Below are 70,193 nucleotides of genomic sequence, written 5' to 3' on the forward strand. Positions count from 1 at the left end.
GAAATTCTCTGCAGCAGAACAGATCACTGAGTTCTGAGATGTGGCAGTTATTGTATTTCTAAGGGTTATGAAATATAATATGGGAATATGGTACAAAAATGTAATTAAAATGGATCTGAATTAATAGAAGAAAGAGAGGGGAAAAGCAAAGCAAAGGTTGAAGAGCGAGCTCTGTGTAGCAGACTGTGAAGCAGCCGTGGTGCTAGATCTTATCAGATGTTTTGTCTCTCAAACGTACACGAAAAATGAATGAAAATAAAGAAACAATTCTTGAGGGAATTCCAGTTTTTTAAGAGATGAAAAAGTAAAAGGAAAATACAGTTTATATGATGCAGAGCAAACTTCTTCTAGTCTTTCGCTAGGAAAGATATGCGTTTACAGTTTTCGTATCTATCCCTGTGAAACCACAACACAGAGCTGGAAATACACCATAGATCCCAGAATCAGGGGAGAGCCGAAGAGAAAAGCAGCTGAGCTGAACTGTCACTAGCACTCCTGCATTACTTCATGCTCAGCGGAGCTGCTAAGGGAGCCAGTCTTGCACAGGTTGAATGCAGAGTGCTTCCAAGAACTGAGTTAATTAGTGAAGTATCCTAAAGTTAACTAACTCCCCTGCCAAGAAATGGGCTCTTCCATTTTCCTCACATGATTATCTGGGCACTTTCACTTTTCCATATATAGGAGCAGCTCAGGGACTGACAGATCAGGCTAGGTAGGGATACAGACTTCAGGCACATGCATACTCCTTGCATGCAGGCACGGATGCAGGCACTTGCTGCTTTCACACACTAAAATTCAAGTCAGCTGGAGAGGTAATAAGTGAAGACAGCAACAGTCCTGCTGATAAACAGCCTTCTTAAACAGAAGGCACTGAAGGTAGAGCTCTTCCACCACCGTTTATAACAACCCATCAGGAAAGCATCACAGCCATGAATGGGCCAGTGGATGGTTTATGTGATTACACGCTTGATGATGAAGGGGCTTTCATGTTCACATCGGAGTCCGTGGGAGAAGGGCATCCAGGTAAGAAGTCAGCTCTAGTAGAAATCTGAAAAGTATAATATTTTCATTTGAGGTGTTTAAAAGCCTAAAGAAGAATTCACCTGGTGTTAATCTTACTAGAGAAGTTACTTGTAACAGGTGTTTTTTCTACTTTATTTATACTGGACTGTGTCCGTACAGACTGTAGAATTGCTGTCACTAGAGTGCTTCCAACTGGAGTTTATGTGCTTTTGCAGGCTTTGTGGAGGAAGGCAGTGAGGTTTGTGGTTGCTGCTCCTTCCTTTTCATCTGAATTTCTTTCAGTATTCTTATGGAGACACTACTGTATCTCTGACAGGCTCAAGTTTCATATATGGATGAGAATGCATAGCTTGCTTCTCAAGTTCCATATCTTTATAGACTCTGTGAAACTGCCCTGCACATATGGAGTGCTCCAAGACTGTCAACCATGACAGGAATATCCCTAAGTAGCCTATCTTTGAGCCTTTTTATAGTGGTCCCAGCAGCTGTACATGGCAAAGTCACCAATTCGCCCCTTGCTTCCCACCCCTTTCCATCATCTGATGCAATATATGGAATTGCTTAAGCAAAGAGTGGACAGTTATTTGCTAAACTTTATGTATGGTCAGCAGAGATTAGTTCAATTTTATTGAAAACAAATATTCATCCACCATAAACATACACCTTATGTCAACAGCAACTGTTCCCTCGAGTGAGGCCAGGGCTCAATGGGCTATTTGATGTCCTGAAAAGTGTATTTGTTTTAGAAGTCAATTTGGTGGCCTGTACTTTTTGCTGTAATAAGGCTTTTCAGGTCTGTATTCATGTATAACAGAGGATAAAAAGGTAAGCAACGAGAACTTTATGTCTATAGTTTGATACTCTTCTCTATTAACTTATTACTGCAGATCAAATCCATGGCTGATGCAATTGAGTACATCTCCATCAATGTGATGGCAACCACATCAGGTTAAACCAGTTGGGGTTCTTTCTGATGTAACACAGTCAGAAAATGACAGCCACATTTTGCCCTTGGAACATAGGTCCCATGTCAAATTTATATGTAATTATACACTACATCCAGTGTCTGAAGTGCTATGTAGTTCAATGTGAAGAATATAATACAGAGTGGTAATTTTTGGAAATAACATGGATGATGTTATTTCCAAAGATAACTGGTCACGATTTATGCTACTCTAATCGTTATTTTTTAGTCAACTTGGGACAATAATAGGAAACTCTCAAGCAGAGAGAGTTCAACTGAGTCCCCAGATTTAGCTTTGTCCCTCGGTCTCTTTACCATCCTTTCTTTTTCTTGTTTCTTGCTTTAGAATTTGGCCAAATTTTTGTTCTTATTCACATTCCCTCCTTTATTTCCGAATCCTCAATTGGCCCTCAGTAGCTTTACTTTATGCCCCACGAACATTATTTTTCTCCTGTGCTGAAATGCTAGTTGGCCCTTGAGAAACAAGATACCTGTTGCCACTTGGATATCTCTGCAGCTGGTCTCGCCTGACAGAGCCTGCTGGGTCCCTGGGAACTATGAGACACAAAGTACCAACCTGGGAGGCTTATTTTAGAGACGGGAAAACTGAAATTTACCTAGGTGTTTTCAAGGCAGAGATGCTTATACCTTCTTAAACAGCCTAGATTTTCACATAGAGTACTGAAAACCCTAATGCCTATGGCAAAGGGAAGACAGACATTTTCCAGATCAAAGGAGGGCAGGCTGGCAGTAAGTAACTCTGGGTTGTCCTGCAAATTCTTTTTCCTGAGCATCAGCAATGGATCTTAATCGTCTCAGTGATAGCTCTGGCTCCTGACAGCAAATTGATCACCTCTACATCCCAGCCAAGCCCCCCTTCTCCCCTCTGTGGTTTTGCACAAGAGGTGCAGACATGCCATTAGGATTTTATCACCCGGGAAAATCTTGGCTATTTCTTAAAATGAGGCCCAGTGCCTAAGGCTGTAGTTGGTCTTCTGATGCTATCTGTAGCAATAGAATTTTATTGTGAGTTTTGATTTCCTCTGTTTATACAAAATGGATAATTTGCGTGTTCTTGATTTGTTCTCTTCCGTATGTGATAGTATAATTTTGCTAGAGGGCGTTATGTGAAGTAAAGATCCTGAACCAGATCTTTGTCTGGTGGAAATTTGAATTGTTCTGATTATATTAGCTGAGTATTGAATGCTTTAATGGAGACCTTCTTAATGCACAAAGCAGGAGAAATTACATGCTTATTTATTTGAGTGTACGGAGAACTGCCTTGTATCTGTGCAATGCCTAGAGCTGGGTTTCACTGAGAATTCAGGTTCCATAGGAGCAAGTAAGAGCTGTCAATAATTAACCTACAGGTATTACCTGTGCTCTCCAAAGACATTGTAGAAGACTGTTTATGCTGTCTTCTCACTCCAGATTATTCCAAATCCCTTGGGCATAACATTTGGGACTTCCTTTCAGATCTTTTAGTCATTTAGTGGTGTAAATTCCAAACTCTCTGGACTTACAAGACTTCTTCCTTTAAGTATAATAATAAAAGCACACAGACAGAAGCATGAAAAAGGGAACTTTTTTATTTTTTGTAGCTGTGTTTTGTCACTGCTCTGTTTTCCTTAGTCCAGTGGTGTCTGTCATGCTGCACAGGTTTCATGGAGCTTTGAAAAGCATCGTGTGTTTCTGTGCCCCACAATGTCTTGCAGATGTCAAACCACCAAGGATTAATTCCTTTCCCTATCTGGTGTGGCTTCAGGTAGAATTGGCTGCAAACTGACTGCCATTCAGTTTTCCAGAAAGTATCAATGAATCTCTTTAAAAATATAAGACCAAACATCTTCTAAAAGCACCCTCAGGTTTTCAACTGTGTTAAAAGCATTTGTTTATCTTGTAGATATTCACAGGAAAAAATAATATTGAATGAAAAAACCTCCAGAAAATGCAGATCTGTCCAGCATGTCTTGTACCTAAAATTATATATACTTAATGATATGCATGATACTTCAGTAAACTGTGCACTGAGCAAGGAGAACAGATGTACAGGACATTTGAACACTGCTGATGTTCCAGTACTGCTGCAGTTATCAACTAGCTTTCCTCAAGGGTTCTTTTAAATAGGAAAAATATACAGCACAATGCAGGTATTTGAATTCTTTCTAGTCAAAGTCTTGTGTAGGAAAGCTGATTTTTTTATTAAATGCTTATGATAAGTATCTGCATTTCTTCCCTGTGTAATTTTTTTTACAGAGAACTGAGAATCGCTCAATTTGCTATATTTTCAATATAAAAATTCACATTCTAGTTTAATTTTTTTCTGTTGATAAAAATAACATATCATTAAAAATACTGAATTTAATATTAATGATTACAGATTTTGAAGAAAACCAACCTTGCCATTTCAAATGTTGCATGTTTATTATATTTACTACACCATCAAAGCCAGAAGTTTGGCTGTACCTCTTTGTTGTGCTTTGTGGAGTTTTTTTGAATAAAATATTCACTGGTGTTTATAAATATTTACTGGTGTTCATAGTTTTTTTTCTCTGTGTGGTGAGTCTGTGAAACTGAATTCCTGTGAAGGTGCTGAGAATTTCTGTTAGGCTCTTACATACTCTAGATTCATGTAACATACTTATGTCTAACTATCTGGAAAACTGTGAACTTCCTTCTAATTATCAGAGATCACCTTTGTTGTTGAACACCTCCTTTCCTTCCTAGTATTACAACTGGGATTTAGAGTAGGGTTTATCATCAGCCTCCCTAGACTAATTTTATGGCTAGCAAGAGCTTTTTCATGGCTAGTTGGTATCTCTGCCATAAGGCTGGGCCTGTGGCATAGTTGGAGTTCATGAAAAGAATAATGACTGTCAAATACTTGCCTGCTCAGTCATTTTAGATACCCCTTTTGCAATATTCATTCTATTGGATAGTAATTCATGACATGAAGGTATGCATTAACTGAATTTGGACCTATTAAATGTTTTTTTTTAAGATTATGATGTCTCACCAGAAATGTTCCATTATGCTTTCCCTGTTACTAAAAAAGAAGGGAAAATAAAAAGGAAAAAAAAATAGTGGACAAGCTTAAGTTCTCACACTTAGATAATAGCAGAAATGGGCCAGTTGAGATGAGAAATCTAAATAACATAATGAAGAGTGCACAAAGCCTGCTAAGCATTGCTAAAAATAGAATGCCTGGTTTTATTTTACACCAGAGACCTTTACTAATAGACATGCCTTTAATTTAACACATTAATCAGCCAATCATCCAGCTGGATTTCTCTTTCCCATCTTCATAGACATATCTCTGTCTGGATTTGGATCTAGTTGCACTAGAACTGCTGGTGGTTTCACTAACAATCAGATATGACATGTATTATCAAACTGATCTGTCTTAGACTATTTTGATGTAAAGGTATGCTCCAAGTGTAGTAGATTAAATTATTCGAATCTATTATTTTATTTTATTAGGGTCTCACATAGATGTTATAGATCAGAAGGGATGTCCAAAATATAATCTGGTCTGACCTTCATACATAGATAATAATATTTCATGCAAGAGTTCTTCAAACAAGCTAGTAAATGGCAGTTGAATTCCATTCATACTTTTTAAAAAGATATCCAATTTTCATGTAGATATTTAAAGGATAAGGAATCCTGCAGGCCTCTAGATGAATGGTTTCCATGGCTCTCACACTTCAAATTTTCCTTTTTGAATCTTTATCTGTCTTTTTTCAGCTTTCATTTATCAACTGTAGTTATATTATTTCCCATCAGGAAAAGAAACCCTTTTCTCTCAGTACAGTATTTTTATATTCTTAAGAACCAGAATCTCAATACCTGTTGGAGTTTCCTCTGGTAGACTACCTTTCCTTCAGCCTTTCAGAACTAGATTGAGTTTGATTTCACCCTGTAAGATAGACTTCTTTGATTTAGGGCATTCTTCTCATTCTGTCCTAAGCAGTCCCACAGCTTCTTAACACCCTTCTTGAGTGTTTTGGCAAGAATGTATATAATATGTGTGCCATACAGGGAACTCAGACATGTGGGATGGTGGCAACTGATGCAGGTGAGACATGCTTCATGTGGAGCAAGGACAGCAATAAAGGTTGTTCATTGAAACTCTGGGAGGTGAAAAAAAGCCTACAAAGCAGTCCCAGTCACTAGAGTTTGCTGCTGGCTGTTGGACCTGCACTAAGAAACCCATTCCAACCCCAGTTGTTCTGTTGTCTCACCCAGGTAATAAAAAATTGCCTATTGCTGTCAATATTTCTTGCTTTTATACTTGAAAATGTGGATATATTTCCTTATAACAATGAAAATTTTGAAGAGAGAAAGCAAAGATATTTTAATCACTCCTGTCACCTTTATACCAAGGTTTGATAAACAAGGTTCAGTTGGACATCTAATTAAATTGCAAGAATGGTGTCTGATTTCTGTTTGGTAATAATTGTCCCAAATTTATTAATCCTAATCCATGTACAGTTTTTGCAAGGCTGAAAGTTCCAATGCAGCCTACATTTGCTAACTGTGTTTTGTTTTCATTCTTTTGGTGTTGAGGTGGTGAGATGGGAGTGAATTTGGGAGATCAGAGTATAAGAATCACGTTAGTTCTCCAGTCCTTGATTTGTCCCTCTTAGCTAAATGTACATTTTTGTCATGAAAATTAGTTAGAATTTATTTTGACTTCAGCTTAAGTGTATTAAAAGCCTCTAATGACAGACTCTTACAAAACATTTCCAACAGACTGTTGCAAATGGCAAGGCAGGAGATTAATTTATTTTGCCACACAGCTTGCTATGTCAAAATCTAAAAGCAATACTAGACCTTTTTTTAAAGAACAAAATTAAATTATATAAGAAAATTAGCCATTTTCATGCAGAAGACCTTGCTATGGGTGCTACCCTTTTGTGTCCATTAGATTAGCTAGATTATTTGATTAAGATTCAATATTTGTTTTAAAGATTAGAAAATAAAGAAAGAAAAAGATAAAATATTATTATGACAAACTTGAGCTGTGACCTTTGTATTTGGAATGCAGCTAAAGGTTTACCTCAGGCAAACTTCACCTGAAAGTAACCCTTTCTTTCCTTCTGTGTGTGTATTGCCTGCACTGCCTTAGGTGGCTTGCAGGGATTATTAGGAGGTGACATTGCCAATTAGTAGGAAGTGACAAAGAGCAACCCAAAACCCAGCCCTCCCCTGAGCTGTGCATTATTTCTATTAATCTAAGCACTTTCTCAGGCTTTAACACAAGTGTTGGTAAATTGTATATTGTAACTTTCTGTTGGGGTGAGGGAAGTTGGTGGTGGAACATCACTGTTCCATTAGAGCACCACTGGTTTGCAGAGCTGGTGGTGCTAGAGAAGGAGAAAACTGTGATTAAAACCTCTTAACCTCTCAGGTTATTATTTCACATCTAAGCACAGAAAACTACAGATAAACTTTTACTTAGTTTACACCTATAGGTAAATTCCCCACTCTGTCTACTGAGTTTGCTGGAATGATGTTGAACATGTCTTTCTATTTAGCTACCTTAAATATGCCAGTAGTAAGCAATGCAAGAATTCCTCTCTGAAATGCCTGCTGAAAGTGATGCAAACAGTCCATGTTTTGTATTGAGTGCTGTGGTTTTGAATCACAGCTTTGATGTCTTGCAGATAAGATCTGTGATCAAATCAGTGATGCTGTGCTAGACGCCCATCTCAAACAGGACCCGAATGCCAAGGTTGCTTGTGGTAAGTTGTTTGCTGCTCTGCTTTAATCATCACACAGTCACATTCTTTTTTTAGGATGTTTGCAAAGACCTAGCTCGTCTCACTCTCAAAAATGACATAAGAATTTCAGTTTTCAAGGGGAGAGATGAAAAGAAGGAGTTTTTGTAAAGACTGAAGCCCAAGCAGGCTGTAGAAGAGTAGAGCCATTGATTTTGTGTGTGGATTGAATTGTTCTGGAAGAAACAGGTTTGCATATCACTGAATCATGCTCAGTGTCTTGACTTTCCCATTTGTAAATTGGACAAATTAGTTTTTTCCTTGCTTTCAGACTGATGGGTGAATATGAAAAGAATTTTTAATAGATGGAATTATAATGGTAAAAAAAGGGATATAAAGGATTTGCACTGTACGCATCCAATAGATCTCTAAAAATCAGCATCATCACACGGTTCTTCATCTTAGTGGCTGGCTTATTCTGCTATTGTAATCCTGTTTTCACCTCTCTTTACAGAGACAGTATGTAAGACAGGAATGGTGTTGCTCTGTGGGGAGATCACTTCTCGTGCTATTGTGGATTATCAGCGAGTTGTCCGAGATGCAATTAGACATATTGGCTATGATGATTCAGCTAAAGGTTGGTGGAAAAACTCATGAAATCGTGGAAGAGCAAGCAATAGGCAACTGCAAAACAGGTCTGTCACCACTTCCATACAGGGGCTTTAGCAAGCCTGATACAAACTGAATGTGCTGTGTGAAAGCTGCTTACGTGGTGCTACATGATACACTTTATGGCTTTACCCAGTAAGTAAAAGCCTTGCACTAGTTAAAACTGACTTGAGAGTAGGCAGAATATACTTTGAACTGTGGTATTTGGCCACAAGAGTTAACTGCAATGTGAACCATAGAATCTACCACTCCTCCAAACTTGCAAGAACTTGACTCTTGGTTTTTCATTTAGCAAGCTGATTGTTGCATCTTGGTGCAAAAGAGAGAGAAGAAACCAAGTTCATTTCACAGTACCTCTGTATTTTTGTACTGCAGTAGCATTTAGAATTCCCAGGTGTAAATGTGGTTGTCACTGCAGGGTGCTTTGTTAGCTCTGAGTAACTCCTTTTACACGGAGCAGTGTGCAGTCCAGACCTAGGTTGTGAGATGTGCAAATGATAAAAAGGACAAAATGCTCTGTTCACCAGACACATTTCACTTCCTGATTTGCATGAATCTGTTTATACAGTAGAAATATTCCAAATATTCTGTTACAGTGAAGTGTATCTTTTAAGAGCTTTTGGTTTATTAGTTGTTTACTGCAGTCCTTCAATTGTAATCAAATTTGCAGGAGGTTGTGGTGGAAGAATATTACAGCAGCTCAGCTGCAGGTTGTCTCCACCATCACACAACAACAGTGCTTTCAGAAAACAAGCAAATCTAGGAGGTCATAAATCTCCTTTTTGTCCAAACTGCCAAAAGTGACGAGGGGAGATTCAGTGACCCACTAAAAATCAATTTCTAGAATTAAAAATCCCAAAACCCTAAACCAAACAATTATGTCCAGAAATATAATTTTCTTCTCTACATAGCCTACGGAAAAGAGGGTAAAGATCATTCAAGTGGATCATATGCATATGGACGTGTATATATGTTGTACTGGCTGAGCATGAGTTTGGTCAGCAGCTGTCAGTAGCTGCAGTTCTAGGAAAGGTTGGATTTGGAGAGAAGCATGTCACTATTAATATACCTAAGAACAGGTGGGAAATTTTGCCACAATCTTCTGTAGGTTTTTCAATTTCTTTTTAAAATCTTACTTTTGGTCTTGGAAAATCATATAAATTCCCGTTTCCTGATTTGTTGTGAATCTGACATCTGAATCTGGTGTTTTTCTGTTTGGGGTTCATGCAAAGTTCCATGAGAAATTTAAGTAGGGACACTGGTTTGCATGTATTACAAATAATGTGGCAGAGAGCAGAATCTTCAGTTGCTGAAAAACTCAGCTTCTGGAAATTCGTGTAGAGGACTTTACTAGTATTCATTTGGGAGAGGCTCTTTATTTACCTTTTTGACTACTTTTCTGCAGTTGAAAATTCATAATCTGAATTGCCTTGGCACAGGGAGTCAGTGCAAGAAAAAAATATCAGTAACATGCAAGAACGGAAACCCTATATATCCCATCCCATCCTAAAAAAGATTTCAAGTGTGGTATTGACAAAATTTTTACTGAAAAATAGCAGTTTGGTTTTGAGTTCTGAGTGTGGTATCCTCCAGAATAATGTTGTCCTCTGGTCCCATGTTACTTTCCTTAATTGTGACAGAAAAAGCTAATTCACTGCTGTTCCTTTTTCCAAATAGGCTTTGACTACAAGACTTGTAATGTTTTAGTGGCACTGGAACAGCAGTCACCTGATATTGCCCAAGGTGTTCATCTACACAGGAATGAAGAGGATGTTGGTGCTGGAGATCAGGTAGACACAGCATCACATTTAAAACAACGTAACTGTTTTAAAGGAAAAAGTTTATTCCATCCCCGTGCCCTATTTTTTATGTCAACACCCATGTCAAAATATTTCCACACTTCTCTTTACCCCAGAATAAAACCCATAATTGTACTGAAACAGTTGTAGGTTCCTTGAGAGCAGACTTTTCTCTGGTGTTGTTTTAGCACTCCAGGCAAATCAGGAGAGCTCTGGCAGTTTGTAGAAGCTGAGGAGGTTCCCTTTAGAACTCAGCAAAGGTTTTTTGCTTATGTTTTTCATGTTTTTGTTGTGCAGCTTTAGGTTCATCAACCATTCATCTTGCTGCCAGGCTTGCTGTGTAACATGGAATAAACAAATGATCTTTTCACATTCACAGAGCTGTTGAGATTTTGTGCAGAAAAAATTTAGGTGATGTTTCATCTGCCCTCAGCATTAGTACAATAAATACCAGAGTACTTTTAATTCTCACTTTTTTTTCCTGGAAGCTCTTGTAATAAGTGTCCCATGTAATTAAGGCTGTCCAAATTGCATTTCTTGAGCTCAAGAACACATGTAAGCATTTGTGGTGTGTTCCCAAGAGAGAGATACTAACATAAAAAGTGCATAATGTGACTGATGCCGTGTGAGTGAATTTAACATTTACTAGTTATCCTTCAAAGTAATATCTAGTTTATACCAGTGCTGTTGAGAACCATAAGTTGAGTTGCTGTTGAGAAACATAAGAGTCCAGGAGCCAAGCTAACATTGTTCAAAAAATCCCTTGAGAACTAAATTAAAATTCTTTTCTGCTGTCACGGGGACATGATGCTACATAAGATGAAAAGAGATTTTTTTGACACTTTGATGGCCTCACTTTCCATTTGATCAAAGTGCCTTCCTGGTTTTTTTTTTTCCTTTTTTTCCCCCCACAACATACACTGGAGGAGAAAGAGAATGCTGTTAACTCTATTTAGTAAATTATAATCTGATGCAGGGAACATGAAAGTAATGTATAACAGTATAAATATAATAGATAGCAGTAGAAGCTGTGACTCTAAGCATGTGGCATTGAAAAATCTGAGGCAGGTGCCTTAAACTGTTGAAGGGTATGTCCTTCATGGAGTGCTCACACCCCATACCACTGAAATTTCAGATGTGAGCTGCAGTAAGTGTAAGTGTGTCTGTGTTCATACATAAAAGCCTCTGGAACATTTCCAGGCTACTGGAAACATCTTTCCCATGACAGAATAGTCCTGAAATGTTTTCTCCAGCAGATTTTTTTCTCTATGAAAGAACCTGTTAGGCTTTTTCACAGAAATGTCTTCATTTTTGTCCAGGTTACTAGCTCAACATGTAAAGCTTCAGGCCAGTGAAAAGATTCTAGGAACATGTTCTGCTTCTCATTACACTGTAACATGTTGGAGCCTGATCTGAGTTTTGGCTTCTTGCACTGTGATGTAGAACAGTAGAAAGTAAACCTGAGGATACTACTGACTCTTCTCTTCAGATGAAATCTCATTGCCTTTGGTTGTGGTGCTATTAGCAGTGATTGAAGTATGTTCTCTCCTCCTGTAGGGTTTGATGTTTGGTTATGCAACAGATGAGACAGAAGAATGTATGCCCCTAACAATTATCCTTGCTCATAAACTGAATGCCAGGCTGGCAGAGCTGAGGCGAAGTGGAGAGCTCCCTTGGCTGAGGCCTGACTCTAAGACACAGGTAAATGCTGCCAGGGATTGTTCAGAAACCAGCACCTTCTCTTTCCAGAAACACTCAACTCTTTTGGAGACAGCAGTTGATGTGTTTCAGGATCACCTCCAAGGAGCAGATAAAGCTTTTGCACTGCTTGTGACCTTGTCTCCTTGGCTGTCTCAGAGCACTTCACACCTGCCACTGAAGGGACATTTAACCCTTCAGAGCTACAGTGGTTTGTGCTTGTTGTAAAAGTGTCATCCAAAGGATTTATTTGTATTTAGGGGTTCAGGCTGACATTTTCAAGATGCCCTAAGAACATCCATTTCTAAGGCTCGAGAATCCTGAAGGAATCCCACCTGAAAGACATGTTTTGGGTGATTTCATAAAGGATCAAGTTGTCCTTACTGAGTTGGGGCTTTTGCTATTTCTTTAATATTTTATTTAGCATGTCAGCAACGCAGTGAGGGAAGGAGTGCATTTCTCATCGCTGGCACGGCTGCAGCGCCAGCGCTGACACCTTGCCGTGGGGCAGCGCGGGTGGCACTGTGCACAGCCAGGGACGCTGACGGCAGCCGCGCTGTTTGTCCCGTGTCCCCAGGTGACGGTGCAGTACACGCAGAAGAACGGGGCGGTGGTGCCCGTGCGGGTGCACACCGTCGTGATCTCCGTGCAGCACGACGAGGGCATTTCCCTGGAGAGCATGCGGCGGACGCTGCGGGAGCGCGTCATCCAGGCCGTGGTCCCTGCCAAGTACCTGGACGACAAAACCGTCTATCACCTGCAGCCCAGCGGCCGCTTCGTCATCGGAGGCCCTCAGGTCTGTGCTCTGTTATTTTGGCTCCTTACAAGCTTGCCTTGCACTGCAGGTGTGTCTTCAGCGCTCAGGTTTTGCTGTCTCCGTGCCAGGGTGTGGAGCACCCAGTGGGAGATTTTTCCTGCAGCTGGGAGAAGGGCCCAGGGTGTGCATGTGTTGTGGCCAGGCAGGCAGGTCTGCATCCAATCTCCCATTGCATGCAGAGTGTGGAGCCCAGTTCTGGGTTCCTCAAACTGAGTGAGACTGCAGTCCTTCCTCATGGGAAGCACTTCTTGCAGAGAGATGGACAAGAGAAGCTTTGCTTCTCTCACAGAGATCTGGTTTTCAGATCTGCATAGCTCTCACTGCTCTGCCTGACACCAGCAAGAGCTGAAGGTGTTCATCTGTCCTGAAAATCAGCCCCAATAACGTTTCTTCTTGTGAGAAAATAAGTGTTCCTTTTACTTTTAGGCAATGCAGGAGATGGAATTTTTAATTTGATCACCAAAGTCAGGAAGAATTTCCACTCTCTGTAGGACCAGCAATTCCGAGATTTAGCTTTTGAAAACAAATTTACCAGCCATTATGAATGTTTTAGACTTCAGATACCTTCAGAACTACCACAACAAAGCTTCAAAGCTCCTTCCTGAAATTAGGTTCAGTTTTACAACAAATCTGAGTAGACAGTGTTTTTCCCTTGTTTTACAAATGCATTAATTTACTGGAATTTTCTAGAAATATTTCTAAGGCACTCTTGTCTTTTTTACATTAGTGCCATGTAGCAGGTAGGAAGATGTTGAGATTTATCATTATAATTATTGATTCTGGAAAAAATGTATTTTTTTGCAAGCAAATGGGTTGCATCACTGTCATTTTGTGTATCATTGACATCCTAGACTATGCACAAAAGAGTCAAACTTGAGCTGTAACTTAGAGTGAATGAACCAAGGCAGCAATCATAGCCACATAAAAAAAGAAGGCTACACATAGGAAAATTTTTATGTGTGCAGTGAAGTGCACCCATTAAAAATGTAAATCCTTCAGATGTGTACTGAACTTCATCCATTTAAAAATGTAGAAGTGATAAGCCAGCCAGGAATACCCTTGCTACTCTCTTGTGCTGGAGCTCTGTTGCATATGTTTGCACACACAAACCAAGGCAAGTCACAGTGTCTGTTTACAGCTTTTTAAACCTGGGCTAAGTTTACTCAGTGTGGGCCAATCTGCCTGTGTGTCCATGACCTTGCAACTGCTATCATCACTTGTGCAATTTACAATGGCATTACAGCAACCAGAAAATAACTATTTCTCCTCTTGGCTTTAACAGCTTTAGCTTTCTGCTTATTTTTCAGAAGAGTGTTACTCAGTTTTATTTTTAGCAAGGCTAGCTACAGGAGCTTTCTTACCTCCAGCTCAGTTCATCTAAGGAAAATACAAATATTTCACTTGGGATTTCCATCTTGTGTTTTTGAGTGTGCTGGAACCTTGAATTCTGGCTGTGGCAGAATGAGTAGGTTTGCTGCTGCCATCATTTTCCTACCAGCAATTCTGCTGGTGTGATGAGGACAGACATTACAGCTCATCACAGCTATGACTTCCACACACATTACAAGTGCATTTGTTCTTATTCTTTGAAACAAGGAGTATCTTTAATGTGTCCATTTATTCTTCCTCTCACTCACTTCTGCAGCCATGGTGACACACAAGGTGTTCTCATTGCAACTATCTGCACCATCAAAAATTAAGGTTTGAGACAAGCAGAAAAACCCCAAGGGCAGGATCTTTTAATACATGCTCAGCTGTCTAAAATCCAGATTTACATCTCAGTGCTTTCTTAGCAGAATGGAACAAACAGTGCCAAAGGTTTACTTCTGTGTATATGCACAGTCTTTCTACGAAAAAGTTTGACTCCTCAGTTGTGTTTGCCATGCAAACATTCCAGCAGTTGAATTTTAGTTGCATGACGTTCTGAGGCAAGAATTTCAAATCTGCCTGCACAGGATGCAGCGGAATTTAAAATTTCAACATGTTTTCTTTCACACCAGAAAGCTTAAGGATTTAGTAAATTGCAGAGATGAGACAATTAGTCTGATGCTGATCAGCTAACCCAGATCAAATGAAAATATGAAGTACTTGAGAGGAGCAGTCAGGATAGCTGGAGGCAACTAGAATATTATCTGTACTTCCTTATTTAGTATTTTAGAATATTCATCTCTAAGTATCTGTTCTTAGAAAGAAGTGATCCTTTCTCAATAACCTATAACTGCATGTTGTGTTATGTGTGTAGTACTCCATACCTGTTGTGTACAGTTTAAATTAGACTATATAAATATTTTGGGGTTGGAAATGCAGTTTTAGTACATATATTACAATCTCTGATACTGCACTGGAAGTTCTGGGTGCCAAAGTCCATGTAATAATCTATAAGGTACCACTGACATACCTTTGACTGTAAATAGAAAAAGAATCTACTATTTAATATTCACACAATTTGTGATTTTGACTAAAAGATATGAAAGCTTGGTCTTTTTTTCATATTTTAAACAGTGTGAAATCTCTCAATAGCTCCTTTATGGCATGTAGTGTTTTAGCAATGTTCTGTAATAGGTTTGAGCACTCAGTAGGTCATTTCTAAACGCTGCAGCAGAGCTCTGCAGGGTGCAGGGTGCGGGTGTGAGTGGCTGGGGGTGTGATGGAGCCTGTGCCCCGTGCAGGGCGACGCGGGGGTCACGGGCAGGAAGATCATCGTGGACACGTACGGCGGCTGGGGCGCGCACGGCGGCGGCGCCTTCTCGGGCAAGGACTACACCAAGGTGGACAGGTCGGCCGCCTACGCCGCCCGCTGGGTGGCCAAGTCCCTGGTCAAGGCTGGCCTCTGCCGCCGGGTGCTGGTTCAGGTAGGCTCCTTGCTCCTCTCCAGGCCATTTCCCTTTGTCCGTTTCCTTCGAATGCCGCTCTAGTGGTCTTGCCGATGGTTTTTTTTTATGGTGTGCTTGGTTCCAGCCCACCATAATGTGTAATAGCCAGCTGGCTTCTTGAAACTGGAACTTTTCATGTAGCTTTCCTTTTACTGGCTATTTTTCCAGATATTTGTTGGGCCCTCAACTCTCTGACACTCTGTCATTGAAATGAGCATGGGGTGACTGGATATCGGGGCAGAAAGTAATCCAGAGGCCTCAGCATATTCAAAGTTTTCTCTTCTTTTTTCTACAAATACAGATTGTGCAAATATGAGAAGTGAAGGAGAGGCTTTAATTTGCATAAGTTGATTCAAAAATTAATGCTTTCTTCTGCTGCCCACTGCTGCCCTGAGGTGCTGTGTTTATTGGCTGACTAAGGTGCCTTTTTCCCCACAGGTTTCTTATGCCATTGGGGTTGCTCATCCGCTGTCTATTTCACTGTTCACTTATGGAACTTCCCAAAAAACAGAGAAAGAGCTGCTGGACATTGTGCACAAAAACTTTGATCTTCGGCCTGGAGTCATTGTCAGGTAAAGAAACACACAGAAAGGAAAATATCCTGGTAGGCACATCCAAGGAATGATTTCTTGCAAAATCTTCAGCTGTTACTGAAGGTCTGGCCTTCTATAATATATGGAGTTCAAATAAAACAACTTTTGTATTGCAAGAACTTTAAGTTACTTTGCTCTCATAAAAAAAGAATATTTTGATTTACCAAAGAAATTTAAGATTGTTTCATCTTTTCCACTACAACTAATAATTCTTAATAATAAGACCTTTTCCTGTAGCCCTAAGTACATGAAAGACATTCAAGTAGTGTTGTCACTTTATTGTCTCCACTGAACATGTTCATTGGTATCCTTTTATCCCCAGAATACGCTTGCTTGTCTAAGGGGATGGGATGGATAACAACATCAGGATTTTAATAGTAGTTAACATGAATTATCTTAAAATGAAAAAATTTTCCTTCTTTTTATTATTCACACAGGGATCTGGATCTAAAAAAGCCCATTTACCAGAAGACTGCCTGTTATGGTCACTTTGGAAGACAGGAATTCTCATGGGAAGTGCCTAAAAAACTTGTGTTTTGACATTAGTGACATGTCACCTTTTAAAAACAGAAAGGAAGACTACTAATGATGAGGATACTTCTGAAAATAAAATTTGACAGCTTTATATTCAACATAAGGAATTTTAGATTTTAAATGGAAAGAAAGAAAAGGTTATTTTCTTGGAAATTGATTTTTTTTTAACCCTCAGTGTCTTTCATTATCTAAGATATAATGGACAGAGTCTGGTTTTTTTAATCGACTTAAGACATCAAAATACAGTTTACTGTTAACTGCTGCTCTGTTGGTTCTTTGGATAAAGACAAAGTGTGACTCAGGTACTCAAACCAAAAGCTGAACCTCAAACCTTTGATGGGCAAAGGTGAAGATGATTTCCCAACTCTGACTAAGGATCAGCAGATCTGTTGCTTCTAATTAGACAATGGGAAATTCTGGGGTCCAATTTCCTTACTGGAGTTAGCATTGCATACAGCTGGGAACTGCTTTGATGGGAGAAGGCTGAATATCACCTGTATAACTGTACCTTGGCCTCCTTTATAAAAAATGTTAACATATATGGAATATTTAAATCACCTTCCATGCATATGTGCTGTTACTGTGGTGTTTCAATTACCTGCGTTTTTGAAACATAAGTGCTCTCCTATGAAACAACAATCATAGAATAAAAAGCTTTTTCCTACCATGTATGTAAAGGTGTATCTTTTTCTATGTTTGTTTTTCTTTTTATGCTGCTGTAAAATGGTCCATTTCAACTCAGCTGCTTCTACTCTTGTAGGAATTTAGTTTGCCAGCATAATTGAATTTGATTAGATTTTAAAATTGTTATATGAATTTCCCTGTTAATATGTGTATGATCACTATCTAGTCCATGTGATTAATGGAAATTCAGTGAAAAAGTATTACATTTTTATTTGTTAGTTTTAGGTTTGTGCTACACAGTATTTTTTCATTATTTTTGCTCCCAAGCCTCAGGTTTATTGCATGGTGGCTCCAAGGGTGATCCCAGTGACTGCCAGGGGTGATCCCAGTGCCTGCCAGGAGTGATCCCAGTTTCTGCCAGGGCTGATCCCAGTGACTGCCAGGGGTGATCCCAGTGCCTGCCAGGAGTGATCCCAGTGCCTGCCAGGAGTGATCCCAGTGTCTGCCAGGGGTGATCCCAGTGTCTGCCAGGGGTGATCCCAGTGGTGCCAGGGGTGATCCCAGTGTCTGCCAGGGGTGATCCCAGTGTCTGCCAAGGGTGATCCCAGTGTCTGCCAGGGCTGATGATCCCAGTGACTGCCAGGGGTGATCCCAGTTTCTGCCAGGGGTGATCCCAGTGACTGCCAGGGGTGATCCCAGTTTCTGCCAGGGGTGATCCCAGTGTCTCCAGGGGTGATCCCAGTGTCTGCCAGGGGTGATCCCAGTGGTGCCAGGGGTGATCCCAGTGTCTGCCAGGGGTGATCCCAGTGTCTGCCAAGGGTGATCCCAGTGTCTGCAGGGGTGATCCCAGTGTCTGCCAGGGCTGATGATCCCAGTGACTGCCAGGGGTGATCCCAGTTTCTGCCAGGGGTGATCCCAGTGTCTGCCAGGGGTGATCCCAGTTTCTGCCAGGAGTGATCCCAGTGTCTGCAGGGGTGATCCCAGTGTCTGCCAGGGCTGATGATCCCAGTGACTGCCAGGGGTGATCCCAGTTTCTGCCAGGGTGATCCCAGTGCCTGCCAGGGGTGATCCCAGTGACTGCCAGGGGTGATCCCAGTGACTGCCAGGGGTGATCCCAGTGACTGCCAGGAGTGATCCTAGTCACTGCAGGGGTGAGCCCAGTGTCTGCCAGGGGTGATCCCAGTGACTGCCAGGGGTGATCCCAGTGTCTCCAGGGGTGATCCCTGTGTCCCGTTGTTCCTGCTGGATCCAGCATCCCCCTCTCTTCCTGGCAGGTCAGGGTCTCTGCTGCAGGTGGCAGGACATGGCCATGACTGAGGACAAGGACTTCTCTGTGCCCATGTGCTAAATTGTCCTCAGCAGTGGCAAACCCCTCTTTGCAAGTGCCTGAGTTAGGCTCAGGTTTGTTTAAACTGGGAGGGTGTCAGACCACGTTTCTTCTGTGATCAGTTTTGTTTGTCAGTAGGCAGCAGCTTGATCCTCCCACGTGTGCCTGTGTATGGCCCCCAAAAGGGACTTTGTGCTTTGTGGTTTAGCCAGCATTGTGATAAATCTGTGCTGGGGAAGTGCTGCCACCCCGTGTTTATCTCCCAAATACATGTCTTTGTACAGTGCCTCCCAAACAGAGCTGGTGGTGGAAGAGAGTGCCTGTGATGAACATTAAAGAAAAGCTGCCATCTATTCCTTTCAAGTGTGTCATAAACACAATTTCTATCCAGTCAAGCCAGAGGTCTCTCCACTTTTGTTGATTATGCTAATGTGCTCTATGTTCTGTGTAAGTTGAGATAACAGGTTTATGTGTAGCTTCTGATCTCCCAAGGACTTACCACATTAATCAGTGGGCCTCCTTGGGTACCCACCTGGGTACATTTTGGCAGGAAAATATCTTAAATACCACGTGCATCTTAAAGAATGAGTTGGCAAAGATTTCCCAGGGACTGTTTGCCTTGCTGCATATTGCTTATCTTCCAAGGAATACAGAATATGTTGTGCCAGCCTCAGAAATGTAAGCAGTTTGGAGCCAGGTCCTGTTGGTCTGCCTAGAAACATAAACCTTGACCTTGGTTATTAAAGACTTGTTTTGTTAATGATCTTTTAGCTGTCAGGGATGTATGCAGAGGCATTTTGTTAATAAAAAGGAGGTCACCATTCATGCTGACACAGAACTGTTTTGTGGCAGTGTTACAGTCCTACACATACCTGTTCATCAAGATGTCCCTGAGATAGCAAGAAAGGCATTTCTTTGTCAATGTCCTGGGTGCCTTCCTTCTGGGTTAACTTCTTCAGGAGCTCCAGGTCACAATGTAGTCAAACTACAGCCAGCAGAAGCAAGTGAATGAAAAATTAATAAAAATAAATTAATAAAAATAAAATAAAAATAAAATTTAAATTAATTAAGAAATAAATGAATGTGTTTTGTAGTATAACATGGAAGAGGAAAGTCTGTGTCTCAACAAAAAAAACTACCTGCAGACAATAGGAACAGTGTGCTCAGGTGGTGACAATAACAACCATTACAGGTTTGCTGGAGAGGAGGGTGTGTGTGTCTCCAGCAGGCTGACAGGCAAGGGAGTGTGTGACAGGCTCTCAGGTGAAAGGCTCTGAACACTGCAATTCACACATGGGTCAGGCACCCCAGGACAATTGGATCAAATGGAGCATGACATACAAGTTAAGGCATTATTATGTCTTCATGGAAGTGTATTTGTGTGTGTGTGTGTGAGAGAGGCAAACACAGACAGAAGGGAATGTGGCAAGAGAGCCAGGGCACGCAGGAATGTGCAGACACTAAACACGTTTACAGTAAACCAGTTAATCTGAAAATTTCCCGGTGGAGCTGGCAGCAGCAGTGCCTCAGTGCCCTAACGAGGACGTGCCCTTGCCCTCCCCAGAGGGTTCTGGCAAGCTCTCCTTGGGTTTCCCAGCAACTGGGGCAAAGAGTGCCTGCCCCAGTCCCTGAGCACAGCACTGCTGTGGGGTGGGGCACAGGGTGACAGCCAGCACACAGCTCACAGCTGTGCCTGCCTCCAGTGCTTGTGCTCTCAGCACCACCAGCAGCAGAGAAATGTGCAGCCCCTGCCTGCCCTGGAAAGCACTGCTTGTCCTGAGTTTAGCAGGTCTGCTTGCAGGTAAGATATTCTTGAATGTGACTAACAATTATGTAAATAGGGCTTTTTTTAGGGAAATGAAGGGCCTGCTTGGGAACCCAGCCCCTAACAGGTGCTCACATTGCTGTTCCAAACAAATCCATATTTGTACAGATTATTCACATTTGGGCCCTAATCACCTCAGGTATACAAGCTAGTACTAGGACAGTGGGATAGGATAGAAGCAGGATAGAAGGACAGTTCCTCTGAACAAGTGGTATTTGGGGCTTGTTCATGTGCCAGGAGGGACTGTGACCTAGCCAAGTACCTGCTTCTGCTTGTCTTTTAGATTTCACTGACATTGGAGCTTTGGCTGGTCTGAGTGAATGTGAGAGTGCAACCATAGATGATGTGAATGAGAGTCTCAAGGTAAGAGGTTGGCTGCCCCAGGGCTGATTGCCCCAGGGGCTGTTCTGCACCCTCCTCCTGTGCTGGGGCTCCTGCTGTGTCTGCCTGAGCTGGCAGGGCAAGCACAGCTCGTGTATTGCTTTGGCAATGCACAAAGTGTGTGCTGGGAGGGGAGCCACATCCAAGAGCAGAAAAACATCAGTGTCATCTGACTTACCACAGCTTTGGTCCTGCTACTACTAGCCCAAAAAGTGCCCCTTATTTTCCAGTTTTGTCCTGCTCCAGATATGTGAAGTGACTTGAACATAAGCAGTTTAGCAAGATAGGTAAAAACAGCTACCTAGAAATAGGAGCTTCTTTATTTACATGTGCTCACAGATAGGTTAATTCTATGGCTCCAAAGTCTTGCCTTTTCAGCTTAGCCTTTTTCTGCCCTAACTCCACAGAAATATTCAAAATGCTTGCCTGATATGATTGCCAAGGGTGAAAAAGCTTCAATCAATTTCCTGGCATGGACACTGCAAGAAGCACTGGACCTGCTGCGCCCTGCTCAAGAGCAGTGTGAGCCCCTCCTGAGCCAGCTGCCTGCACTGGGCATTGAATAGTGGAGTGGAGAAGCACTAAGGGAATTTTTCTAATACAGAATGAGCCAAGTGCCTGCATTTCTTTTGGGGAGGAGTGGTGAATATAAAAGCAACAGAGAGCACTGGGACTGGGGGGCACAGCAGCACAAACAGGGGTCCTGCTGTCCCTGCAGCCCAGGCACTGGTGCAGAGCAGCAGCACAGCCACAGGGCCAGCTTGGCATGCCAGGCATATTTCCCCAAGAAATATTTGGATGGTTTGGGCCACAATAGCACTGAATGTCAGTGCTGTGAATACAAATGCCACAGTGAGCTGCTCCTAAAGTGCAACTGGGGCTGACCCTGCTGTCACAGTGACAAATGAGGGGAACATTTGGTGGGTGTGGTCAAAACCAAAACCAAAAACAAGCAAACAAGCAAACAAAAAAAACAACGTGGGAAAAGAAAAATTTTTAAACAAGCAAAATTGCTTGCTTTTGATGATGCCAGCTAGTGGAGACAGGAATTTGCTTGGGAAGGGGAGGCTTTTAGACCCACTTTTAGTCTCATATATTGTTTTCTTGCTCTCTCCCTTTCTTGTTTTTATCCATCCAAAAGTTTGCAAGCAACTAACTCCGTGCCCTCGCCCAGTGGCCCCAAAAAACGGGGGGCTGGTGTGTGTGACCATTGACAGCACTCAGTACTGCAAACCCATGTGCAACAAGGTAACACTGCTGCCTTACTGCTGCTGTGCTGCTGCACCTATTCTATTCTATTCTATTCTATTCTATTCTATTCTATTCTATTCTATTCTATTCTATTCTATTCTATTCTATTCTATTCTATTCTATTCTATTCTATTCTATTCTATTCTATTCTATTCTATTCTATTCTAGCTGCTTATTTGATAAAGTCGAATTTTGCTTGCTACACTTTTTTATAACCCTCAGGGCTGGGAGAAGTTGTAGTGCTTGTATTTAGCTGTTTCTTCCCCCTAAGACTGTGTTTGTTTCTTTTCCCTCCATCACTGTTCCCCAAGGGTTATGACTTCGAGTTCCTCAGAAGAAGCAGGCTGTATGAAGTGTGTGGCAATGCCACTGGGTTTTCCTGGACCACACAGCTCATCGGGGGAAAGGCACTGGCTGTCTGCAACCGTGAGTGCTTCTCAGATAAATCTGTCCATGAGGACACAAGGCTCCCTCTCTTCTGTTCCATAAAAATAGGAGGAAAGAAAAGTTTCTCTTTTTGTGACAACCTTGTCGTGTGTGACATTGTGAGAGCCTGTGCTGACCTGGCAAACTGATGAGTAAGAAAACACATTAGCTTTAATACATGAAGGCATTGCTGATTCATCTTGGGGTACCAAATATGACATTTGTGGGAAGATGGACCTGTTTGTTAAAAAAACAGTAAATTGGTATCACCCTAACACAAACCCATGTTGTGTGACCCACTGGACAGACATCAATAGGGCATAAAACTGTTTATCTTCCAACAATACTTGAAGAATCCCAGCCAAATTGTCCAACAGCTGTATGCACACACAATAAAGGCCAGCAATGCTTCCATCTTCATGGCAGCCCAAGGACTGCAAGAGTGCTCCCATTGCATCCACTGCTCAGTCTGTGACCCAAAGCAGGCTGTGTGACTCTGTTGTTATTGCCTTAATTAAAAAATAAATGTGCATATAGATACACAAAAGGGCCACCCTTCCTCTCCTCTGCTTAATGGAGAATATTTTAATGTTGACAGTGCCTAGTTGCTAGAGAAGTTGTGAGTTGTTTTCCAAGGCTTACTGAAAGCAAGCAATCATCTAGGCACTTCTATTCCAAGCTGGAGACTTCAGTCTAGGAAATGGGAATGCCAGCACATGTTTAAAGATCAGGACAAATATAAGCTGAGTAATTCAGCTGCCTATATAGATATAGATGATGATATAGATAGATGGATAGGTAGATAGATAGATAGATAGATAGATAGATAGATAGATAGATAGATAGATTATATAGCTATGGATATCGATAGATATAGATATAGATATAGATATAGATATAGATATAGATATAGATAGAGATAGAGATAGAGATAGAGATAGAGATAGAGATTATATAGATATCGATAGAGATAAATTTATTTATTGTCATCTTTATCCTTTCCAGCCTCTGAGATGGCCATCAGTGGAGCTAAATCTGCCTATTTCCCCAGCAACAGCACCTGTGTGCACACACTTGCCTCCCCTGAGGCTCAGGCAGAGCAGCTGAACATCTTCCTCAAGGAGATTGGAGAGCAAGGAGTGGATGTCTCCATCCGGGACCAGGGGGCAGATTGCATCCTCTGTGGTTACTGAGCACAGCCCAGCCTGCTGCACTTGGGCTGCAGAGCAGAGCAGGGAAATCATGGCTCACACATGTGAACACACAGCTTTCATCTGGCTGGAGATGACAGCCATGACCTCAGCTTTGGGGTGTGGATATGTAGGCTGAACCTGATCCCACAGCTCATGGCAGAAGAGTTTCAAAGAAAGACCACTTTTATGGCTTAAATTTGTCTAGCTGGAATTAAATAAGAATAAAAGTTTTTTAATTGATGCCTTCCTATTGGCTTAACTTCTTCAGGAACTCTAAGGTAGTGCTAACACTGATTTATCAGAAATTGTCCTGTGTCAGGGGTGATCCTTACTGAGAAAGGGCCATAATTCTATTCACTTTTACAGCTCCCAGTTAATCACTGTTATTGCTCTGATGAGCATTAAAGCTGTGTAAGTGACAACAGCACCTGGCTGCATGGGTATCATACTTTATTCACTTGCTTGCTTGGCTGGGGCTTAGAACAGCAGTAGAAAACCTGTCCATTCTCCACCTGGCACTAAGTGAAAGTGAAGATCAAAGACAACCTAGCACTGGTGATCCAGCTTATTTGTGGAGCTGTAGCTACCAAACAAAGTGCATGTGAATTATTACGAAATATAAACAAGACATTTAGTAACTGGTTGCTTTGTTTTCAGTGGAATCTGTGCTTGGGGTAATATTTTAATTTTCCTCTGTTGAGCAAACAGTGAAGCTGTAGATCTGAGGACAGACAGCTCATCTGTTTGTGTTTCCTTTTCCTTTTTTTACCTTTTCCCTGTTTCTGTTGATCTCCCAGACACAGACAACATTGTTTTGTGGTACATGATGTAAAATTGACCTTTACCTCATTAATCAGATAAATGATTCAAATATATATATTTACATACTTATATTTCAGACTCAGAATCAAGTCATTACAAGCAAAAAACCCCATAAATAATCCCAGTTGCTTTAGGGCCCAGAAGCAGATAGTCACATAACAATGAGTGGAGCAGACAATTACACCAGAAAAGGGATGAGTTGGCTGCTTTGGCTGCTTATAAACCATGTGGCAATAAATTAGGTAATTGTGTTGGAGACAAAAGTGCTGTCATCTTAAAGAAAAACAATGAGTTATGAATCACTGGGTTTTTGGGGTTTTTAAAAAATTTATTTATTTCTGGCAAACAAATTATCTCTATCAAATGAAATTATTGTTTTTAAGCCTTTCCAGAAAAATCATTGTCAACCAATGCTCAGATAAAATATCTGGAGTACTCTGCAGTGCAATTTTTCTGCTGGTGCAAAAACCCATTTTTGTCTTCTCAATTTTGTTCATCTATTCTAGTGGCTTTCCAAACCAACCAACAAAAGAAAAGAAAAGTCACTCATATTTTATTTCATGAGGAGATAAAGCCTGTAAACTAGCAGAAACTGTTTCATTTGTGGGTCAGAAATCCTCATAGTGAGTGTCACACAGTGTGGAAGAATTAGGCTGGAAAATTTTAATCCCCATCTGTCATGATATTAAGCTGGAGATTGGGTTGCTGGCGTGTTTTCCAAAAACTTTCAGAGAAGAAGTTTTATTCTATTCCCACCACCTGAGTTCTTATTTATATATGAGACAGGAAGTTGACTCAATAAGTCCATATGACACAGCTGAAAACTAAAGTAAATTTAATTGTGTTATTTCCCAGAGTATATTTGCATAGTTTAATTCATGTAAATGGTTGCTGTGTGTTTGCATTAAATTCTTGGTGTCTGGCCTGGCCTGCCTGAGCATTGGACCATTCCTTGTGCTCCTGCTCTAGCCCCAGGATGGGAAAGGCTTTGTTCTGGCACTAGGGGTTGGGGAGAGAGGAAAATTCATACAGAAGGAAAGATTTTAAAAACATTTTAAACCATTAAGTTTTCAGATCAAACAACAGAAGCGGGGGAGGTTTATTTATTGAAACATTCTCTGAAATTTTATTTTTTTTAAGGTTTTGCAATACAACCAGACTAAACTACTGCTTCCCCAGAGTATCCTGCATACCTTTGGTAAGTCCACCTGTCAGTCAGCTGAAGGCTTTGGTAATATTTACAGTGTAACTATAGAGAGGGAGGCTTTCCTGATATTAATTAAGGGTGCATTAGCCTTGCTTCTCTTTCAATCCATTATAACACAAGAGAAGAACTCAGTCTAGGAACTGAGCCAACAACAGTAATCACAAATGTAGAGATATGCCCAAATTATATATTCTATCACCATCTGCTGAAACCAGGTGGGGCAGTGATCCTCATCTCTGTGGGAGATATCCTTTGCTAATGGGCCAGCTGTTAAAACCAGGTGGAGCAGTTATATTTATCTTTCCCTTGACCCACCCTTCCTCCAGGAAGTTAATGTCTGCAAATGGCCCATTGAATCCCACCGTGTGACTGATAAAATTACATCATCCCACTGGGAGATGCTCCAGCCAGGGGGAGGAGCCAAGACTTTCCTACCTGGATAAAAACTTACATTTGGAACACCAAAGCAGCCCTTACCCACTGGTTTCCAGAGGACAAGAGCTACCAGACCTTTCTACAGGATCACTACTTCAACAGGAGCACTTTATCCAGACTACTACCACCACCTAAACTAGCAGGGCGTCAGGCTGTATTCTGACTCTGTCAGTGGTTTTTCTTTTGTGCTATTGCATGTATTTTATTTTCCTCTTTTTTCCTATTAAATTGTATTTCTGAATTGGAGTCTCTCACTGGTTTTGCTTTCAAAACCATTGCAACAGCCTAGCCAAGAAATGGAAGGCAAGGTGCTGAGAGCCGCAGCTCCTGATGAAAAATCACACAGGTTCTCTTTTCACAGGAGCTTAGCAGCAGCAGAGTGGTAGGCCCACAGCTTTTGGGGATCTCAGGGAGTGGGAGTGCTCCTGGGAGGTGTCACAGCCATGCTCCAGGCCCGGGTGGGCAGCAGGGCTGGCTCACACCAAGCCCTGCAGCGAGATCTGCGGCGCTCGCCTCATCCTCCAGAGCACCACCGCAGCGGGGGGCAGCAGCATCAGCACACTCATCACCAGCACTGCAGCAAAAATCACCAGCAGGATTGCCCACGGGGCCAGGACTGCTTCCACCAGGATTTCCTCCATGCCAGGAGTCTGAAGCTGTAAAGCAAAATGTGTTTCATTATTTACTTGCAAACAGGAGTTATGTCTGAATAGATGTGCTTGCTTTAGCCATGGGGGTGTCAGCCCCTTTGGCCTGTTCCTTTCTCAGCCTGAAGAATAAACCCATTTCCTGGGCTGCAGACCCCAGAAGAGCTCCAGCCCTTTCTCTCTGTGTGCCCTCAGCCCCCATAGAGCATCAGCCTGCCTTTCCCCCTTGGCTCAGCTGTAATTGCTGATGCTGCTGTGAGACACCCTCTCCACCCTAAAGCACTATTCCTAACCCTTGGGTGAGCCTTTCTCTTTAAAACTTTGATTTTTAAGGCCCTTCTCTCCCACTTAGAGCATTGTTACACAAAATAATTACTACACTGACACATATCAGAGCTAAGGCTGAAAGTAAAAAATATGATGGAAAGGAGAACTGGAAACTGAACTGCAATCAGAATACAAATTTTATCTTTTTCCATGTATAACACTTTAGAAAGACAAGGGTGCTTAGGAAGGAGTTAAATCATGTTGATTTTGTGAAGTGTTAACAGGTGTGTCCTAGGAACCACACACCTGAAAGCTGTACAGTGGGTGAATAAAAGGATGTGCCAGGGGTTGAAGAGGGCGTTTTTACCTCCACAACCTCTTTTACCAGTGCTGGGGAGGTTTCCTGAGAGGCTTCAGTGATGCCTATGCTGTGGGAACTGGGGCTACAGCTCAGAGGAGATCTCAGGTTTGTCTGAGCATGTGCTTTACTGGGTTTTTATTACCAAATCCTCATCTTTATGTAAAGGTGAAGATGTGACCAGAGTTGATAGAATATATATATGTCTAAGCAGAGTATAACATTTGAATAATTTCCAGCAATTGTGTACATGACTGTTAAAACTACCATTAGATTTTTATTTTTTTTTTAATTTTAGTTTTTTCCCCCCTGAGTTTGTGAGGAGAGTCACTCTATGTCAGGTAACAAATCTTGGAGTATTTAGGCTATGACATCCTCAATGAAGCCTGGCTATCCATTAGCAGAGTCCTAATGGAGTTCTCCTAGGCTGCTGTGTCGCATTCTAGTTAATCTCAGATTTTACAAGCACGGGAGAAGTTCAGAGGATGCAGCTGGAGCTCCCCAGCTCAGGGCCTGGAGCACTCTCTCAGCTGCTCTCTCATTCCAGTGACTCCCACACACCTGTGGCAGGAGGGTGTCTGGAGCTGGGATGCTCCCACCAGGCTCATTCCCTGAAGTGGGCTGTGCTCTGAGTCTGTTTTCACCCAAACTACAGAACAGCTGCTTGATTTTGGGTGTGTTTATCTGCTCTGATATCTGTATTTATCTGTAGTTCTGAATTTATTTATTTTTTTAATTTATTTTGCTCAGGGAGCTTCCTTGTGCTGCTTCACTGCTGCTGCTCAGGGTGTGTCCCAGGCTGTTGAGTGTTAATGGGGTTTCCTGGGGAATGAGTGCTCAGTGCAATTCCTTTCACAGGACTCATGCACCTGGAAGTCGTATTAGCCTCCTATCTGCTAATTTGAATGTCTCTGTCAGTTAGTTCCCTTAAATATCTCATTTTCTGACTTGCTTTGTGGTCCTTTTTTCCCTGCCTTTTTCTCTGCCAGGCATCTTATCTTAAGCTCTTGTTGATACTTTTGCTTAATTTTCTTTTGTTTCAAATCTTGCTGTCATTTCATTCCCTTCATTTTCCCCATCTCAGTTTCTTGAAATTCCCTTTATTGAAAATTCAGTCATGGTTTGCATGGGAAATACCATTCTCTGCTCTACTGATTCCTCACCAGTGTCTGGATATGGGGGGGGAAAAAAAAATCCAGTGAGAGCATCCCCTGCTGTGCCAGCAGCCAGATCTGGTGGGGGCTATCTCAGCCAGCCTGCTCCCTTCAGCACAGCTGTTAAAGCCTGGGACTGCTCTATTAACAAGGTGTTTCTCACAGGGACACAATATTTGATTATGGGAGGGCATACATGGATCAAAGTAGGGGTCAAAACATAGCTCTGGAAATATAGTGTCTAGAATAAATACATTCTTCACTGGAGCTTTGACAGTTCTTTATCTCAACCAAAATCCTCATCAGTGAATGTGTAAGCATGTCAAATCTGGTCTCTAAACCACAAAATTTATATTGAAGTTTATTCTAGATCTATCTCTAAATTTAAGAAATGGGTAGATGAGTGAGGATGTCTGCCAGGATTTGAGCTGAACATGCAATAAATGACTTCTTCAGAGAAGTACACAATAATGAAGACAACTGGGGAGGGGAGAAAAAAGAGGCCTATTAGAGTAGAGATTTGTGATTGTACCTTCCATTTCCAGAGTTTCACATAAGACTTGCCTGAAGGCTATACAAATTGAGGTGTTTTTTTTGTTTTTTTTTATGCTATAGTTGAAGAAAGACCATTCTGGATGCTAAAGGTGGCTTAATCTTAGCACAGTGAAAAGAATATTTTCTTAGTGAAACCACAATTCTATCCTTTAACCCAGAGAAAACAAGTATAAACTTATTATTTCTGGATATATTAAATAATTAGTTCTGGAAAGGAAGCTGGTATTCTTCACTAATTTAACACAAAAATGTAAAAATGTGTCCTGGATTATGGATTGCTTCTCTTCTCCCCTTTTCTTAGCAAAGATTCACTTTTGAATTGCAATATCACAACTTTTGCAGAGGACAGTGCAAGCAGCCATACTGTTAGGAAAAAAAACAAAAACAAAGTTATCTGCAGTCTATAGGAATAATGTGAAGGTTCAGGACAGCCCTCTAACTCTAACAGTAACTTTATTTATTGTAGCTTGAGAAGTCCCCTTGAGCAAGATGCTTGTGGGAGGTGGTGGCCTCCCAGGCTGTAACTTGCTCTCAGTTGTGGTTTCTTTGAAAATGTATTGCATAGGGCTAAAAGAGGGACTGGTATTTGAATTAGCACCTCTTTATACAATTTACTGGCCTCCAAACTACAGAATTATTTGCTATCATATAGTAATTTTTATTCTGCCTGTAGAGTCACAGATCTGGTACTACTGGCTGAACTCTGGGAACAGAAAAACAAATTTAAAACTTTGGGAGCCCAGTAAATTTGTAAATGCAGCCACCAAAAGGCAGAATGGATCGAAGTCTGAAAGTTCTGTTTCATATCAGTGAATATTTATATTTTCTTTTGTTTCTAGCAAGATATTCTGATTAGTATGTACAGCACTTAATGTCAGTCAAAGACTTGTCTATGTGAAATCAAGTGACAGTGCTCAGTTCTTACCTTGGTGGAGATGAATAGTGTAAGACTGGATAAAAAACCACAATCAAGAGTACAAAACAATATAAAATCTGTATAAAATGCAAAACAATATATCTGAATTATATTAGCCATATCTTTATAGAGTTTTTGATATTTGATTAGGTCAGGAATTCTGCTAGATTCTGCTGTTAGTTATATCAGATAAAACCACATGGACTATATTGGATTTCCAGTATATTCTAAAAGAGGGCTGATAGTTGTTTGTGTGGGGAGGGGTTTTATTATCCACACCTGAGAGCTGCTCACTCAGACACAAAGATGGGCTCCCAGCTGTTTTAACACCCAGGAGATGTGAAACACTCCCAGCATTGCAGAGGTGTGACCCTTCTCCTCCCAGGCACACACTTATTTTGAAAGCAGAACAGGCTGAAAGGGGTAAACCAGCAACAACAATGAACTTGTTCTGCTTCATTTCCCACTCAGTCAGTGACACAAATATTTGCCCTTCAAGTGCTGCTGTGTTTTTGCTCTCTGACTTGGCTGCCAGCTTCCTGTTAACACTCCAAGATAATTACCAGGAATGGTTTTCTGGAGGGGTCAGGCTGCTGCAGCGTCCTCAGTGTGCCTTGTAACCCTGGGCAGCTGCTGGGAGCTGAGGTCATTCCTCTGCCACTTCCCTGTGTGCTGCAAACAGAGCAAGCAAATGGTAGGAACTGGAAAATCCCCAGACCCGCATGTCTGGCACAGTGATGGACTTGAAAAGAGATAATTACACTGCGAGTTGAAATTGTCACTTAAAACTCCTGTAAGTACCAGTAATCACATTAATGAGTTTGGCACCTTAGAGAAAAGGCTGCATTTCAACTGTGTAGAACCTTAGAAAGGTCTAATAATGCTGCTTTGGTCTCCAGAGGGCCAAACCTTTTAAACCAAGAGTGCATGAAAACCCTCAGAATCATTACAATATTAACAGAAATTTCACTGAATTTGTCATAAATATCTCTCTACAAATAATGAGTAACTAAAGTATTAATTAAAATACTTCAGTATTCACTTTTTTAAGGCTTTTATAAGGCATTAAACAGTTTAGTCTGATTAAGTCAAATCTTTGTATTTATCTTTCAGTGAGTAAAGTCACTGCAGGATACAAATATAGGTTAAAATATCTTAATTCAAATTTGGGTTCAGAAATTAAATGTATGAAACCTGGGGGAAGATTTGTAAAACAAAAATTATGAAGACAGACTATTTAATAGACAAAACTAGCATGACAAACTGTTGTCATGAAGCTGATCAAGCCCTTAGTTTTACCTCAATTCCAAAAGTAATTGTAATCAGGTGACTACAGTGAAAGCTAAAAATGCAAAAAGAGTTTCTCAGCTGTTATTTAAATCACACTTTTCTGGACATATAAATTCAGTTTTTTTTATTTTATCTAAAAAGTTGGTTTTGTTCTCTCATGGATAACGCATTGTGGCATGTGTCTGCCAGGTTTCTGATTCTTGAATGTGTAGCAGTGAGGGGATACCCATACCTGAGTCACAGACACTTCCTATTCTGAAATAGTTAGATTTTAAATTTGAATAAATTGATACAAGTTTGAGTGTTTGTATAAGTTAGGTCATGTGCTAATTGCAAAAGAGAATAAAGGATTGCCTTATGCAGTCCACTTACAGACATAATGCTAACCATTTAACAAACTATTTTGCACTTACAGTTAATCAATTGTAATTCACAATCAAATCACAATTAATGTGAATAGGAACTCTATATTCTTCAAACCTTTCCTGCTATTGGTGAGAAAACCTCTTACCCAAACTAGAAATAATTTCGTTATCCCCCTTATTTTTCTCGAAAGGTATGGAAGCAGTTGAACTTGTGGGGTATTTTTGGCTGTCTCAAGCTGGCTCCCTGGAGCAGGTGTTGGTCCCCTTACCTCCTCAGTGCCCTGGGGCTGTGCTGCAGGCTCTGTCCCCGGGCTGGGCTGGTTTTTGGGTGCCCATCCTGCGCTCCGGAGCTGCTGTGCCGCCCGTGGGAGGGCAGGGCAGGGTCCCCCGGCCCAGCAGGGCTCAGGTGAGCACAGCAGGGCGCTCAGCTCCCGTTTGTGCCGTGGTACAGACCTCTATCACCTCCCACTGCTGCTCTTAAAGAGGCACAAGCCCTCCCCAGGGATCCAGGGATCAGCCAAAGCATCGCTGGCTCTTCACAGGAGCACAGCCTGCTCTGGGACACGGCCACCTGTGTCCCAAATGGGCACCCATTCTCACCAGGAACCCTGTCCTTGTGAATCATCTTATTTACCCAGGAGGGAGGAACCTGATTATTGACTCATTCTGGCTATTATGGACAGCACATGCAGCCTTCAGAGGGTGAAGGCTGATGACCCTAAGTTTATTGCAGATCCAGGGTGTTCTCTCTTCCACCTAGATATATTCAACAACCCCCTGCTACTGAACAGCTTAGCTTTATTTAAACATTTGAAAAACCCCAGCTATGCCCAGGCTGCTGCAGTATCTGCTAAACCCTCTCCAGAGGCTTTGCTAAGCCAGCCCTGGCCCCTCTCTGTGCTGCTGGAGGTGGCACTGCACAGCCCCTGAGCAGTGGCCCTGCTGCCTGAACTCACTGCTGCATCTGGCTCTTGCCCCTTGACAAGAGAAATGTGAAGGCCAAACTGCAGCCTGCCTCAAAAACTGGGCAATGAAGTCTGTGGAACTATCTGTGCTGGAATGGATAGATCCAAAGGGCTCTGCAGAGCTTCAGATGGCAAGGATGCCCCTTTAGACCTCAAAGCCACACAACCATCAACAGGTTTTTCAGTTTTTTACAAAGCAGAAAAAATGTTAGCTAGGGTATTTTTACAGAAAATAACAGCTGTTAAGAACAGTTTTTCACAGGATGGATATTTTTATAGAGTTCAAAACAGTTTTCTGAACAATTCTTGGCAGAGAGGTGGGTAGGTGGAATAATTGTTTTCCTCTATACAGGGCAGAATCAGTAATACTTTTCCCTGTAGAACTTGGCAAGTGACTTCCACCTCTCTTGATATTTGACACTAATATTTCATCTTGTTAAAATCAAATTCCTTGCTAAGTTGCTTCCCAAGAAACCTGTTTATCCTGTTCTCTTACTAACTCTTCAGATTAATACAATTTTAACTTTACTTAATCCTACTGGTGGTACTATTAGTCCCACAACTGAAAGTGGGAAAGTGCATGCATTGACTGAAAATTGAACATCACAGAGTTTGGCTTGCCAGCAGGCTGGGTGGTCCAGAATATGCACAAGTACTAATAAATGCATGCCAAATAGTGGCAGTTTTTAAAAGCACAAGTAGTATTTAAAGTTCGGATAGGGTGGAACAAGCTTTTAAAATAAATTCACAAATCTTTCAGAGAAGAGCTTTTGAAGTAAATGCTTGCTAGCCTTGGGAAATCCTGTCTTTCTACAAATCAGAGGATGCTGTGTACATTCCCATTCAGATTTAGGAAACAAATTCAGTGCCCAAAGGCTGAACCAATCTGCCTTTCAGGCCAAGAAGTGCTGTTTCCAGCTGTCAGCAGGGCTGTTGGAGGTGGCAGCTTCAGGCAGGGTGACAAACATTTGCTCTGGGGTTTGTGTCCTCATCCCTGTACCATGAGTAGCTGCAGTGTCTCACCAGGGCAGCTGCAGCTGTGGAGTAGCAAAGCCCTTTGCTCTCTTCCCTGGCAGCCACTAACACTGAAGGTAGCTGCATTCTTTCACACACCTATAAATAGCTTTAATTTTGTGATAACTCTGTGACCCCCTGGAGATTAGTAGGAAAAAATAAAAATTTTACTGTGGCTTTAAATGTTTATTGGTGGTGAACTATGTGTCAACTTCATTCTCAGGCAGTTTACTGTAAATATCTTAAACTTTATTGGAGCAGGATGAGTGGAAAATTACTACATGAGATGATGCTTGATCCTGTTTCCTTGTGCTCGTGGCAGAGTTAATTTCACCACAGGAGTCATGCAAGGCTGAAGACTGGGCAGGTGAGCTGATGGGTGCAGGCAGAGATACTGGTGAGCTGTAAAATGTTTGTGAGCAAGAATAAAGTCTGAAAGTCAAACAGTGCCATGAGGACTCCTGAGTCCTCATTTCCCCTCTGTGTGCCTGCTTCATCTGGGTTAACAGAGCATCTATCTGGACCTTATATGATACAGGATTCACAGTTTGTATTTTGGCTGTGCTGTCCAGAAACAAGACATTTGTTAACAGCTTGTAGAGCTCCTTACATGCCAGACAGATGCACGGAGAAACAGGATTTTGCTCACAAATTTTTATCTTTGCATATGTTGAGATAACTTTATAGCTTTTGGAAACAGGGTCCTATTTAGTATGCATTGTGAGGGAGGGTTTGAATACTGCTGGAGTGAATAATTGAGTGTACCTGTGGAGGTGAGCCACCTGCAGGCACCAGGCTGTTCAAGCAGAAAGGTGTCTTGGTTTGACACCAGCCTTGTTGCAATAATTTTCCTAATTCCTAAAAGACAAGCACCTTAGTTTACAGAGAATAACAGCAAGAATGATTCACAGGTCCTGGCATCAAGCAGAGGGTGAAAGAAGGCCAGGAAGCCCATTCCTTGTCACAGAGCAGGTGGTGAGACCATGTGCCCAAAATAATCCTGTAATTGAATTTAAGCCATTGCAGGGATGCTGTGCATGGCAAGTTGCTGCTCTGGAATTACAGTGATTTGCAGAGGTACAGGGCTCCAAGCAGCCTCTCTGCTGGCCCCCAGGTTCACAGGAGCTGTGGGAACACCTTCCCTCCCCTGTTACCTTCACCCTGAGGCTGTTCTGTCTCCCTGTCATGCAGAGGGTGAGAGAGGAGCTGCTCTGCCTCTAGAGCTGGACCTGTCCTTGCTCAGGCTTCTGTGACCAAGCTGGGGCTAACACTGTGACTGAGTGTGACTGATAGTCAGGCTTTTGGCTTTGTGGATCATCCCCAGATGCTCAGCCAGCCTTTGCACCATGGAGCTGATGCAGAGCCTTCATTGCCTAAGCTGCGCTGAAGTCAAGTGCCCTGGAGAAAGGAAAAATCCAAATCAGACATCTGAGTGTGCAGACTAAACTTGGGGAATTCTCCCCTTCAGCAGGTGAACAGACAAGCAGGAAAGCTGAGAGAGATTTCCCTTAATCCTTTATCTTAACCTGGATAGTGGAGATTGAGTCACTTGGCATCTGCCAGCCTTGGCCCTTGGGAATCCCAATGAGGGTCTGACAAGCACATCTGTGGTACCCAAAATTAGTTGTATCTGAATCTTGTGACAATATAGCCTTGAAAAATTGGCCTTGTCCTCTTGTCATGGTTCTGCTGATATTCCTTAAACCACATATGCCACTAATTTTCCTGTTGGCTCCTGTGTGTTTTTTCAACACACATCCCATGTGACAGGGGACCTTGGTCTTCTTGTGCTCCTTCATCTTAGAGCAGGAAAGGGATTAGGAATTGCTAACAGGTGGCTTCTGGTCACCACTTTGGAGGTGCATGAAGGTTGAAGACCTGCTGACTGAAGTTTTCCAGTGGGAAATGTGAGGGGTGGCTCTGTGCCACCTGTGCTTGTGTCTTCTTTCAGGGAACTTGTTGGGGGTGAGGTGGCCAAAGCAACAGGGGCTGAGCAACAGCAGAGTGTCTGTACAGGGAGTTTTGGTGAGGAAAACTTACAGAAAGGGATCACAATACACACAACACAGAGGCTCATGGATAAAGGAGTACTGGAAGGTCTTGTGGCTGCAAGTCACTTTAGATACTTGGCCAAGAACTCTAATTTTTGGTCTTGCAATAAATCAGCTGGCTGACAGCAGTAGGAACCCATAGGCAGCAGCATTAAGACACTCAGTGGGCAATGATTAACAAACAGACAAAATGGCCACTGCTTTCATTACACATATATATATTCCTCTTTATGGCTGGCATTTGTTTAAAAGACAAGTCATATTAGTAAAGAGTGAATTCCATTTTCTCATTATCTAAGTTCACTAGCTACAAATGAGGAGAAAAGTGACAGGGAAGCACATTCCAGAGAGCAGCAAGGTAACCACTAGAACTGGCAGACAATGAGGTGATTCTTGTTACACCTTTTGTCATTCCAAGTGCCATCAGTGTACATCTCCACACATTCCTCCTCCCCTTTGCCAGAAGGTTCGTTTGAATACCAGTTGGTATAGCTCAGCTGAGCACCATCCTGTTGCTGGAATATGCCTGGAATAAGGGATTGTTTTATCCCCAGGTAGGCATAGGTGTTAAAATATTTCACAAAGTACAGAATGGCATCATTCTCCCCAGGATTCCTTGGAGTGGCAATAGAGCCTCCAGCCTCTTTGCATTTCTCCACTGTAGCATCAAAATCAGCACTTTTCCCATTGCTAGCAAATATTTTTCCTCCAGACTCTGTTATCATCTTGCTCAAGCGAAGGACTGCAAGAGGAGGGAAAAGCTGTTAAACATTTGTGCACTTGGCTGTCAATTCTAACTCCTGCTATTTTGCTCCATAGCTCTAGATTAAACCCAGGAAAAGGTAAAGGGAAGGAGAACTTGAAATCAAAATTTCAAAATGAGGAGGGTGGGGGAGAAGGGAAGAAACGTACATGCACAGATGATGAAACAGGAGAATCACATAAGAAGTTGGAGTAGAAGGAAAGGAAATGAGGAATTCTATTTTTTTAAAAAGCATATTTTCTTTAAGACTCTGTATAAGACTCTGAGGTGGTTTGCAGCATACCAACCTTCTTGAGTGAGCGGGATCTTAGATTTGGTCTGATTGTGATTGTCTTAGTGTGTTTTTAGTGTTCTGTTTGTCTGTTGGGTGTGCATGGAGCAGCTCTGTGTAGGCAGGGATTTTAATCTGGCCCATTCCTGCCTTCCTTGCACTCATACATCAGAGCTTTACCCAGGTGTCTCCCACTAGTTATGAAATCCTAATTCCCACCTCCCCCATTTGAAAGTTTTCATTTGATGATAGACCAGTGAAGAAGATATAAAAGGAATGCAATAAGACTGCAGAAAATTCTGCCTTTGGTCTATCCCCACTAACCCAGCAGCAGAAAGTAAAGGCAGATAAAATACCTCCTTCCAGTCTGGAAATCCGATGTTCTAGCTGATGGATAACATCCCCATATTCACTGGCAGGCAGTGGTGTGGGATCTGCCAACAAAACCAGCTATTACACACTTTGCATTACAGTTCCACCTTGGATTTCAGATGAAGCAGAGCTCATCATATTAAATTAATATGAACATTGTAGAAAGTTTGTTTGACAAATTTTAGTTTACACAGGTGATATCTTCACACCTTAATCTTTGTAAGGAAGGGGATAAGGTCCTGGAAGTCACCTGCAGAGCAGGGATGTTTATGGTAAACTGGAACTGGCAGACTGAGCTAGTTTTCTCTCTGGGTGATTGAGTCCAGGCAAAACACTGACACTAGTGAAGTTTAGTTGATTTTTAACTGTTTCTAGGGACTGAATCCTCAACAGAATCCTTCAGGCTTTTCAAACACTTGCTTACAGCTCCATCCTAGGACCCAGCAACAAGTTTCTTGTGCAATGGAAAATTCTAAACTTTTCCCTGTGAATTGAACCACTGCATCATTTAACAGAGATTTAAGCTTCTTACTTCATATAAGGAATTATTAAAGTCCTGATTATTGTATTTCAAGTAGATCACACATCAGGTTATGGTAAATAGCACTGAGTTTACAAAGCATAGAACACAACAGATAAAAAGGGAGATAATTTCATGTACCTGGTATTTGTGGTTCATCACTCCAATCTCCAAAAAAAGGCTTGAGAGGAAGAAATCCTGCAAGTTTACCTTGAACACAGAATGGGAGCAGGAAAAAAGTTACTGCTAAGATTTTGTACAGCTGTGGAGGCAGCATCATTTAAAGCTAAATGTAAACCAGACTGCTTTGCTGTTCAATAGAGTCCTGCATTAAAAAAAAAGAAAAAAGAATGTTTTAGAATTTTTCTGGGTGTGAAGTCTTAAATATATTATGCTTTTCCTACAGCGACATGCATGTCATTCACAGAGTTGCAAATTTATCTTTTAATTAGTTAAAAATAATTTTTAATTATTTAAATTTGTTAAAAGTTATCTTTTTAATTTTATTTCAGACAGAATATTTTTCCAAAAGACAGTCTGCTAAGTTTACAAAAGTCAGCACAGCAAAAACCCAAAACATCCCTTCAAAGCTCTTTTCTGCACATCAGATATCATCATATCCCATTTATCCTCATGGAAAAAGTTAGTTTCATTTTACAGGAGAACAATAGACACATGGATGCTTTAGCAAGAGAATGTTTAAGACAATGCTGTCTTTTTCAATTTTTAAGAGCAAAACAATTGCTAATACTTTTTCTTCCATTGCAGTATCCATTTTTTAACATCTCATAGCCTGAGGTGACGTGGTCTATAAAAAGAGGTGAAATTGTTAATAAAAATAAAACACACATTGAAATTGGAAAGTTTTGAGGCACAGTTTAATAGATTCAACATAGATTAAGCAGCAACCTATCTAAAGATGTTCAACTTACCCAGCAGCTCCAGTGTGAATTAAGAAAGACTCATCAAATGGTCCAATTTATAGGGCATGTAACTCGAGATTCATCTTCTTACCTAAGAAAGCAAAAAGAATAGATCATGTGATATGGATTTGCATATAAATGGAAATCTAAGAACTTTAACTTCAATTATAGGGGGATTGTTTTCTTCAAGAGGTACACATAGTTAAAACATGAGGAAAGTATTTGAAGGTACTTTTTTACTTGTAGAAACACTTTCACAAGTTTTAAAACTCCAACCCTGGAACAGGACAAGTTTCTCAATTCATATTTGAAATTCCTGATGTTTCCACAGAGTGGCTGTGCAAATGTCACAGAAGATAAGGCATAACAAGTTCACCTGGAATATAATGTGCACCAGGAACACCACCATCATTTTTGTTACAGGTTGGGAACCCACCAGTGATAGTGACCTGCTGCATTGTTTATTGAGTGCCCTGGAGTGCACCAGTCCTGTGAAAAATAAATAGGCAGTACCCAGTTGTGTGCACCTTGACACAAGAGGGCTGTTTTTGAATTTGCAAGAGTAACCTTTGTTTCAAGTTTCTTGTCAAATTTCAAGTTTCTTAATTTTTTGAGTGTTTGATGTTGAATGCTCTCAACATTCTTCTGGCAGAGGCTTTTTCATTGTGAATTTTGGGAAAAAAAGCCCCACCAAAATCAAACAGAGAACGTGAGCCAAGCCTGTACCTGGGTTCTGGATGAGCCCTAGAAAAGGTCACTGGCAGACCCTTGGCATCCATGGTGAGAACAGCTTGAACATTTAACAGCACCTGGAAAAACCACAAGTTGGGCAAGTGCAGAAGAGGAGGAGGTTTGGCCTGCAGCTGTGGGTTTCACATGCTGACTCCTGGGAAACCAGGAGGGGGACAAAAGGTTTCTTGTGATTGACCCTGAGGAAAAACTGGTTTAGATTTGATAAATTATAAACTTTCCTTGTCTTGATTTTCACCAGAATATTAATAAGAGGGTGCAAGTTAAATAGATATTTAAATTCACCTTAATTTCTAATATGCTTGTTTATGATTGCCTAATATAATATTTTATATAATTACTATAGTTTGTAAACTATTTTCTGATCTTTCCCTGAACCACATATCACAGAGGTCTAGCAAGATTCAAGGACACAGATCTGATAAAGAACAAACTATTTTTGAGTATTGAGGTAACTTTTCCATCTCAATCAGTAAGATGTTTCATAGTTTCAGTGGCAGTGAAACAAATGTCAGATATTCTGAGTAGGTTGTGTTGTGCAGTGTATGTAGGCAAAGGCAAAACCTGCTAAGGACTGAGGTTGGTCAATGCTGCTTTTTCAGCTGCTCTGAGAAATACAGACAGAGTTGAACAGTTGAATGGCTGTGTGCTCCTTCCATGAGCCTGTCTTAGCCTTTCCTTGGTATACTTAGTCTCCTGAAAGTGTTTTTTTTCTTCCATAGTGCTATTGACAGATAACCTTAAAATTATTTTCTTATTCTCTGTTTGTATTTAAATGCACTCAACCCCATCAATATCTTCTGTTTAAGTTGACTCTGTTCTGTTCTGCTGTTGTTTCCACCCTACCTTGTTTCAACCTTGTCCTGTGTTTTCTGCATTTCTTTTTCTCTTCCAAATAATTGTCAGATTGTCTCCAGCAACTCTCTGATGCCTGGGAATAGCAGGGAGAGCACAGAGCATGGGAAGACACAAGGTCCCATTTCTCAGAGGAGAGTTGAGGCTATTTTTGCTGGGCACTAAAAGCCATTCAGCGAGATGTAGACACTTGGGATAGCAGATCTCAACAGTCATTCTTTAAAATTAAATTATGAACAGCATTTCAGAGCAGAAAGTCTTCATTCTGCCTGTGATCAGTGCACATGAATGCCACTGCCATCTTGCCCCAGGGACCTAAGTGAGGGATCCAAGAGGGAGTTTCTGGATGCCTCTGGTGCAGCTCAGCTGAGAAGAAACACAGAAACTGTACAGCAAAGAGAATCAAGACAATATCTCATCTCTTTCATAGTTAATAGTTCCCATTGCCACAGCCTCCCCAGGGGTTAAGGTACCCTTGCCCTGCAGTGCTGTTCAGCTCCTGAGCCACAGGGGCAGGGATGGGTGGGAGCTTCATTCCAGGTTTCACTTGGCATCACACCCTCGAGGCAAATTCTGCCAAACCCTGGTTTCCTAACAGGGACTTCAGAAACACATCCAAGTCCTCTTACCATTCTTTCAGGTGCTGCTGTAATTTCCAAGGATCCTGTATCCATTGTGTTTTGAAATCAGCTATGTTTGTGTAACTGTTGGCTAACAGGATTTTATAAAAGAACGCTTCAACTTTTGATAATGAAATGTCCCTTGCCCCTGACACTGAGGTTCAGCTCACAGTTTGTACAAGATAAGGTAGCCCTGCCAGCCTGTGCCACATCCTGCCAGTTAGGGTCACAAAAGGCTAATTTGAACTTGGTTTTCTCAAGAGCCATGAATCATGGCGGGTTTTAATCAAGTTCCTACAAAAATCAATGTGGCACAGGAAACTTTGTGTTTGCTGGAATCGATTGGGAATTTCTTCACATGTGGCAGGGGTTGATGGGGGCTGGTGTGAGATTTTTGAGTGCCAAAAATTGATAATAGTACCTCTAAGCTGAAACAACTAAGTGAATTGCACCACTCTGAAAGAGGATAGCACTCTAGATCAGAGACAACTCTCTCTGAAATAAATATCCATAATTTTTATGGTAAAGTCTTACTGTTAAACCATAATTACCCCACTCAATTTCTCTTACGTGAGACAGGATCCACTTGCTTCAAAAGGGTTGGATTTTTTGCCATCTTTTTACTTGTACTAGGATCTTAATTCTTAAAAACAGATTCTCTAGCATTTGAAGAGTAACTTATTTTCTGATTTAAACATCTTACCTTTATGTTGCACTTCTGTAGCAAATGATTATAAAAGAAAAAAAAACATTAACCCCATTAATTTTTCCTGGTCTGCTTGTTGTCCATCAAGAATTGTTGTTGCTCATTGCACTTTTAAGGAAAGTTTTAGCAAAATTATTTATATTACCGTAGCAGAACACCGAAACAATTTATTTTTGTTTTTTCATGTGCCTAACCTCTCTGTCCATTAAAAAAATACATGAAAGGAGAATTCAGATCTTTCACAAAAAATAGACTGAAATGCTGATGTTTCAAATAGCTTTTGAGGGTATAAATTGATAGGGTTATCAACAACACACCCAAAGAAAGTCGTATCAAAATAAAAAATAGCAATTTCTGGATAGTTTTCCTCTGTGAAACTGCAAAGAATAATCAAGCAACATTACAGATCAAGTGTGAGCCATAAAGGGGAAAGAGAGAAACTGGTTGAAAAACAACCTGGTGTCTTGAAATCTAATTCTGTTTTTATATAGATGTTATTTTGTGTTAAAATCTTTGTAAGATTTTACACATTAAGGGTCTTGACAAGAGATCTTTACAGTCCTTTTGTAAACTCCAACAGAAATAAATGTAGTAGAAATAAATATGGTAGAAATAAATTTTTCATTAACTCAAGGAAAAGGATACCCCCAAACCAGTTGGAAACATATGTAAATGAATATACTTTTTCAGTTCAGAGAGATTCAGAGAGTTCAGATGATCTTGGTAGTGATTTTTTGTGGGAAGGCTTTGGTGACTTTTTGTGACAAGTAAACACTTTGCTCTAACAAAGAAACTGCCTAGTTAGACTCAAAAATTGCTAATGAGGTTTGCTTACTAAAATATTAATATTTAAGAAATAGTTTTAAGTAAGCCTTCAAGCCTTTCTAGCAGATTTAGTGTAGCTGGTCAGATCTAAAGCCAGGACAATTAAAAGGTATAATTTTAACCTTACCTTTTTCTCAATGTAACCATAGAGTTAGAGTTGCTGTCATGGCTCCAGTCCCTGCCCACTTGAAACTTTTGGCTGAGGTGGTACCATGGTCATAGGTCTCAAACAAGCTCCTTTGAGAAGCAGGTTCACATTTTGAAATCCATCCTGTATGGTCCTGGGTGTATTTTTATAATTTCAGAACCCTGGTCTGCTCCTTTATGCATTGGAGTGCTGCATGCAGCTTGGAGATGAATCATCCCTTGCCAAAAATTTTGCAGGGCTTGAAATGAATGGGAATACATCCTACCTCTCTTCCTCGTGTTCCTTGGGAACATCACTGCCAAAAGTCATCTTAGTTTGAAAGACAGGTGTCTGCCAATAAAGGCAGGAGTTTTTTTTTAAATGGAGAATGTAAACCCCCTCCCTTTAAATTATTATAATTTTGAAATTAAGGGGCTCTCAGGCAAAGATATGGGAATTAGGAATAACAGTTCTTTACTAAGAAAATTAAAATAGAAATACAGTATTACAAAGAACAAGCCCAAAACACTGACAGAGTCAGAATACAACCTGACACCCTGTCAGTCAGTCAGGGTGTTGGCACAGTCCCATTCAATGGTGGCTGCATCCTCCTGCAGTGGCAGATGTGGTTCAGCTGGAGCAGTGCTCCTGGAGAAGGTGCAGTTTCCTCTGAAGGTGCAGGAATGATGTGGAAAGGTCTGTCTTTCCTCTGGAATCCAGTGGAAAGAAGGTCCCTTGGTGTCCAAAATCTCAGTTTTTATCTAGGTAGGAAAGGCTTGGCTGCTCCCCTGGCTGGAGCATCTCCCAGTGGGATGATGTAATTTTATCAGTCACACAGTGGGACTGAATGGGCCAGCAGCAGATGATATCTGCCTGGAGGGAGGATGGGCTGTGGGAAAGATAAAGATGATTGCCCAGCTGGTTTAAAGGTGGCCCATTAGCAGATAATATGTGCCAGGAGATAAGGACCACTGCCCCAGCTGGCTGCAGCAGATGGTGACAGAATACACATTTCTGGCCACATCCTGTATTGCAACCCAAAACACAAGTCCAATTTCCCAGGGGCTTCCTCACAGAGCCAAATGTAGGGGAGCAGATTGTGTTTCATGAACTGTAAACATAATGTTTTCTTTTCTTGGCCCCCTCAGGTAGTGTGTAAATGACAATGGATGAGTCCAGGACTTCCTCACTGCAAGGTGAGAATGTCAGAATTTGCAGCTCCTGGTACTCTGCTCAGCTGACCCTGCTCACCAGCTGCCCAAAAGGAGCAGCAATGAAAATATTTTGTGAAAAGTTGCTTCTTGGTCCTACCAGACTTGAATTAAGTCTGTTGGTGCTTGGTGTAACACCAGCAGAGATGTTTGTGTTTGAAATTATTGAACTTGCACTCCTAGCTGCCTTCCCAAAATATTATCTGCTTTGCCCAGTGTTTTGGGAAAAGACACTTGGCCTTCCAGCACTGCAATCTCATGGTTTTCTGAGGGAATGCAACCTTTAGCATTTTACACACTCTGTCTACTTTAATCGAGTGCAATATTTATCTTTGTGTTTTATAGAGAGTAGCTTCTGAAACTAGAAAAATTAATTGTTACTGGCAGTATTGATATTCCATGAAATAAAAAGTGGGTGCTGATGAATCAGTGAGTGGTTCAATGTGACACAACACAGGCTCTGTGATTGAAAGGGATGTCCAAACCCTGAAACCAGTGAAGTCAACCTCTATGCATCTCTTTTGAGGCAGAAACTATTAAGTACTCCAAAATGCTTCCAACTCTGACACCATGGGAAATTTTAGCTTTAGAATTTCCCATATCCTAAGCCAAACCTTGGAATTTTCATCTAATCTTCACAAAGGTGCAGAGACAGTCTGCCACGAGAAAAGAATTCCCAAAAGACAGAAACATGTCAGCTCAATCACATTTTAATCATGTTAATCACCTAGTACATTTGGCATTTTCCTAAAGCTAAAAAATATCACAATATGATTCATTTTATATTTTAGGATACAGAGAATCTGCAGGGATTTAACCAGCCTGAAACACAGCTACTTCACAGTCTCCATGCTCTGAGGAGGCTGAAAGGCATTCTCTAAAATTCACAGACTGTGAGACGCTGCACCTTGCAGTTTCTGTCATTCCAGGTGCCAACAGTGTACATCTCCACACATTTCTCTTTCCCTTTGCCATCAGGCTGGTGCTGGTACCAGTTGCTGTAAGTCAGAGGCATGCCATTTATATACTTAAACTGGCCTGGAGTGTCCCCCTCTCTAATGCCCAAGAAAACATATTGATTATACTGCTTTGCAAAGTCCATAATTGCTTTATTCTCCTCCTCATTCATGGGAGTTGCAAGAGTTCCTCCAAACTCTTCACAGGTTCGTAGTGCAGATGCAAAGTCAGCTTTCTTCCCATTGCTGGCAAATATTTTGTTTCCTACTTTTCTTATTTTTCCATTCAAAGCGAGCACTGAAACATGAAAAGCTTTTTAAATTTTCTATAATGTTACTGATGTAAAAGCAAATAAAGAGAAATCAAGAGATGAAGAGAAAAGTAAAAGTGTTAAGAGGAATAGAGGGAAAAACTGGGAGCAAAGGATTAAGAGGAATACAAATATTTGATTTTACCCATTCACTAACTGTTCACTAAATATATTTAACTGCTTGTGACAACCACCAGTCCTTGTCTCCAAGACAAGGATGTCCCAACATCATCTGCTAAATATAAGCCCTGTTGTTATTTGTGTACTTTCTAAAGAAGATCAGTGTACTTCAGATTTGAGCAAGGGAAACAGAGATATTATATCTGTTTTGTGAATCTCTTTCCAGTACAAAACTATTTACCACCTTTAACAATCTAGTTGCTGATAGATAAAAGTGATACAGGACTGAGTTTCCATGAATCCATGTGAAAAGTGCAACATCAGGCAGTTGGAATATTGTTAAAAATAAACCAAATTTGAATAAATGTGCATTATGGTTGCCAAGAGGAATCTGCTTCTCTCCAGAGAAACAAGAATCCTGACTTCCCCTGCTTTGAATGAGAAAATGGAGTTTTGGGATGTAGCACCCTTACCAAAAGCAGATTCTTTCCTGCAAGTCGTGATTCTGCAATTAACTTTGCCTATTGCACTTCAAATTGGTTGTGAGCTGAAAAAGTGACAAGGGGAAGAACTTACCAGCCTCAAGTTGGAGAAGTTGATGTTGCAAATTTGATACAGCATTGTAGAGTTGGGCAGCCAGAAAACCAGGAGGACCTATGCAGATAAAAACAGAAGTTATACAACCAAGCAAAACCAGCTGTGCTGCTAGGAACAGTCCCCTGGACAGAACCAGTTATTTCTCAGAACTAGCTGCCAAATGCATTTAACATCAGCAAGTGTAAAGTATTTTTTTCAAATTGCTGTTGGTTTATATTAAAGAAAACTAACAAAAACAGCCAGCCCTCTGAAATGCTGATAATCCCCCTCTGCAGAAAAGAAACTGAAGCTTTAGAGGTTGAAGCTTTTTGTCAGCTGTAGCTGTGAAACTGGCTTTGCTAAAAAGAATTGGTTTCATTCTAGTAATTCATAGTGAACAGGCACGAGGGATACTTTGAAGAGGAAACAGTTTCTATGGCACCATGTGATTTTCTTTTTAAAGTGCAGGGTGTATGCTTTGTGTTTATCTTTCTTTAATGGGAGCCATAAACAGTGGTAGTGGAAGGTTTTTGGATAGTGTGAAATACATCCAGCACTGCTTGCTACAGATGGGAACCCACTGTAGAGGTAGATTCTTCTTTCTTTTACACCTTCCACAGGTACCAGACGTCCTACATGTAGAATGAAGTCACTAGTATACTCCCATGATGATAACCCACTATTCACAACTGAAACAAGCAGCAAGGTAGAAGCACAAAAGCTGCAACATTGCAACTCTTACTGCACTTCACAATCCTTTAAACCCATATTTGACCCAATACAGGGAGTCTGGGAATAGTTCTGATAGTGCTTTATCCTTCTCAGCAGACCTGGAGAAGGCATTTATATGCTAGGCTGTTCAATTCACCTCTTCCCCCAGAAGAGAGAGGAGACCTGTTTTTTAGAAAAAAAATTAAATTGCCCATTTCCTCCATTCTCTTTTCCTTCCTGTGCTTAACATATCTGCTTCTTTGGGAGAACATGTCCTTCTGTTTTATCTGTTTCTAGTCACTCAGCCTTTGTGACATGGCTCTCTTGCAAAAGAAGCAAGTTTGCTTACCTCTGGGGCCATCAACTGCAGGGTTACCAGGGATCCCAAAAACTCCTGGATAGTTACTCACTGCATGGCAAGTCACTGACAAAGCAGCCAGTCCTAGGAGGATGTAGGATGAGTAGGACAACATGATTTCTCAGGCTAGCTGTAAAAAAAAAAAAAAAAGCCACACATTTGTCAGGTAATGATTCTGTAAGAAATTGTTTTACATTGGTTTATGCAGCTGCACACTCCTTCCCCCATCATCCCTCCTTGAAATTTACATTATTTCCTTGCTTAAATAAAGTTTATGGTTCAGGTGTAAGAGATTTCCCAGATTTATTTTGTGACCATTGTGTAGTTAATGCACAAAACTCTTTCTAGACTGATAAACTTGAGTAGTGAAGATAAATGATCCTTTTCACTGTCACTGACTATTTGTTGGATTAATCCTTGAGAAATGATAAGCTCAGAGGCAACTGATCACACTTAAGCCATTAGTTGCCTGCAAGGACTATAATCACTCAATGATGCATGGGATATAAACCTGAAAGGCAAATCTGTTACAGTGCTAGTTGTAATGTTTGGGAGCTTGTTAAAGCACAGAACTAAACTGATACTGTTTCACACATGGGTAAAACTTTATAGCTCAATTGGCATTCCTATCCTGTTTTGAACAAAATTCCACAAGCCTGAGAATGTCAGTTAATCTTGTAGAAAATGTGTTTTTGCTGGTTTCAGTAGGCTTACTCAATTTATCCCTACAAATAAAAGAATTAGTAGGGTTATTACCTTAGCGCTGAGCTATCATGACTAAAAAGCATTTTAGAACTGTACAGGGTGGGTTTACAGCAGTGTGCTGTGCAGCTGTGAAACCTGAAGGACTATAAGATACCATGGCATAGGAATATCCAGTTGTTGGCATCATTCAGTTAAATTAGCAGGAGATATAAAGGAAGGTTCAAGATGCCAGTGGGTATCCATTTCCAATGGGGTGATGCTCATGGGTTGACTCATACAAAACAATTTAATATCCATTACTTCACTTTTCTGTTGGCACAAATCAAAGAGGATCCTGTACCTGCTCTTTCTTAAAAACTTCCATCTTTAAAAAAAATCAGCATTTACACATACAAGGTTCTAAATCTATCTCTGCTTAAAATTTAAAATAAAAACTTGGTTGGCTTGAATGCTGTAAGTCTATTAACACCAAGCTTCATCAGCTGTAATGAGGAATTTGTTATTGCATTTCAAAGCATATGTGCCAAGCAGAATGAAAATATCAGCCCATTGTCATTTATTAAATGGGGTTAGCTTTTAAAAGAAAAAGCATTGTTTATATCTTCCATATTGACTCTGTTATAGAAGAAGACTTTTGAGATTATTTTTAATCTGCATCAACAGCAACTTGTTTTTCTAGGGGAATGTCTCATCATAGTCAATTTGATGTGACATACCCTTGAATATATGAATATTCAATTATGTCATAAATGTGCAGCATATGGGATCTGTTTAACTAATAGCAGTATGGTCAAGAATTTGCACTTTAAAGTAAAATCAAATCCACCTGAGAGCACATGTGCAGTATTAAAGGTGCTGCTGGGTTTTGTTTGTTGACTCTGAGCATCTCAAGCTGTTTTACCCTTTATTGAAGGCCAGCAGACACCTCTGGAAACACTGGCCAGTGATTCAGAGAGAGCAGGTTATCAAAGACCTATCAAAAACCCACCTTAGGTGCCCAGGAATACTTACATCCTTGAGATAAGGAAATGCAATTACAACATGTACCCTTTGCCTGGGGATGATCATTCAGGGAATTACATTTGAATGCACAACTGCATCCAGCTCATAATTGGATTATGATGCAGAGTCAGGCTCCTGATCAGTTATATGGCAAAATTGAAAAAACACAGCTCTTCAGTTTTAATCCAGTTTTAATGACCTTCATCAGTCATTACTATCTACTGTCCTTCAGGCACCTCCTTATCTACCAAAATTGCTAGCATAAGCAAAGGTAAAAAATTACTAATAAAGGGAAACTTAATTTTAGAACATAAATATGACCACAGAAATCAAAAGGAATGGGTTTGCCTCCTAGCTGAAATTTCTTGTGATTTATTAAAAGGAAATTCAACTTACCCTTCTGCTTCAAAGTGAAATGAAAAAGCAGCTCACACAAATCCCCTTTATATAGGGCTGTGTTTGTTAAATGATATGGCTGAAGTGGAGATTGGATACTGAGGTCATGAATGAGCTTTTTCAGTTTTGCTCATATACTTGTTATGCAAATACTGAGTTCAGTTATAAGAGTTGAGAATTTTTTTTAACAAAATAAAGCCAAAGTTGTAGAAAATACAATCCAGAACTAACAGATAACCCAGATTTGAAGACACAACAGATATAAAAACATAAAGTAACTTTCAGCAATTCTAGATCATATTTTAAAATCGTTTGTTGTTTTATAAAAGCAAAAAATGGCAAATGACCACCAGTGGCTCTTGTAAAAGGAAAAATACTCTTGTGATTAAGAGGGAAGCCTGATATCTTCCAGATAACCTGACCAGTAATCAGAATTCTAAACTTTGTCTCCCCTCTCTGCATCTGATGTACTTATCTTACCTTAAGATAATTTTCTAGGTACATGCTAGAATGTTCAGTGCTTCCATGAGCTTCTGGTCTCTCTTGCAGGTACAAGACAGCTCATCTTCTCCTGGTCAGAGATGGATCTTGGAAAAATCTGTACACATGCAGGAAATTCTCAAATGGACACCATTTCAAGAAAAAAAGAAACCAAGGTTTTTCTCCTCTTGTTTCCCAGAAATAAATATTGGGATTTTGTAACTTCTGGTTCTGATGCCTTCTACTCCAGAATGTTTGATCCTAGATGGGGTTTGTTTTATAAACCTCAGCAAGTCATCTTCACAGCTTTTCTGTTTTTTTGTCAGTTTATACTGTGGTCTCTTAAGGATAGGATGTTTTCTAGTTTTCATTTGCATTTTACTAAAATTATTTAAATTTTGTCATCATCCCTAATAATAGTGTTATTCTTTCTGAATAATTCCAGCAGGATTCACAGCTGCAAGTTAACATCTTCAGGCTCCCTGTTCAGCAATTAGAGATGTTTAATATCAACTGGCTGACCTGGCCAAGACCAAAGGCCAAAGCAGAAGGTACATTTAGGATTCCCCTTGGACATAGTGCAGGCACTTAAATCCAATTCCATTCACAGCTGTGAGCCTTCTCCTGCAGTTAAAAGTGCCCAGCATGGCCTGTTCTCCATCACAAAACCCCCCACAAACAGCAAGCTGAGGACATTTCAGGTGTCCTTCTTGGAAAATGACCATTAACAACCACAAATGTATGTTATAGACAATCTTTCTTCAAAGTTCTTCCTCTACCAGATGGGCAGCAGAGCTCTGAATGCAATTAGTCCTTTTACAAACCTCTCACCCACCAATGGAAACTATTTCTCTCTGTAGTCCAGATGAGGTAGATGTAAAAAAAAGTGGTTTTGGGCACATAAGATGTGGATTAGACAGCACCCAACAGACAAAATATTTTTTTCCCAGCTCCTGTTGCAGTTTGGAAATAGCAGAGATACCAGACAACTGAGCACAGTCAAAAACACAGGTAATTCTGTTTCTGGATGGCAGCAGACCTCTGGGGTACATAGGAAATCTCTTCAATTCCAGAAAAAGTTAGAACTTAATGGGTCCAGATTTTGAGAAGAAATATTTTAAATGACTAGGTGCCCAAGTTCTTGGGAATGTTACCAGAACAAAATCTCATACAGGTCCAACTTCTAGGCAACTCTGCCACAGCTGTAAGGTCTTGTTTTTCTGCTGCATCATTGCATATACATACAGCTCCAATACATGAACCTGATAAGTTTCTGGGGATTTTTATTGTTTCTTCCTCTTAGCACAGTTTATATTAAAAAAAAAAAAAAAAAAACAACCTAAAGAATTGAAAACATTAAACAGGGAGATCAGCTCCACTAGCTATTATCTCTGTCCATTTGTGAAAGTGTGGCATGAGCAAAACATGACTTATCATCTAGGAAAACCTTATCAATTATTATCTTTTACCAAAACTTTTGAAGAAGTATACATTTGATAACAGTTGCTCTCCCATGAGTCAGATAATACTTACACAATGGAATCTGATAAGAAATTCAAAACATAATCCAGTGTGAGAGATTACTTAATCATTAGATTTATTTTCCTTAGTTATGCAGCAGAGGATGAGGGAAAACAAAGATATTCAAACAAGGAAGAAAAAAAGTAAATATTTTTTCTGCAGCCTATCATCCCTGTATAATAGCTACAAGGATGGGAATTCTGAAATTTGCAGGTAAACCTCTGTGGTAATGGCTGAAGGCCTTTAGCTGGGAAACACCCACAAAACTCAGACAGGGAAATTTATTGGTTTCAGTGGACCCCAGGTACTGCATACCTCTTTCTATCATTAGGAAGAATTATAAGAATATTAAATATGCTGTGCTGCCAGTGAATTAAACCTAAACCCTGCTCAACTATCAGCAAAGGGAAACTTGGGGAAAAAATGGAATCTGCTTTTCAAGGTACCATGTAGCCAAAAAGAATATTGCTAAGGAGTTTTCAGACCCAGAACTGATTTTATACAGCTTTCAATTCATTTTCATAACACAAGGTAAACTCCTCATTTTGCTGTTTTGAAGTGAGCTGATTACTGATTATGATAACTTATCACATCCTGATCAGTGTAAAGCTCTTCCACATAAAACAGTGATGTACAACCTTGCTAGTTTATACTAGCAATTTGTGAGACAATGATTTTCACTGTGCCACTGTGCTGCAGGTTCCTGGTATCAACTCTGAGCCAGTCCTTGGCACAGCAGGTGTGTGGAAAGCAGGTGTGGCCAATTCTCCATATTTACCTCTTTCCAAAGAACAGTCATTTTTTATATCTGCCTCCTATTTCCACTGAAATTTATCTGCTGAAATTTAAATCATACAGAGTTAAGCTTCTATAGTTAGTTTTAAGAGTGCTCATTGGCATCAGCTTAAGAGTTCACCAGAAATACAGGGCACAAAACATATGTGACCTCTGAGGTCATGAAACAATGCAGGAGGTGAAGTGTTACCTCCTCCCCACCTGCAATTTATAATTTTATTGACACAAAACCAAACAAAAATATGGGAAGTCCAACAGTCCCCCATTCTTTGGAAAGAACAGTTTCCCCAGCTCTTTGGAAAATAAGAAACACTGATAAAATAGTTTGTATGCTAATTTACAGTGCACTGATGCAAGAATGGGAGGAAAAAAATGTAGGTAGTGGCACTTTACCACACTGCTAATAGTGAAAGAAAATTCTGCTGTGTGTGCCTTAGACCTTAAATTGAGGATAAACATCTTACAGGAAGAGAGGTAATTGCTGATGAGACATGTTTATATTTATGAAAAAACATGGAATCAGAGAAATGCAGTTAGCTCAATAATGCGCTGCTGTTTTTGGGAGTGGATCCCAGGAAGGTTTCTAGGTTTAAGTGCACACAGGTAGATGGAGAAAAAGAAGGAATACTGAATACAGATCATGAATTTCCAAAAAGGGGACAGCAGAGATGGGGAACAGAACTTGGAGAATTGGATTTTAAAGAGCTGGCTTCACCAGAATGAACTGAACAGGCCTTACATAGCCTTGTTCTTCCAAAGTACAGAAAGCATAAGTTTAGGACAAAAAAAAAAAAAAAAAACAGAAAAAAAAGAAAAAAGGGCTTCAAGCAGAGCACAAAGCCCTTTCAATCTGTCAATTTTCTTTTCTAGGAAAAGCAATTCAAACTTGCTATCAAGTAAAGAGGTGACAAAGTTTTCAGTTTTATATTTTTTTTTTTTTTTTAAGTCATGGTTCTCTCCTGCCAAAGAAATTGCAAGATAAACCTATGTTAACAGAACTGACCCTTGCTTCCAGATTATATTAGATTCCTTCTGTCTCACATACTTGAAATAATTGATTTAAACTACAGATATCAAAGTGGTCTCTTCAGTTTTGTGAAAATGGTAGGCAAGTTGCTGGAGTCAAGTCATTTTGACTTGAATTATTGTTTCTATGCCTTGAATTAAAAAAGGAGAAAATCAACCAGAGCATATTAAAATAAAGGCATCAAGCAGCTCTTGCTCTGACAATAACAGATTTTTACACATAGCCTACTTCCTTCCTTTGGGCAGGACAAGTGCTCTCTCCTTCTCCCTGCACATATTCTTTATCCAGGTGTAGTAAAAATTTTGACTGTACTGTAATCTTCTTCTGTCTTGTCCTTTCATAATCAAACAGAAACCAGAAATATTTCACTCTAAATTCACAACCTAGAAATGTTTCCAAGTCTGTTTCTTGCCTGTTTCAGAGCTAGAATAACTAAAGTTTAGAGAGATGATATTCCTAGGACCACTGAGGAATCCTGTTTTTTTCCCTCAGATCATCAATTCACCATTGGATCCTGTAGGACACATTGCCAACTCTAATTCCTCTTCTGCACCAAGAAACCCTCTTACAGGAATATTACAGAAGAGTGTGGCACATGATTCCCAGCCTTTGTTCAGCAGAGAAATTGCTCATGCAATGCCAATGAGGTGTGTCACAGTGGAGTCAACATTGCCTTCTTTCACTGGAAACAGTGCAAGGAGCAGTGCTGGAGGTGTCCTGCCCCTTTGTGTTCCCATGGGGGTGAGCTGGACCATTCACCTCCCATCCAAAGTGGTAATAGGAAGCAATTTATGCTTGAACAGCCAACATTGCCTTGGAAACGTGTGCTTGCAGTCCATATCTTGCCCTTACAAATAGCCACCTGGCTCCCATTATCAATTTAAAATAATCTAGCCTGCTGATAGAAGAAAGTCCTGCCAAACTCTTATTGTGTTGTTCTTGCTGGGAAATGGCTGTGTAATGTCTCACTGATAAGTGTTAGAACATATGTATCCAAGGCATTGTCAGTGTTTCATTTGCAAGTGGAATTTAAAGTCCTCGGGAGAAACTTGTTGAAAACATATAGCAGAAAATACAGAGTAGCAAAGGAAAATAATAAACTCACCCAGCTGCTGTTAAGGTCTGATGATCACAGTGAAATGAAGGGACAAAACCATCAATGAATCCCCAGCAAAAACCACCTATTGTGGTTTTTATTGCTGTAATGAGCTGAAAATTAAGATAACAGGTATTACAGAATTCCATTTTTCCCAGATGTTTTTCAGGAGAGTGAATACAAAATTCTCTGTGTTTTAGGTGATTGTGTTGTTGGAAGAACATAGAGCTGAACACCCCAAATCTGATTCTTTTGCACTTGCTGAGATTCTAATTTGTGCAAAAGCAGCCAGCCAGTGAAGTAGCTCATCATTCCAGTGGAACAGCAGATCTCCTGGTGGGCTGGTGAAGCCCAGCCCTGCATCCCCCAGCTCTGCAATCCCACCTGGTGGTTCTGTGCTTCAGTGCCAGAGCTCAGTGCAAAGGAAAGGCTCCAAGTGCCCCAGGGAGCAGACTCATCTCCTCACCTGTTATTGACCCATCTCAGCTGACATGAATCTGCAGTTATTGCACAGGCTTCTATGCAGAAATATTCTTGGAAGGTTCCTGCAAGGCTAAAGGAGAAAAGCTCTATTTAAAACCCCTTAGTTCAATCTAATAGATTAAAACAAGGAAAAGATGAAGACTCAAAGAAATAGAAAGAAAATAAAGGGAATGAACAGAGTTATACACCCTCAGATTCTCTCTCAAGAGATGGGAAGATCTTGAGTGTTGCTTGAGGCCAAAATGATTCAAACTGAAATTGTTTAGTGGGTTATTAAAACACAGCAGACTTAACTTGAATGACAAATCAAAGAGAATGTTTAATAACTCTGAGAAATGTAATAACCATGAATGTCAGCTACTTAACTAATAAAAGATCATTTTGTTATTCCACAGGGTTCAGCCCCTTACAGATTTTATAGTAGCTTTAAACACTATTTTTGTTAGTAAGACAAGAGAAACTCAACACAATTATTAATAATCATTTCAGCAACTTATTCTAGTATAAAATATACCTTTTATAGTATAATGAAAGTATATTTATTTATAAATTGGTTTTAGCACTCTGCTTGGATTTGAGAACTCATTCTAGGCAGACAGGAACATACTGGTTTCCCAGGAGAGGGAATCTACACAAGAACTCTTCTTTTTCAAGCAGTCTCATTGTTTGTGTGCCTTCCCAGACCATCTCAGGGACCCAGGCTAGGAAGGAGGTTTTGCCCAGCTGTGCCTGTGCTCAGCCCTGTGCACAGCCCAGCCTGCTGGGTACAACAGAGTGACTCTTTCACAAGGTCAGGCCACTGCCATTGCTCCTGGGCACAGTCCTCTAAAAATAAAGTGATTTTTAAGTATTAACTTATACAATTTATAAGTTTTTTAAATAAGGTTTTTCCAAAACCTGGAGAGCAACTGTGCTCCTAAATGTTTTTCTACCAGTTTCACCAAGCCAGTAGTACATTGCATTTCCCAAGCATCTATTTTCCCACACAAATGGGGCCCAACTATTTAATAACTGCCATCCTTTATGGTTTTTTAACCTTTCCTGAGGAACATACTTTGTGACTGTTACAGAGATAAATGATGTAAACTATTATATTTTCAACAACTCACACAGTTTGCCAGAATAAAGACCAAATTCAGAACTATTTTGAGAGTATTTGCCAAAAAAAAAAATTTAGGACTGCAGCACTCAAAACCACTGGAGAGCTCCCAGCAACTCAAGATAAAGAGTAATATACAATTTTGAGTGAAGAGATATATAATATACACTAAGCACTGTAGACAACATTTGAAATATTTTTTTAATAGCTTTTATAATTGCTACTGGGTGAGGGGCTAAAAACTTTTCTTGTCATCCAGTCCTGCCATATTGTTGCCAACACTCAATCCCCACTTAATTAAAAATGCAGGCTTTGCTTAAATATAGAATTTAAAACATTTATGATGTTATAAAGAAATCAAAGTTGTAATTTTGCTTGTAGAACTTTTCCATTGAAAGGCTTTTCACTTTTTTCACTGTCAGTCATGAAAGCTGGAAATGCACTTTATCATGAAAATGAGTGATAAGACTCTCCAGAGGGTGGCAATTGCAGCTTGAAGCTAAATACCATGTAGTAGAAAATAACAGCCCAATCAGGACAATCAGGGGCTTCAAGATAATCTTTGCTCCACTGGTTCTTGATGCATAAATAAAAGATCTACTTAGCAGGCTTAGGAAGCACCATAAATACCTCCCTTTTTCCATTTTAGCTGCAGCTCTAGAATAAAAAGGTAAAGAAATAAAAGGATTTAAAAAGTACATCACATCCTCCTGTCTTTACAATGCTTCTGTGAATATGTATGGCTGCTTAGGTAGGGTGGAGAGGCTGTAAGGGGATAGAGAAGTTAAAAGTTTGTGATCTGTAGGCAGTGTAGTACTGATCAAACCACTTCTGCATGGGACACCTTTACAGGGGTGTCACTGGATATGTAGAGTGCAAGACAGGAGATAATCAAGGGAGTAACTAATGTAGACATTAGGATTTTGCTGAAGAGATTTCAGGATTTCCAACTAAATTTGCTGAAATGCTGTGTCCAGCTCAGCTAAAGAAGCTTGCATGGTTTGGCTTCTCTTACATCAAAAGAAAACTTTGAATTATAAATGCATAGACATTTGCATAGAACTTTTTTTTCCTACATAGCTGAAGCACAAGGCAAAGGTGGCCAAGTGCTCTGGCACAGCCATGCAGGTGGGAAGAAGGGGAGAAGATTCTGTTCAGGAATTCTCCCAATAAACCTGATGAGGACAGGTACAATGAAACACTGAAATTCAGGCACTGCTGAGCTGTGCAGGTCTGTTTGCATGAAGCCCAACCTCAGACTCTGAAATCAGACACCTAAATGTGGGTGGACAGCTGCTCTCACATTCTGTGTATTCAGTCCAGCTGCTTGAAATTTTACCTGAATTTAAACACCCTGGAGGAGGATGCCAACCAGCTGGACACTACAGAGTCTTCCTCCCACTGCAAACCTGCCAGAAGTTTCTTTCAGAATTAACACACAAGCTCAGCTCTGAGGGACAAACTGTGCCAAAGCTGAAGTCATGAGCAAACCAGAGCTCACAGAAAGCCAGGAAAAAGCTCTTGCCACTGTCTACCCTGAAGCACTGATCTAAACAGCTCAAGCTGCTGATGTCTGAATCTTCACTGGGATCACAGGCTGTAAAAAGAGATTTTAACTGCAGGTGCCTCAGGAAAAAGTCATTTCTGCTAGAGAGAGCACAGAGTACCTAGTCATGCTGCTAGTGTTGAGAGGTTTAGCAGAGCTTAAAAAAGACAAGACTGTGCCTAGGTTTCCAGGCAATCTTGCATTATTTATTCCCCTGAGCATTTTTGGCCAAACTGCAACCCAGGAATCATTTTTCACTCCTCAGGTCTCCAGGTGCTAAGCAACACAGCAGAGCCATTTGGTAGTGCTAAAGTCACAGACCCCTACATAAAACTTCTCCTCTGCAAGTTTAAGCTGAGGAGTTTGATGCCTTCACAACAGAAAACAAGCAGCAACAAAGGAGACACTTGTCCTCTGCCCTAACTATATGTTAACCACCTGCTCCCCCATATTTATGTGTTATAAGTAGAAAACAAAGCAGAAAGTATGAGTTGCTACTGATTGGCTTCCTGTTTGCACCTTGTAGTTTCCACTTGAAAACTAAAGAGAATGAAAAGAGCTTTTCAATGACTGTGCTTTTTTCACATGTGACAGGATAGCTCTTCCTGAGCCTGCACTTCACCTGGAATTGTGTTTTAGAAAGATAAACCCAGCAGCTGATTAATAAATGCTGTTTTCATCCTGAATTACTCTAGAAGCTCTGTGGAGGTCCTATTAGCACTGTATGAGTTGGTTCTAATCAGGGATATAACAGATTAGTTTATAATTAGTGCAAAATTAAGTGGTCATCAGTGATGCTGATTTAACCCTCCTAGAAGATAATAGACCACAATTTCAAACTCCTTCTTTTTAGCATCTACTGAAGAAAGGTGTTCCTCAGGGAAGAGAAGGTGTCCCTAATATAAATGATGAAAAAGGTCAGAACTTAGGGCACACCTCATAACACTTTGCTGAATTTTAAACTTTCAAGTACTATGACTTAGTAAGAGCTCATTTTCTATTTCTAGGTGTGGTTCCTGCCCTGTGGATTTCTGTCCAGCCTGAGATCAGCCTGCTCCCACACACTGACCTTCTGAGCTCAGATTCCATCACTATTCTGCTCCTCTGAGCTCTGCTTCAAGGCAGGAGAGCTCACCAGGTAAGCCCAGACTGACAGAGCCCCATTGCACTTGCACAGCTGCTTTTCCAGAGATGGATTTTCACCAGGGCAGTAAAGAGTTTGGTTTTCTCAAAATAAAGGGAAGCTGGCAGCTTCTGCACAGGAGTGTTACAGCTGGGGGAGCACCTCCCTTGAGATGGTTGACACCAGGGTAAACCTACAGGAAATGCTGGACATGAGAAGTGACAGAATGAAACATAAAAGCTTAAGGACTGGGAGTCCATTTCAAGAAGTGCAGCTCAGATTTTCTATAAACTCAATCCTTGCTGGGGCCAAAAATGCCTTTCCTGCACACAGCCTGGTTAAAAAGTTAATTATCTGATAATTTTGGGTCATAGGAAACTGGCATACAATAGGAATGTTTTTCCATTCTGCTTTTGCAAACTTCCAGTGTGTTTAGCATAAGAATACTTTTGCACTTACCTGCAAACCATTTTATGGTTTGTGTAGATCCCACTTGATCCCACAGTAGATCCCACAGTGCTTCATAATTTTCAAGAAGCTTCATAAATTTCTCAACTCTATTGGAGATGTGCTGGGAAAAATGATGTAAATATCTGTCAAAATTACACTTCAGAGCTGAACTCTTGAGGAAGTGACTGATATGGCAATCAGGAATAGTATTTCTAAAAAAAAAAACAAAAAACAGTTGAAAGAGAACAACCATTCATATCTTCAAAATACTACTCAGGGATTTTTGAGGTTTTTTTTGCTTTTTTTTTTTTTTTTTTTTTTTAAATCAGTAGTTTAGTCATTGTAACCTACTGGCTGATGCACTAGGGGCAAAACACATCAATGCTCTTAGTCCAGCACCAGATGAAATGGTCTCAAAACACTCCACAGTGGTTTTTGGAGATTGTCTCAAAATGAACTTACATAATAATTCCAAATGAATGCCTTGGAGACTGAATTATCTCTGACCCCTAAACCCAAATACATCTTTTAAATATTGCACCATTTCCTGTGTTTTTAGGCAATAAATACTGATTAAGACCTTCCAGGCAAAATTTTAAACATTATGTTCTTCATAGCTGCAGAACACCAACTAATGCAGAAAAGGAATGCAGTTCACTTGAGAACTGCAAAGTTACTTTGCCAATAATGACAAGGAGGGGATGAATCAGATCAGCAGATAAATCATACCCTGGAAAATTCATATCCTTTACCAATTTCAGTAATTGCTTTTTTGCTGTAGCTGTATAACCTAGTGCAGAGAAAATAAATGTCATTACTTATAAAAGTAGACAGGGAATAAGGCAATGAAAATAACAGCTATAAAACAGATGAGCTGGGCATCAAATGCTCCTCTGTACAGACACATTCCTGTGTTCCCATGGGTCCATAACTTGCCAGTGTAGCCACAATCCTTCTCTCTGTAGAGGCACTTAGCTTAGTCTTAAACTAAGTGGAAGACAAATTGAAAACCTGTGCCTCCATGGCTAAACACTTAGAGCCTTCAATGGAAACATTTTTCTTAATTGTCAAGCTTGTAGTACTGGGCTTTGTTGTCATGATATTCACCCATTCCCAGTTAATACAGTCTGTAACTGTGTTTTTGTAGTTCACTTGAGGTGAAAGAAGCTCCCATCAAGAAAATCATAAAAGCCTATAAGATAATTTCTCTCACATTAAGGACTTATCACACAAACAGGGCCTTTTGTTTGTTTTTTTTTTTTTTCTTCATGAGCTAAATTCCACTTGGAGAACATTTCAGTAGCAGGCTTTTGTATTTAATTTAAGACAAAAAAAAATGTCTGCTTTCCACTGCATCTAATCTTGATTTATATCTCCTGTACCTCAGCTGATGCCTACAGATTGCCAGAAAACATCATCTTGTTCTCTTCTTGTGATTTTCTACTGCACACAAAGCAACTTGGCTGACTGGTTTACTGTTTTATTCCTCTTTGTAGTTACAGCACAATTCATTTTCCAATCACATGGGAAGAGCAGCATGAAAATAGCTGAAACTTCAAAAAAGAAATTATTTCCATGTCAGTAGCTACTGCAGTGGACTTGTGTACTCAGAGGATAAATACCACTCTTGGCTCTAAGTGATCATTATCAGTCAGTTTTAGAACTGGAATAAAAGTGCCCCAGGAGCAAAGGCATCACTAAATACTGAAGAAACATAGGACTGTATGTGCTGTCCATTATTTAAATCTTAAAAGAATTATCAGAAGCAGCTGCTAGAGAGTAATCTATCCAAGCTTACAGCTCAGCCCAAAGGTGAAATAGAGACAAATTTTTCATGATTATTAAGAAAGGCTTCCCTCACACTGTGTTTATGAAGAACTCAGGCAGAAGGAACCACCAGCCTGCTGAGCATGCCATAACTTATTACCCTAATACCACTAGCATAAACACATTTTAATACATAATGACAGAAAAGATGAAATCTGGATTTTACTAGGAGATTCAAAACTGATGTCAAAAAGAGAACAATTATAAACACACCCTGTTTCTGAGTATTCCTTTTAGGGGCACAGCACAAGCATGGCCATCATTTTACCAGGCTGAAAAGTAAACTTACCTTTTTTGTGTCTATTTAATTCAGCCTCCAAAACCTGTGCTTTTGTTTCCACAGCAGTTACTTGTCTCTGCAAGTCATCAGTTACTACAAGTGGGGCTTAAGGCTGTTATTTAATCATTTATATTAAAATGACTGTACAACACCTGTCTCCAAGATGCTCAGCTCTCCTGTAATCTGATGCCATGGGAAAGAGATATTTGATTTCCAGAGCAGAAATCACTGACCACAATGCAGATTTGTTCAGGGAATTTGTCCAACTGGGAGTGCCTTATCCCTGACCAAAGTGAACACTTGGATAGCTCTGAATTCTCAGGGCTGCCAAAGTCATTATCTGTTCAGAGGGGAAAGCCCAGTTCTCAGAGGCAAAACACACATGAGAACATTTCAAAATTAATTAAAGTTGGAGTAAAAACCACATGAACAAAGAAAGAGAGAGGAAAAAACTCTGTTTATAGCATGAGATAGAGGGCTTGATATTTCACTCACAGAAAACAAGAAGCCAGTGACTCATTCCAGACACTTTCTTCCTCCAGTTCTGTTGGGCAACTCATCTCCTATCTAACAGATGGTTTATTTTTCTGTTCCTCATGCTTCTAGAAATCACACCTTTCCTGAAATGGTGCTACAGGAATACCAGGCACTAACACAAGCATTTTTTGGAGAATTATACTCAAAAGTTGAAAACCAGACTCATAGAAACACAAGAAATTTATTTCTTATTTCCATATTCTAGTTTATTCCTCTCTCTCCTTGTGGTTCTAAACCTTCTTTTATTCCTTTTCTAGGGAAAGTCTATAGGCCTCTTGATTCTTCTCCTAGAATTTAACTTAAAACAAAAAATTATTCAAATGTTTCCTAAATTTTTCTCCCACTATGTTTTCTCAGTGTTTTGAGAGAGCACCAAACACTGACTCCTTCCTCTTGCTCTTCCACCTGCCCACCCCCAGGAAAACAAAAACTTCTCAAGAAAATTGAATTATTCCCATGGAAAGCTTCATTTGCTAGAAAGTGCATTACTTTGATGAAAAATCTTTTACTACCCCTACTTATGGCAGTGAAAATCCAGTGAAATAAATGACATTCTCTTAAACCAGAAAGCCAGTCTAGTTCAGCTGTAATCCAATCACACATCACAGGATATGATCTAGAAAATGAGCTAAATCACAACATGATTAAGGATTCCTCTCTGGAGTTGTTTGTTGAATGATACTGCTGGCTTTACTTATTTCAACCATGGAATTGCAGAGGGAACACTGAGGAGTATGTGGACAGAAAATACAGAATATCAGTGTATGCCTCTGACATTTCATGTCACAGCTCAGATAAAGTGATAATGATGAGACTTTCTTTGTGGATGGAAAGCAAACATCTAATTCCAAGGTGAGTGGTATATACATGATAACACACATGAGATATGGTAAGAAAATACATAATTTCATATGTACTTAATAAAAGTTTGGGCAGACACTGATTTGGGAGAGAGCATGACTTGGTTCTGCCACAAGGCAGAAAACATCTGTGGCTCCATTTGCTGTTTGCCAAGAAGTTACCTGGCAAATCATACCTTGGGGGAATTCTGCTGATGGGGCACAGAGAGAATGAAGCAATCAAGTTATGACCATCAGATTAGGAGGCAGCTCTAGCAAGCATGATTTCTGGTTTTGAGAGCCAGCCCCTGGAAAGAAAGAGCAGCAATAATTTAGTAGAATATAATAGGAAGTGGTTCAGAGTACAAATGGTACTATCAGATTAAAATCTCATTACATCTCCATTTTATGGGCTGCTTGGAAAATGTATCATATTATTTTTTTTTATTTATTAAAAGACAAGTATCTAGAGTAGCATTATAAATGCAGAAAGCTTGTTCAGCTTCATGAAATTGTGCAGAACCTACAAAAGGCTAATGGGGCAGAAGAAAAGGAGAGAAGTAAAAAAACAAAATGAAAGACTGAAGGAGGCATGAAACAAGAGTAAGGGGAAGATAAGGAGTGTCAAAATTATAATATTGCAAAGTAGTCATAGCTCTGTACCTGTTCACCCTTTGCACCTTTGGGACCATCTCTATCTGGTAAGACACTGGAAGAGACAGTGCAGGAGCACTGCACTGAACTCCTGGGTAGGAATAGATTTTAATTTCAGGTTTTTCTGTGCTAATTGAACTTCTTACTGTTAGCAGTGAAAGCCAAGGCACTGAAAGGATGAAAAAGAATAATTTCTAAGTCCACAGATCAGTGACAAATCAAACAGAGTAATTTAATAAATTTCTCCATTTGCATAATTTTGAGAGTTACCTGGGAAATACAGTTCTGTCTTCAGGCAAAAGGAATAGTGTCTGAACCATTTCATATAACCCTGATTTTATCTGTACATACTGAAACTTGAAAAGAGATAGCCAAGCTTTCAGTCTGTAAATCTTGAAAACACCTAATATCGAGCAGTCATTAATCTCACTGTGCTACAAATTAACTTCAGTGTTTTTTTCATTATATGTCTGAGTTTACAGCATTTACCTTCATGCCAAATGAGTCATACAATATTCCAATTGATGAATTCTCACCAGCTCATTGTGTTGTGCTGGGACTCTTCACACCTGTCAGGTAGTGTCTAAACTCAAAGGGATTAAGTGCTGCTCTCATTAGAATCTCCACTAATTGCATACACCCACACCTTAAAAGGCAAAATGCTCTAGTGTTCTCCCCTATTTCTCCTTTCAGACTTTGTGTATTAAAAAGATACATTTCTCAGTATTACATCTCAGAGCTGAACTCCTTTTGGGTTCCAAGAGATCTGCAATCCTTTGCTGCCCTCTCTGAGCAGAACAGCAGAAACAGACAGCAGCATCACAAGGTAAAGCTCTGACAAGCTGCACCACAGTGATTGCCCTTGCTCTCAGTGTGAGTGTCAAATGTCAGGCAATCATACCCCAGGTATTCTCTTTAACTGAAAAAATCCCCAAAATTAAACTACCACAAACTTGAGCTGACAAACTTTTATAGTAAATAAATAAAGTCAAGTAGCTTTAGTTTCTCTTATTTTGTCCCTGTTCTACCAGTCAAAACAGAGAAGCCTTGGGAAACACCATTTGGTTGACAGATTTGGGTAACAAGAGAAAAATCAAATCCATGTAGTAGCATGAATTCTGCTGCTCACCCCAATTATTTCTCTTTATTTTAAGCTTCAGAAAAGATTTCCCACAGAGAGCAGCTTCCCCTGTCAGGTTTCATCTGATAGAGTATAATCATTAGAATATTACTGTAGGAACATTATAATTAGGATAAAAAGCAGAGGTTAAGGAGCACTATTTTTTCTATATTCTTCTTCATGCTTCACCCATTAGGGTCCCATCAAAATCTAGAGCAATAGCACATGCTCTAAATAAAATAAGGAAGTTGTTTAGCTAACTAGTATATCAAACTTGAATTCTGGTTTATATTTCTTATCCAATTTCATGGACTCCAGACAGTTCTTAAGTTCTTCCCTGCAAGGATTTCCTTCTAATAATTTTCTACACTATGGTAATTATCCAGTACTAGGGAAGTTTTCATTGCTGGTGTCCCCCTTGAAGGTGACAAGACAAAACTCAAACAAAACTTGGAAAAAAAAAGTAAGCCTTCAAATAAGTCCACTCTCTGCAGAGACTCAACTTTACACAAATTTCTGTTGGTTTAGCCAGCCAGGAGCTAAAATCTTTTTACTTGCATAGTTTTCTAGGGTGCTCCAATTCTTTATTCTAGAAGAGCCCAAGTGCCTGTTTACACTTTGACAAAATGGTGGCAGGTTTTCTAGCAATTAAACCACTTTCCAAAGCAACTGATGACAATTAGCACCAACAATGGTGCTTTTTAGATTCTGAAAAAAGCAAAATGCACCCAATTTGTCACAAAAAAATTAAATAAATCTTAGGGAGCTGAAAAAGAAAAAAAAAAAAAACCCAGATTTTGCAATCCATACTTATATTTATAGAAGGGTAGAGAATTCAATGCGGAGAATCACATTGTGTGGATTTAATGACAGTCTTCAGGTCCCAAGGCTTGCACAGTTTGAGATTTCTCAGCAGAGATCAGAAATAGGTTTTGGAAGATGCCCTGAAACTTATATTAAGGAGGTAGCCGGTTTGGAAGGTCCTTTTCAAAGACAGGTGTCTCAGGCAATTCATTTTTCCTCCTTAAAAGGTGCTTTAAGCCATGATAGCAGGTAATGGCAAAGAGGAGAACCTGGTGAAATTCCTTTTCCCAGACCTAGTCTGGGAGGTGACAGCTCTTGGTCATCAGCCCAAAACTTGATAGCAGGGGACAGCCCTGTTGAATCAAAGTCCTTGGAGACCTGTATTTACACACAGGCTACTCAAGGGCAGAATGCTCTCACACTGTGAGATTTTACCCTCCTGACAGTCCCCCTTGCCAGCTTGCTGGGGGGAACACTGCACAAATCCCTCCCATCCATCACATCTGCACCAACCTGCAAAGCAGCACGGCCTCAGCAAGGCCAAATCCTTATCCCAGCAAAGCATCTCTGCACTCCCCAGCACCTTCACCACACCAGTGCACTCTGAAGCTTTGCTGCAGCACCAGCTTGTCATTAGGATGCTGCTGGGAGCCAAGACAGCAGCCTTTTCCCAGGCTGCTCAAGGACAAGGACTTATAACAATGGTTATGCCCCTGCAGGGTGTGTGTCCTACATGATGTTTTGCAGAAGGCATGTTTTCAAAGAGGTGTTGCCTTCTTGGACCAATGAGCCTTTTTTATTCTGTATGGCACGAGCTACTCTATATAAATATAGTGTTAAATAAAGCTCTCTTTTTTGCTTCTCCATTGCACAAAGAACTTTGTTGCTTTATCCTTTCCACTGCTCCTATAGCCAAAATGCAGCACCAGCCTGCCTGGCAGTCAGCACAGCAGAATGCTGGGGAGAAGTGAAACAGAAACCAGCTGAATTTTTAGCATGAGGACAAGCCTGCCAAAAGAAAAGGTATATCCTCTACATTTCTACTAAAAGCTGCTATTCTGTGCTTTGTTTTGGGAAGAGGTTGCTCACTGGCTTATCTGTCTTGCACAATCCTGATGAATCCTGCCTCAGCCTTCCCACCCCTATTACAGGGGCTGCTGAGGATATTCTGGGGTGAGCCCTTTGCTCTTTGCCTGGCCTTGGGCAGATGTTGACTGTGGTACAGTACAAATAACAACTCCAGAATCAGCACAATTGCGGGCACTAAGTTTTGGCTGTGAGGTTTTTCCCCTTTTTAGAGTCAGTGGGTACATTTTTCAGCAGGCTGGGAGAGGGAAGGCTCTCTGAGACCTGCTTTGCTGCCTGTCCTGCAGAGAGCTGGCACTGTCCAGCCAGCCACGGTGCCATTGTGTGGAAAGTAGCAAGAACAGTGTATGCTAGGTAGTTCTGCAGAATCAATAACAGAAAATTTAATGCTAAGGGAAGAAACTGTTCAGCAATTTTGCTAGCAGAAAATTTCCTTACCAAGAGTAAGGTCCATTAGATGTTTCTAACTGCAAAAATTAAAGCTCTCCATCCCTGCAGCAGTGTATTGTTCCCAGGATCTCATTTCTGGGGCTATTTTTCTCTGTTCTGGTGGTACCAGAGAGAGAAGTTATAGGCTGTCAGGTTCCCTTGTACTTTTCCTATTCAAGATCTAGGATAAATTTAGTGTCTGCAAAAATATAATGAACACATCAGTTCAGAGCAGTGCTACTTGTCAGACATGATCTGATAAAAACATTGTCGGGCCAACATCATTAAAAAGAGATTTGGAATTAGACATCTGTTGGAGTTTTTTTAATTAAGAAGCTGAAATTTCCACACTGACCTTTGTTTTGGCCAAGAAGAAGAGCAATCTAAATGCTGTCAACACACTTCATTCAGGGTTCAACCTGTAACCTTGTAACCCACAAAAATGTCTGGTTTGTTGTACAATTGTTGAACTTCCCTGGAGGTGGCTTGCCTGCAAAAGCAGAAGTATGAAGCAAACAGGATTGTCAGCAATTTCCCCACCCCTAAGTTCTCACCAGGTCAAGACACCATTTTGCTGAAACATGTTCTTCCACACAGCAGAAATTTCACTAAACTCTGTCAACCCATTTATAGGAAGTACAGAATTTACAGGACTACTGCAAATATCTGCATTAATGACAAATAAAAATCATAAGGGCAGGTGGCTGAGTATTCACAAACTATTGAATGGTTTTCCTAGCTGGGTTTCTAATTTCTTTTTCTATCAGTTTATCTCTATATACTTATCTCTTTATCTTCTCTTCCTCCAGAATTACTTGGTTCTGATTCCAATTTTGCATACAGACTTCCTCACTACTGAGTGTACCTTCTTTCTGCATACCATTCTTGTGGGGGAATGGTCTTATGGCTGCATATTCTTGAATATATAGTGAAACTCTGCAGATTTCCTTGGAGAAGGAAGCAGCTCAGCACAGGAGAACACTTGGCTTTTGAAGTTTCAAACATGCCTTTGGAGCCATCAATTCTGAGTATTCTTCACCAGCAGCAATATAAAATGGGAATAACAGAAGTGGGAGCTATACCCAATTATTTTCATCACAACATAGCAGGGTGACAGCTCCTAGACACTTGCAAAAGAACAAATGGCTAAAGCACTGGGTAGAAATGCACAGCTGCCTCACTGACTCTCTTTGATGTCAGACCATCAGAGTGCTTTTATTCTGAAACCAGGAGTGCACAAAGTGTTTCAAACTTTTCACTGAGACAATTAGAGACAGGATTAAACACTTTTGAAGAACAAAACTCTGGGAATAACCTTGCTTCAGAAAAAACTCAGAGCAGGCATTATGGAGCATGATTCTTAATAGGTGCTCATTCAGTGAGATTAATTAGAGCTCTTGGAAATATATAAAATGGAAGCTGTCCTGTGCAGAATCATTTTCTTGTGGATTAGTAGTGATTTATGCCCTGCCTGTGTGTCCTACCATGAATCCATGCTTCTGCACAATCAGAAGGATGGAGCAGAGCTGAAGTTCTTTATCCCAGACCAAAAAACCCAAACCTGCTTAATTCAGAGGAAGCTCTGTTTGAGATTCCAAGCTGATGATTCATTCAGGATCCTCACTTGGGATATTGACTATTAGGAACACTTGAGCTTCTCCTCCTCTTCTGAAGATCTGCTGAGTTTCCTGTCATCTGAGGTAAAAGACATGTGAGCTTTAAAAGTATGAGATTCTCAACAAAGATAAATAACATCAGGATGCTCTTACCATCCATAGTCAGCTCTTCTAATTATGTTGTAAAAGTTTGACTATAAAGTAAAAAATTAATTTCTTCAGCTTCACAGAGCTTTATGGGATCTTATCTCACACATTTGGAGTGTATATGGGACACCCATCACTCCATAAAAGTTTTTATCCAGCACCAGGCTTTACACCCAGCTTTCTGTTTGACTCCTGCAAAGAATGCAGTGCTTAGTGAAACTGGAAAACCAAGCACAGCATAAATCTTTGCATTTTTATACCTTTATTCTTGAGAATAGTGATGGTTTTATCCCAGTATTAAAAGTATCAGGGAGCTAGAGATACAGAATATTGTAGGTTTTTGTCTGCTCCAGTAAACCTGCATACAAATATGACAGTGCTTCATGATTAAACCTGAGTTTATACCTTGATATTTGTTCAACTGAATTAAAAGTATTTTTTTGACATATCTGCATGATGCTGAAGTGTTCAGCACTATATTGCTCTGAGCAAGAAGTGGTTAATTCTTGCCATCAAACACTAACAAAACAAAAATGAATGCCATTCATACAAAGCTCAGAACACATTATCTCATTATTGGGCTAAAGGGGTCTATACACTATTGGGAAATTTCTGTCCTTCACTGAACTTGGAGGAACAGGAATATTCTCACTCTGTTCCTTTGCTTTTCCTTCATCTGCTATAAATGAAATGTAAGGGGAAGGATGTTCTTTGAGACTTCTTCAAACACAGGCCATGAAGGGGCAATCTCGATGCTTAAGGCTCATAAAACCCCATGGCAGATTTCCAGCTCTTCACTCTGGCTGCAGCAGAAGATGCAGAGTGGAAGCTTTTGCCAAAGCTGGGTGAGTTGTTCACATTTGATGAATGATCTGTCAAATAAAGATTTCTCAAGGGTTTTCATCATTTTGCAGCAAAACTTTATGAAGCAGAAGCCTACACAAGCCTGCAAGAGCTGACATTCACACACAGTTGAAGTATCAGAAAATAAACACATTTTGCTTTTCAACATAATGTGAAGACTGAGCAGATAAGAATCTGGATAAGAATCCCATACAGATTTAGTAATACAGGGTAGAGTTGGCTCACACTCAAGATCCTTTAATATGAATGTGGAGCACTGTGTAGGTACTGGGATTACCTACCAAGGTTATGGGATCAATAAAGTCCCTACGGGTCTTCATGATTTTTATTATGTTTCTGTAGGATTTTTCCTTTCTGCTTCTTAAAGTTAATGATTTTAAAAAAGATTCAAAGCCATTAGTAGGGTCTTCAGGACCTGCATTCCAACAGCTGATCCAAAAGTACTCCACAGGGGAAACAACAGATGCTAGCTAGGCAAGTGAAAGCACAGCCACCAATGAATAAAGTGGCCTTTAAGTGACCTCTGGTGGACATGAACAGTGTTAAATTTCTTTCTATTTCTCAAAAGAGTTCAGAAATCCATTTAAGTAGCTTACAGCCATTCAGTTGAATGCTATCTCATATTATAGAATAATCAAAACCATTTTTCACTTGAACAAAAGAATTTGATACAAAAAGAAACAGAAACTAATACAGTTGAATCAGAAACTCTAAAAACATCTGTAACAATGAGGATTCTGTATTGCTGTGTGTATACCATTAACATTATACCACTAACAAAGTGAAGCTAAGGCAATCTTTCAGGTGGTATAAAACTCACAAGCTGTCTCCAAGGGAAAAGAGTGATCCTTGCAGGACATACCAGTCATTTAAAAAAAAAAAAAACATTTCCCAGGTTGGGTGAGGTGGTCGAACCTGTTGCTTTCAGCACATGCAGTGGTTTATCACTGTACTCAATCATAAGAGCTTATATAGCTATTTATTACAGTGCAGAAGATGCCCAAGGACCTTATCCTATTCCTAACTAAATATTTTTTTAAAGTATTACAAGCTTGGGAATTCATTTTGACGTCATGGCTTGGAGAGGCTCCCAGCTCTGGTCTTTGGGACCTCTGTTTTCAGAGTGCATGTACAGCCTGACAGACCATAAAGTTTGTGCAGATCCCTCTAGAACTGCAAACTCCCCTTTGGTAACTGCACTTGTCTTCCCTTGCTACCCTTTCCCAATCTCCACGTGGAGCTAAAACTCCAGCAGCTTCTCACATGGGTATAACAATAGACATGGGACACGGTTTGCTGTACAGAAATAACACACTGAAATTGTTCCCTAGGAAAACCAGCATGTCTTGGCAACAGTTGTCCTGGCAACTAATTCTCCTGGCAGAGGGTGGTGGCCACTGATCTGTGGAAGGCAATCCTGAGTCACTTTTCCTCAGAGGGAATAGAACAGGAAAGCCCCCACCATTTGGTTTCCCCCATCCCTTGCATTGACAGGAAACTCTCACCAGAGAGGTTATCTGAGTGGT

At 40.4% G+C, this 70,193-nt stretch overlaps 4 protein-coding genes and 1 long non-coding RNA gene across 7 annotated transcripts; 2 read left to right on the top strand and 3 right to left on the bottom strand.

The window, feature by feature from the left end:
• Nucleotides 1–446: 446 nt before the first annotated feature.
• Nucleotides 447–17,364, top strand: MAT1A (methionine adenosyltransferase 1A). The gene is made up of 9 exons (XM_056495450.1): nt 447–1,023; nt 7,657–7,734; nt 8,225–8,347; nt 10,057–10,169; nt 11,736–11,879; nt 12,454–12,672; nt 15,363–15,545; nt 16,005–16,138; nt 16,597–17,364. Exons 1-9 carry the CDS (start codon nt 930–932, stop codon nt 16,697–16,699), a joined length of 1,191 nt encoding a protein of 396 aa, XP_056351425.1. The 5' UTR covers nt 447–929; the 3' UTR covers nt 16,700–17,364.
• Nucleotides 17,365–20,163: 2,799 nt separating this feature from the next.
• LOC130254852 (uncharacterized) lies at nt 20,164–24,144 on the top strand. Its single transcript, XM_056494889.1, has 6 exons — nt 20,164–20,445; nt 20,753–20,832; nt 21,258–21,372; nt 21,992–22,098; nt 22,413–22,527; nt 23,533–24,144. The coding sequence occupies exons 1-6, from the start codon at nt 20,382–20,384 to the stop codon at nt 23,718–23,720; spliced, it is 669 nt and encodes a 222-aa protein (XP_056350864.1). The 5' UTR covers nt 20,164–20,381; the 3' UTR covers nt 23,721–24,144.
• Nucleotides 24,145–24,580: 436 nt separating this feature from the next.
• On the bottom strand, nt 24,581–32,334 carry LOC130254853 (uncharacterized). 2 transcript variants are annotated; one of them, XR_008840825.1, is made up of 4 exons: nt 32,006–32,244; nt 30,645–30,753; nt 29,408–29,528; nt 24,581–26,834 (listed from the first exon to the last, which is right to left on the bottom strand). It is a non-coding gene; the product is annotated as an uncharacterized LOC130254853 (long non-coding RNA). The 2 variants fall into 2 exon arrangements; XR_008840824.1 differs by lacking the exon at nt 29,408–29,528 and having other exon boundaries at nt 24,581–26,840; nt 32,006–32,334.
• A 3,633-nt stretch (nt 32,335–35,967) lies between these two features.
• On the bottom strand, nt 35,968–41,562 carry LOC130254854 (pulmonary surfactant-associated protein A-like). Of its 2 annotated transcripts, XM_056494890.1 has the most exons (6): nt 41,544–41,562; nt 39,342–39,424; nt 38,625–38,706; nt 37,834–38,017; nt 37,157–37,234; nt 35,968–36,508 (listed from the first exon to the last, which is right to left on the bottom strand). In XM_056494890.1, exons 4-6 carry the CDS (start codon nt 37,970–37,972, stop codon nt 36,132–36,134), a joined length of 594 nt encoding a protein of 197 aa, XP_056350865.1. In that variant the 5' UTR covers nt 37,973–38,017; nt 38,625–38,706; nt 39,342–39,424; nt 41,544–41,562; the 3' UTR covers nt 35,968–36,131. The 2 variants fall into 2 exon arrangements, with proteins under 2 accessions (XP_056350865.1, XP_056350866.1); XM_056494891.1 differs by lacking the exons at nt 38,625–38,706; nt 39,342–39,424; nt 41,544–41,562 and adding an exon at nt 38,444–38,476.
• Nucleotides 41,563–44,403: 2,841 nt separating this feature from the next.
• LOC130254855 (pulmonary surfactant-associated protein A-like) lies at nt 44,404–46,889 on the bottom strand. The gene is made up of 3 exons (XM_056494893.1): nt 46,733–46,889; nt 45,673–45,750; nt 44,404–44,963 (listed from the first exon to the last, which is right to left on the bottom strand). The coding sequence occupies exons 1-3, from the start codon at nt 46,854–46,856 to the stop codon at nt 44,587–44,589; spliced, it is 579 nt and encodes a 192-aa protein (XP_056350868.1). The 5' UTR covers nt 46,857–46,889; the 3' UTR covers nt 44,404–44,586.
• Between the last annotated feature and the right edge of the window lie 23,304 nt (nt 46,890–70,193).

This window comes from Oenanthe melanoleuca, chromosome 6 (genome assembly GCF_029582105.1).
Source record: "Oenanthe melanoleuca isolate GR-GAL-2019-014 chromosome 6, OMel1.0, whole genome shotgun sequence".
Taxonomy (NCBI): domain Eukaryota; kingdom Metazoa; phylum Chordata; class Aves; order Passeriformes; family Muscicapidae; genus Oenanthe; species Oenanthe melanoleuca.

Bases quoted from the DNA above. Each gene is read 5' to 3' on its own strand.
- MAT1A (XM_056495450.1), top strand. From the start codon at position 930: ATGAATGGGCCAGTGGATGGTTTATGTGATTACACGCTTGATGATGAA. The intron at 8,348-10,056 runs GTTGGTGGAAAA...TTTTCCAAATAG, and splicing joins CTATGATGATTCAGCTAAAG to GCTTTGACTACAAGACTTGT. The intron at 11,880-12,453 runs GTAAATGCTGCC...CCGTGTCCCCAG, and splicing joins GGCCTGACTCTAAGACACAG to GTGACGGTGCAGTACACGCA.
- LOC130254852 (XM_056494889.1), top strand. From the start codon at position 20,382: ATGTGCAGCCCCTGCCTGCCCTGGAAAGCACTGCTTGTCCTGAGTTTA. The intron at 20,833-21,257 runs GTAAGAGGTTGG...CTAACTCCACAG, and splicing joins ATGTGAATGAGAGTCTCAAG to AAATATTCAAAATGCTTGCC. The intron at 21,373-21,991 runs GTGAGCCCCTCC...TCCATCCAAAAG, and splicing joins GCGCCCTGCTCAAGAGCAGT to TTTGCAAGCAACTAACTCCG.
- LOC130254854 (XM_056494890.1), bottom strand. From the start codon at position 37,972: ATGATGCTGCCTCCACAGCTGTACAAAATCTTAGCAGTAACTTTTTTC. The intron at 37,235-37,833 runs GTACATGAAATT...TTTTGTTGGCAG, and splicing joins TGATGAACCACAAATACCAG to ATCCCACACCACTGCCTGCC. The intron at 36,509-37,156 runs GTATTTTATCTG...CTCCTCTTGCAG, and splicing joins GATTTCCAGACTGGAAGGAG to TCCTTCGCTTGAGCAAGATG.
- LOC130254855 (XM_056494893.1), bottom strand. From the start codon at position 46,856: ATGTTGTCCTACTCATCCTACATCCTCCTAGGACTGGCTGCTTTGTCA. The intron at 45,751-46,732 runs GTAAGCAAACTT...TTATCTGCATAG, and splicing joins TGCAGTTGATGGCCCCAGAG to GTCCTCCTGGTTTTCTGGCT. The intron at 44,964-45,672 runs GTAAGTTCTTCC...TTCATGTTTCAG, and splicing joins ACTTCTCCAACTTGAGGCTG to TGCTCGCTTTGAATGGAAAA.